At 44.3% G+C, this 72,089-nt stretch overlaps 1 protein-coding gene across 5 annotated transcripts; it reads right to left on the bottom strand.

Moving 5' to 3' along the window:
* Nucleotides 1-3,759: 3,759 nt before the first annotated feature.
* On the bottom strand, nt 3,760-44,640 carry LOC101946875 (G-protein coupled receptor 83). 5 transcript variants are annotated; one of them, XM_005279525.5, is made up of 8 exons: nt 44,400-44,604; nt 35,015-35,166; nt 33,860-34,129; nt 33,120-33,467; nt 31,701-31,826; nt 30,808-30,941; nt 22,354-22,962; nt 3,760-4,485 (listed from the first exon to the last, which is right to left on the bottom strand). In XM_005279525.5, exons 4-7 carry the CDS (start codon nt 33,414-33,416, stop codon nt 22,368-22,370), a joined length of 1,152 nt encoding a protein of 383 aa, XP_005279582.1. In that variant the 5' UTR covers nt 33,417-33,467; nt 33,860-34,129; nt 35,015-35,166; nt 44,400-44,604; the 3' UTR covers nt 3,760-4,485; nt 22,354-22,367. The 5 variants fall into 5 exon arrangements, with proteins under 5 accessions (XP_005279582.1, XP_065412644.1, XP_008171074.1 ...); XM_065556572.1 differs by lacking the exon at nt 33,860-34,129 and having other exon boundaries at nt 35,015-35,161; nt 44,400-44,640; XM_008172852.4 differs by having other exon boundaries at nt 33,120-34,129; nt 44,400-44,640.
* Between the last annotated feature and the right edge of the window lie 27,449 nt (nt 44,641-72,089).

A 72,089-nucleotide genomic window follows, 5' to 3' on the forward strand; every position in this document is an offset into this window, starting at 1 on the left:
CACAAAGTGCTACATTATTAGTTAATATATGGAGTTTTAGGACTGGAAAATGTACTTGTAAGGATGAACAAATGCTATAGAAAAGCTGTTTAATTTGCATAAGTTAGGCTGACTGGGTAGGTAAAAGCAGAAAAAGATATTTTAACAAGCAATCTATGCAATGGCATAATTCACAGTGGCTTCTCAATTCCCATCATCACCTTCAGGCTGCTATTGGATAATTTACCTCATGAATCCTTATAAATTCAAGGGGACAGATGATAGTGACAGGGATCAGTTCAGTAGCATTTCTCCTATGGAGATGTTAGTTACCATATAAGAGCCTAATTCATTGTGTCCCTGTGACTTGTGAAGTCATTTACACCAATATAAAAGGGGCAGGGGTTAAGCATTGTGAAAACAGAATGGTAGCATTTTATACCCACTTCACATTCATTTTGCTCGGGTGCCAATGAGCAAACACTAGTGCAAGGCAATGGAGAATCAGGCCCTAAATGTGATGAGCAAAACTACATGAGGTGAGCCAAATTCAGAGCAGGTGAAAGTGTGTTCAACTCTGTTGACATCAGTGGTTTTGCATCTACTTACACTTTATTATTTTTTGGCTATTATTATAGCAACAACTCCATATACGCACTTTACAGACATGTAGAAGAAAAAGTACCTAGCCACAAAAACTCATGATCTAAATAATATACCCACTCTGAATCTGGCCCATTGTGTATCTAGATTTCAATAAGGAAGAGCACATTTACATGTTTCAGTTAGAATCAATTAGAATCTGACAGTTTGCCACCTCCCCAATTGTGTTAGCATTGATGGCTGTAAAATATACAGACAGTGACTTCCAGGTGAGATTACACTACAGCATAGCTCCTACCATCTCAGCCAATGGGAGAGCGGCTCTCTTTAGAGCAAGAGGGTCTCATATGGATTCTCTGCTGGGTTAAAGTACAAACAGTAGCTCCTGCCATTGGGTGGGGACTGCGCTAAGTATGTCCAAGTGTCTGGTCAACAGATGTATAGATGTAACAAACTCCAAAAAGAACTTAAGTTGGAGAGACTGCCCCTCTTCTACAGTGATCCGTGGAATTGCTTGAACTGGAGCTCCCTCAAAGCTGTGGACTGTTACTTAAAATCCCAAACTATGGTATTTGTTTCTCTGCCACACTTGGTCAGACTGAATCACTCACCTGCCAGTAAATACAAGTAAATGTTTTGGATTTTGCGTCACATTTTATCCAACTCCCGGAGTTCTGATGGACATCTGAATCAGATTGAGGATCTTTCCTCCTTCTGCTACTTTAGTCACTCAGTTTGTCATTTAACAAGGCAATTCATAGAGACCGATTGCTCATCTTAACTGGAACAAAAGGTAAATCTCATTACCTAGAAACAAATGCTTTCACACTGTGACAGAATATACCCCTGGCTTCACACCCTATAGGCTACTGTATTAACATTTGTATAAAGCAGGGGTAGGCAACCTATGGCACGTGCGCCGAAGGCGGCACGCGAGCTGATTTTCCGTGGCACTCGCACTGCCCGGGTCCTGGCCACCAGTCCGGGGGGCTCTGCATTTTAATTTAATTTTAAATGAAGCTTCTTAAGCATTTTAAAAATCTTGTTTACTTTACATACAACAATAGTTTAGTTATATATTCTAGACTTGTAGAAAGAGACCTTCTAAAAAATGTTAAAATGTATTACTGGCACGTAAAACCTTAAATTAGGGTTAATAAATGAAGACTCGGCACACCACTTCTGAAAGGTTGCCAACCCATGGTATAAAGTATGCCTTATGAGGAATCATTTAAAAACCTCATAATTTGATGATCAGTAATAGCATGGCAAAATGCACATAGGTGTGTTACATGTGAAGTTATAAACATGAGCTGAGATCATGACTAAACGTGGGCAGTGGCCAAACACATTTCTCAGAGACAAAGACTGATGGACAATTACCTGCTAAGTGGCCATTCTTTGGCAGGAAAGGGGTAGGGGCATAAATCTACATCTTAGCAAAGAAACAGCATGGAGTTTCCTTCCACGCAGACTGCCTGTCTCATTGCTCCCAACTGGGGAAATGCTTCTCAAAGAGGGGGGACAGGACTATAATAGAGGTCTATAAAATCATGACTGATGTGGAGAAAGTAAATAAGGAAGTGTTACTTACTCCTTCTCATAACACAAGAACTAAGGGTCACCAAATGAAATTAATAGGCAGCAGGTTTAAAACAAACAAAAGGAAATATTTTTCACACAACGCACAATGAACTTGTGGAACTCCTTGCCAGAGGATGTTGTGAAGGCTAAGACTATAACAGGGTTCAAAAAAGAACTAGATAAATTCATGGAGGGTAGGTCCATCAATGGCTATTAGCCCAGATGGGCAGGGATGGTCTCCCTAGTCTCTATTTACCAGAAGTTGGGAATGGGCAACAGGGGTGGATCTCTTGTTTTGTTCATTCCCTCTTGGGCACCTGGCATTGACCACTGTCAGAAGATAGGATACTGGGCTAGATGGACCTTTGATCTGACCCAGTATGACTGTTCTTATAAAAAGAAGTGGTAGACACTCCAAGAAACCCCTCTCTCTCTCCCTGCCCATCACATTCTCTGCACCTGAAAAGACAAAGGAAGCAGCTGTTGGACTCTGGGGGCAAGGGTCCTGACCTAAAGAGTTAGGTCAGTAAGACTGCCGAAAGCATGTGGTGACAAAACTTTGCTCTGAAGGCTAGGAAGCTTTGAATCTAATATAATTTTTAAGTTAAGTACCAGTAAGCGTTTTATCTTGTAACCATTTCTGACTTTTACGCCTCATTACTTGTACTCACTTAAAATCAGTCTTTGTAGTTAATAAACTTGTTTCATTGTTTTAATCTAATTCAGTGTGTTTAAATTGAAGTGCCTGGATAACTATTTAAAATAATAAACTGGCATATTATTCCCTTAAAGGAATAACAGGCTTATTATATTTGTACTGTCCAGGAGAGGGCTGGGCAGTACAGGACAAACATTTCTGGGGGAAGATCCAGGACTGGGGGTGTATTGAGGTTGCCCTGCTGCATAACCAAGGCTGGTGAGAGCCAAGGTATGGCTGGCTGGCTGTAGTACACACAGACATAGCTGGGAGTGACTTACATGCTGGAGGTTGTTTGTGAGCAGCCCAGATTGGAGGCTACAACAGCAGAGCATTATAAAGGGCACCCCAGGTTACAGGGCATGGGCGACACAGTCCCCCCCACTAGTCTGGATTGTTCCCCAGAATGTCTCACACACATAAAAGGAGATTGTAGAGTACTTTCAATCCAACATTTCACCTACCCTCCAACTGTTCTAATTGGAAAGGGTAATTTTACTTTAGATTCTAAGGCTGGGCTTTTCAAAGCAGACACCACCCCACTTCCACTGAAAATCAATTAGGTATCTACTCCAATAGGATCCTTTTAAAACTTCTCATGACAGACATCATTAAAATGTGTCGGAAAATGCCAGTGAAAATAAACATCCATATTAATTTCAGCCCCATTTTCAGAACACAAAACTGGGGGAAATTGTGTGGCAAATGTTGAATTTTTAATGGCATACACTGAATATAAATTTATTCATTTGAAATCACCCATAATGAGCCATAATTTTGCTAGAAAATGTCCTGTATGGGGCAGTCTAGACTTGCGCCTGGGAGCTGAACTGGGTGATCCCACAGTTTGTTTGTTTTTTTCTTCCATCTGTAACTTTTAACATTCATAGACAGACTTAGGGATGTGACATCTTTTTATTAATTTCACTTAATACATACAAACTTTCTATTTGTTCTAAGGCCCATTTTCTTTGCACAATTTGACCAACGAGGAACATAGTTTATTTATTTATTAACTAAAAATCCCAGACTAATGATGAGGAAACATTTCCAGGAACTTTGAACATCAGCTGGGTTCTTGCTGTGCCAGGAAGCTCCATGCTATTATGCCCCAGTCACCAAGAGGTAACTAGGAAACATCACACAGTCATGACAGCAAGGAGATGCAGTAAATCCACAGAACAGACAGGATCCTGATGCTTTAAGCTCCATTGCTGGCTTTTGAAAAAATAAAAAGTTACATCTGGACAGATCAATAACTCAGACAAGCACAAGACCCTTACTGGAAAGTGAAGGTTGAAAGTCATAATAAAAGGGAAAAACATCTGCTTCCTGCACAGCTCCTGTCAAACATTTTTTATAAAGTTCTAAATCGTTTAATTGTGATTTGTGAAAAGGTCCAAAAAATCAGGGGACAAAGTGAGGAGAACTTTTGAAGGGAATCCCTTGCTCTTTTTATTCCATTTATTTCTCCTCCTAATGGGTGCATCTTTTTAGATTCTCTTCCCTCCTCTCCAAACCCCATGATCAAAAATGTAATTCTGCTCTTTGATCTCTCCTGTGCTTCCATTGAGTGTTGCTTGACATGGCACTTCCCACCAGAGTTGCAAAATTCATTCATCCTGAGTGAGCAGAAAATAAAAGCTGAAATTGTTAGTGACAAATATTCGCGATTCCCTCCCTCTTCTTCCCCCTTTTCATAACAAGAAGACCATATACATAGATTCAAGAACAATACAGACAGGTGAGTTGACAACTGTTTAGGCTATTGATTAGTTACTGAAATTCTCTTGGAGGTGGAGGCCAAAGACCTGGAGGGTAGATATACTCTTCTCCCAGCCATCACTTCTCAGTGAAGTTGTGAACTCGAATATCAGTCATTGTGTACACGGCTATCACTGAAGCCCAGAGGTTTACAGGACTAGACATTTTGTACATATAACAAGAGACTCCAGAGATACACTAGATAGGATATAAAATTTAGAAGGGATATAAACTTTCATTGTTTCAGGGCATAAACCGATCACTAACTTAGAAAACTTAAGACAAAACTTCCTTTATGGGCAGGTTATTCCATAATTGTCACTTATAGGGTTTTACGCGCCTTCACCTGAAGCATCTCATACTGGCCACAGGAAACCAGAATAGATAGACCACTAGTCCAACGTCATATGACAATACCTATGTTCCTAGCTGCTATAGAGACTCAATAAAGCCTGTCCTAGAGATCAAGCAGTCTTTAAAAGAAACCAACAGTCTCTTAAATAGACAGATTTCCCTATCACAAAGCCAGACCCACATTTTCTATCGGGTTCAACAAGAGGAACGTATTTGTGTGCACATATAATATTGGAAAGCTGCACTTGAGAGTCAGTTCTGTGTCCAATGATGACACCATGTTGTACAAGGAGTTTGGTTCAGGTGAAATGGGAAGTAGAGGTCAGGCTTGGCTAGTGGGAGAGCAAATTGCAAATATTTAGGGCAAATATTGTTTAAATGTATTAAATGCATCTTCATTTCTACATAAGAAAGTGCAAGGGGTGGGGAGGTAGATTTGTCTTTTTGTTTTAATTTGGGGGGAAATTGTGGTGTCAATTTAAAAAAGGGGCTAATGGCAATGACTTGAGCCAGAAATAGATGCTATCCAAGCTTTAGACAGACAGATGATATGCAAAATTTCCCTCACTCAGATCTTCCAATAAGCCTCAGTTCTACTTAATCAAATTTAGCCCATGGCATGTCTATTGTGACAATCAGCATGGTTTAGATGCCAATTCTGGACCCTTTGTTATTCCAGTCCTGGTCACACACCATTAGCACTGTCCATGAATCTCACTGCAGTTAAGTTCTATTCCAGTCCTCAGACCCCCTACACAGCTTTGCCAATACACCTGTCATAAAATATCTTTGAAACGACTAAGCACAGGCTGCCAATCATGGCAATCTGTGGTGGTTTTGTTACTGGGAAAGATGTCCACTGAGACTAGATTGATAACCAAACTCTCTGAAGTGTCCTAATGAATGTGTGCTGATGTCTGCTTCAATCAGAGCTGGGGTTTGGGTAGGAGTTATTACTGAAAGTGAACTAAACCCTCTTACAAGTTTCATAAGAACATAAGAATGGCCATACTGGGTCAGACCAAAGGTCCATCCAGCTCAGTATCCTATCTTCCAAGAGTGACCAATGCCAGGTGCCCCAGAGGGAATCAACAGAACAGGTAATCATCAAGTGATCCATCTCCTGTCACCCATTCCCTAGACTATCAATCTAGTCTCAGGTGGACTCCTTTCCCAGTAACAAAACCATTTCCTGAAAACAGAGAATAGGGACACCATCCCTGCCCATCCTAGCTAATAGCCATTGATGGACCTATCTTCCATGAACTTATCTAGTTCTTTTTTTAACCCTGTTATAGTCTTGGCCTTCACAACATCCTCTAGCAAAGAGTTCCACAGACTGACTGTGTGTTGTGTGAAGAAGGGAAGAAAGAAAAAAAAGCTCCGCTTATTACAACTTCGATAGCTAAGTGCTGAGCATGAACACTGCCAGGTCAGATCAGAGTGGCACTGCGAAGCTCATGAGAACAAACAGTGTTCTGCTACAGCGCTGGGCACGGGGGCTGTCCAGCCATCCGTTATCTAGGTGGGAAAATAGAGTCTTGAACCATGGCAGAAGGACCTCCCAGTAGCTGGTACTAGTCAGCAGAGAGAGTAGTGTTGAACTCTCTCTTTCTCTTCCCCACAGACTTCAGTGAAAGCAGGATTGCGCCCAGATATTGCAGTCAGTCCATCCATCCCTGTGTCAGACAGATTTTATTTTTCTCAAGGCCTTTTTTAGTTTATTTTAGTATCTCGGTGAGCCTGAAGGCCATGAGCCCTCTTCAGGGAATAGATGCTAAAGAATACAAAGAAACAACATCTACTGAGTGTGTAACAAAACACCACTTCATAAACAATCTGGACTGAATGTTCGGACCTGTAGCTGGGCAAACTGTCAGAAGTGGGTCCAAGAGAACTCCCTCTCCTCCCCCAACAGGCTGTATCTAAGCCCTTCACACACTAGTAGGAGGATTAGGCGCTGAGGCAACAATCAAGAAGACAAGAATATGCTTTATCTTCTGTTGCAGCCCTGGGCCGGGTGATGAAAGGTAAAATACTGGATTAATAAGCAAACCACTGGCAAAAAATATCTGCTGTCAAAAGAAAAAGGAGAATGCCAAGGCCTGGAACGATGTGCAGCAGATTCAGGCAGGCAATGTGAGAGAAGAATGAAAAGGATGGAAGGATTTCAATGGGACAAATTCAGAAAGAAAATAATGACACTTTATTCAGAAAGCTGGGACCATATGCCATAGCAGTGAGTGAGGGAATAGGCTTTGTATGCGTTCCGCTCATCTGACTTTCTGCTATATCTGAGCCTTCAAAGCTAGCAGACCATCCCTTAGAGCTTAGCTTCTTTAAAGAGTGTCTGAAATAAATTACATTTGGTTTAATAAATCTGCCTTTGTGTCCTTCAGAGGTTTCCAACTGGGGTTTCATCCAAAGTGTAGGAAGTTCAGAAATGTAGCTTACCTGCTGAAATTACCCCTGTGTCGCTAAATATATGATGTGAGGGCAGGGCCGGCCCACAACATTTTGGCACCTGAGGTGGGGAGCTCAAATGATGTCCCCATACCCCCTTGCTTGGGCCAAAACTTTGAAAGGTCTCAATTCTGCCTTCTTCCTGTTCTACTCCTCTCATGGTACTGCTCTGCTACCTACCCCAATAAAGGAAAACTAAAAACTTTAAATACCTTGTTCAAAAATTTTAAGTAACACTTAACTTTCAAACTCCTGAACAGCAAATGTAACTTTTCTTGTCTACATAGTAAACACTGCCATTTTTATCTGTTTGAATAATCAAAGTGGTGCTTTCCGTGCCTTCTTGGTTGCAAAGATTTGAACTGCTTCCTGCTGAAGGTCTACAGTCTAGAGCTCATGCTCTATTGAGATGGTTGCAAGGCCAACCAGCCTCTCCTGTGTCATTGTGGAGCGTAGATGTGTTTTTATTAACTTCAGCTTGGAGAAGCTGCGTTCTCCACTGGCAACTATTACAGGAAGTGTTAGAAGTATGCACAGAGCAACAAAAGCATTTGGAAAGAGGGTGGTCATCTTATTTGTGCACATATATTCCAGAATAGCCTTTGGAGTTGATCCTGCTGAAATGTATCTTGAAAGGGCTTTCAGTTCATCACCTAAATCACTTGCATCAATATTGCGCATGTCATCATATGTCAACACTGTCTCTGGTGTCCTGCATTGCTGGTGTAGGTCTTCTTCAGGTATAGTGTGGAGTTTTGGAATATCATGCAACATCCCAAATATACTGCTGTGTTCCCTGAGCTGCATGAAACGTTCTTGCAACTGACTGTATTGCACAATCTAGTATCTGGTTAAAGAATTCAACTTTGAATTGTTGTTTGGGGTCTCTTACGGAATTATCCCATGCCTCGTAATCAAAATGTCTTCTTTTCGGTGACTTTTGTATTCTTGAATGTGTGGGAAAATAGCTTCAGTGTGAAGTTCCTCTGCCAACTTCTGTGCACTCTTCAGAATGTTTTGAAATCCCTCATCTGACCGGTAAGACTGTAGGTATGACTTTGCTTTGTCCAGTTGTTCCATTGCTCCAGATATATCAAGGTCAACAACTTGGAGTCTCTTGTTTACAACATTTATTTCGAACAGTATGTCATGCCACAACACTAAGCCACACAGAAATTTGAAGTTATGTATGTTTCTGGGGATTCCATTTCCTTCTGTCATTGTTCTCCCATGAACAGTTCTTGTCATAGCATTATCCTCTATAATGGCAATTATGGCATCATCTATCTTCCCAATTTGGTGTTTGACAGGCTTTATCACCTCCACTTGACTTTCCCATCGTGTGGCACTCAGTGGTTTCAGTGTCAGAGAGGATGTTCCCAGATGTTGCTTCAAAATTTGCCATTGATGAGTTGATGCAGAGAAAAATACATAGATGCTTTGAATTACATTAAAAATTTCATCAGCCTCACTAGAAGCTGATGCTGTATCACTGACCACCAAGTTCAATGAATGAGAACTGCATGGGACAAAAAAACCTCGAGGGTTTAATTCTCTGATCTATGTCTGCACTCCTCTGTTCTTTCCTCTCATGTTGGCACCATTATCGTAGCCCTGACTTCTCATGTCAGCTATTGCAATTCCCGTATCTTCCAGCTTTTTAAGAAGCACATTTGTCATACTAGCTCCTATAGTATCATCAATGTCAATACATTCTAGAAAATGCTCTCTGACAGTCACCATTGCAGGGACATTTTCACTAGGTTCTGTTGTTACAAAATGCACCATTAAAGTCATTTGTTCCGTATGGCTGATGTCAGGTGTGCAGTCCAGAATAACAGAGTAATATCTTACTGACTTCAGATCTGCCACAATCTTCTGTTTGACTTTTGTTGCCAGTAACTGTATGATCTCATTTTGAATTGTTTTTCCAAGGTAGTGGTGTGTGTACATTTCTTGGGTGGGGACTCTTCTTAGATGCTCCTGGAGTACAGTATCAAACTCAGCCATCAGCTCCACAATTTTAAGGAAGTTTCCATTGTTTGGCACATACAGCTGATCTGAAGTGCCACGCAGTGCTAGGTTTTGGGTAGCAAGCATTCTCACAATGGCAATGAGCCTTTTCAGAACATTTTGCCAGTAAAGAGACTCTGATGCAATCTTCTTTTGATGCTGATCATCTATGGTGGCCTTTAATCTTAGTCTCATCTCAAGCTCTTTCCACCTATGGAATGCTCTCTGGTGATTTGCTACCTTCTCAACGCATGCCAGATTTCTAGCCAGATTTTTCCAGTCCTTTGTTCCTGTAGAACCCAGTGTGACTGGAACATTAGACTGGAAGAGTTTGCAACAAAAATAGTATGCAGCATTCTGGGGTTTTGAGTACGTAAGCCCTGGCCTCTCCACTTTGTCACCATTGGGGATTTCACGCCAGTAATGTGTTGGATGGAAACTTCTATTTTCATTGTCTTTGGGGAACATGAATTTTTTCACTTGCTGTGGCCCACGCAATACAAGGAAGTCCCTCAGGCTACTGCTCAGTCCTGGATCATCTAGACTAAAGGAACTAAACTCAGCAGCATCGGTTTCTTGAGCCTCCACCACACTCTTCTCTGATCTACACTTTTCTTCAGAAATGTGCATGGTTACACCATTTGAGATGGAGATATGGATGCTGCAGTAGTTGCCAGGTCACCTGCACTCTGACTAACTGGAAGATCAGGCTTCTCCTCACCAGTCACATCCTCATTGGGGCTGGAAGGCTCACCATGAACATTTGTGTCTATGTATCTCAGGAGAGCTCCTTCCTGCTTAGATAGAAAAGCTTCCTTTGCTTGCTTTCTTTTTCTGAATGCTGTCCCAGAGGAGCGTTTTCTTCTTTCACTCATGACTGCTGTTCTGTGCCAGATATAGTGGTTCTCAACACTCAATTGAAGGGGACTGTGAGTCTTGCCGGGGGAAAGGTACCAGTCCGTCACACACACACACACACACACACACACACGGGGTCGCTTCCTACCGGCTTGAGTATTGAGGTCTCCCACGAGTCCCTAGGTTTCCTGCGGGCCTTTGGGTCAGTCGCCTCCCTGGGTTCCTCCTGTAGTAGGGCTTCGAGCTGGCCTGGAGAGGCTTCAGTCCCCAGCACCTCCGCAGCTGGTAGCTGGTCCTCCACAGGAGCTTCCCGGGCAGGTCGTTCCCCTGCGGCCACCAGCCCAGACTGAGCTGGGCTCCCTCCTTTTATACTCTCAGAGCACTTGGAGCATGCCCAGTACAGACGGGGCGGGACTTCCGCTGTCAGTGCTACCAGACCAACGCTGCTGGGGCTGGTGCGGGGCGGTGCTGCCCCGTCACAGGGACAAATAAGCAGGCTAGTAGCAGGGCCTGAGTGAGGGAAGATATCAGCGTCTTAAGGGCCTAACTGGCTCCTACCACTTCAGTTGACTGCCCGTTCTCCTCAAGTGGGTTCAGGGAAGCAGCAGGAAACAGGAAGCTCCCTGAGAAGCTGGTGTTAATCAGTCCAGGCTCCTAACGGTGCTAGAGAGGTACATAAGAGGCTCCTCCTCCTCTCTCTCCCTGCAGCTCCTGCTGCTTTCTGTTATTCCCTCTCACCTTTTCTCCTGCCTGCCTGTTATGTCTCTTGTGCCCTCCTTCCTCCAGCACAGCACTCCACCATCTCTGTGCATCTAGAGCAGAGAGAATACATATGCAGCAGACACAATTTTCTACACTCTGGGTCCTACTGGCGCCCCGCCCCCCCACAGTCTGGCATCTGAGGCGGCCGCCTCAGTTCGCCTAATGGTAAGACCAGCCCTGTTTATGGGAAGCAGACATGTTACCATTCAGCCAGTGAGTTGTAGAGCAAGTTGTCCTGACCTGAGAGAAAAGCTTTTACTTCTCTCTCTGCTGCAGCAGGCCCCAGGGCCGTCCTTAGGCATATGCAGCATACACAGCTGCGCAGAGCACCATGAATTGCCCCAAATTGCATGGTGCCCTACGCAGCTGCGTGCTGCATACGCGGCAGCACCAGCCCCGGTGACCAGCCCTATCCCTTGGCTGGCCCCTCCTGCAAGGGGCAGGGCCTTCCCTAGGAGGGTGTGGGGCCTCGGACAACTCCTTTCGCTCTGCCTCCTCCCCTTCCCCCCTGCTCTGCCCCCGGCCTTCCCCCATTCCACCTCTTCCCCCCAGTCACCCCGCACTCACCGGCAACGGCGGGAAGTGGAGAAACCCAGCCCCAGCCTGCTCTACTCCGCCAGCTCCCAGCCACGGTGCTCCGCTTCCCGACACTGGTGAAAGGATCGCCCCCGGCACTCACCAGCAGTGGTGGGAAGTGGAGAGATGCGGCCCCAGCCCATTCCGCTTCCCTTGCCCCGGCCCTAGCCATGTTGCTCGGGTTGGGGAAAGGATCGCCACACCGGCGGTGGGCTCTCACCGGCGGCGGGAAGCGGAGTGCCACGGCTGGGAGCTGGCAGAGTAGAGCGGGCTTGGGACGGGCTACTCTGCTTCCAGCCACTGCCGGTGAGTAGGGAATCCCTTCCCCCAAGTGCCCTCCCCCGAGTGACACAGCTGGGGCCGGGGCGAGGGAAGTGGAGCTAATCCCCCGGGCCACTCTGGGCATGGGGGCCCCCAAAAGTGCCCCCCCACAGTTCCTGCTCCCAGACCCTGGGGGGGGGAGGCCTGGGGCCCCACACAGCCCCCCATGGGGGTCTGCGTAGGGCACCCAAATGGCTAGAGACGGCCCTGGTGGGGACCTATTTATTTGAAACAGTGATTTTGGCTCTTTGTAAACAATATCTTTGCAGTTTGCTTCTGAACTGCTTGTCTGTTTGCTTCCCCTCCTCTGATCTTGGTGGGAACAAATCTAAGTATGGTTACATTTGCATCTTCTTCTAGGTCATCAATGAAAAATTCAGTGTAGTTTCCTATAGTGACATCTGTGATACTTGCTACACTTGGGACTTGAGTCAAAGCCCATTGAAATCAATGAAAATCTTTCCATTGACATCAGTGGGCTTTGAATCAGGCCTTTGGTACTGTTTCACATTCAAAGGGCTACAATTAATGATTATACTGTTTCTCCTTCATTGGCTAATTTCTAATTCATGGTGGGTTATCTTTATCTAGCTGGCATTTTTCCTGCGTCTTTGTTCGCTATGTAGTGTGACCGTATAACGTGTTTCTGAAATTCAAATATCCTCTGCAGCACATTCCCCATTATCTATTTCATCAGTAATTATGCTGAAGGCCATTAGATTCATTTGGCTTGAGCTAGTGTTAATAAATCCATGTTGTTAATTGGTCATTAGACACATCTCTCCTGAATCCTCACATATTGACTCACATCAGCCTGTGCTCCAAAATTTTCCCTGGAACAGACATTTCACCAAACCTTCAATGTGACAGGCTTGCCTTCTAGTGAAACTGGGGTACAGGAGAGGAAGTTCTGGGGTTTGCTTGCCAATGACTAATTCACCAAATCACCCATTTGCCTAGATGATTTATCATTGAGAAGTGTCAAAGGTACAGAACTCAGAACTATATCTACAGAACGTGAATAGGTCAAGATCACACAAACCTCCTTGAACGCCTCTCCCTGCCACCCCAAAACTCCACTTTAAAAGCCTAATAACTACATTACAGAGCTGCCTGCTTCCCTCAACGTCTATGCCCTACTGCACTGTATCAAAGAAGCTCTGTCCCTTGGCCAAGAAGGGGCCACTTGTACTTGGCCAAAACTGGGCACTCAACTCTAAATGAATGGCAATCATGACCAGAGAGAGTTCTTGGATTTGTGTCTCTCCATCTTCCCCACCTTAAATAAGTATCCAGGACTCTATCCTGAGAAGTAGTGACTGTGAAATAGATTTGGGCATCATGGCGGATAATCAGGTGACCATGGGCTCCCAGGTCGGCACTGTGGCTAAAAGGACTAATGCAATCCATGGATGCATAAACAGGGGAATCCTGTATTTGGCACTAGTGTGATGGCTGTTGGAATACAGTGTCCTGTTCTGGTGTCCACACATAAAGAAGGATGTTGACAAATTAAAGAGAGTTCAAAGAAGAACCACAAGAATGATTTGAAGGATTAGAAAACTTGCCTTATGGCGATAGATTCAGAGAGCTCAATCAATTTAGCTTAACAAAAATAAGGCTAATAGATGTCTTGATTAGTCTATGAGTACCTACAAAGGGAAAAAATATTTAATAATTGACTCATCAATCTAGCAGAGAGAGATATAACATGATCCAATAGCTGGAAGGTCGAGCTAGACAAACTCAGACTGGAAATAAAGTGTAACCTTTTAACAATGAGGGTATTTAACCATTCCGGCCTTGGAATCTCTGAGCATTGTGGTAATGCCACAGCAGCCCCATCTCAAGTCACTGGAAGTCTGAAAGAAAATATCCAGACCGCTACCAACAGTAAGGGGAGATTATTATTGTTATTATTAAACATTTATATATGGTAACGCCTACAGCCCTGCCAATTTGGAGCCCCATTCTGCTAAGTGCTGGACAAACATAGTAAATGACAATCCTGGCCTAAGAGATTCACTTTTGGGTTCAACAGTATCTTGATTTTTTTATACAAAGTTGATTAAGACCCCAATTCAATAAGGTACTTAAGCACATGATTAGTCCCTCCGAAGTCATATGCTTAAATGTTAGGCGTGTGTTTTAAGTACTTCATTGATTCAGGCCTTAGTCTGTGTTCTAGCAAGGACAGATTACGTGTATTTTTCAGAACTTTAGACCAATAAAAAGGATACATAAATTATTATAAGAAGTCTAGTGTATGCAGTTGAGTTTAGTGTAGATACAATTTCTTGCCACTCTGACTTTGCTAGTCAAACCAGCCAGCGTACCCTTTTTCTATCATACATTCTATCGTTAACCTAAATGTGAGAGAATTGCTGCTATCGGTGTCTTCTTTCTTTGCTGTATTAATGGGGACACCTTCAAGTGACAGAGAAGCCTCTTGCAATGGGGAAAGCCTGTTGGGTTCTGAATCTCATCCAGGCTTGGTCCTGCTAGTGAAGGCAGGGGGCTGGACTCGATGACCTTTCAAGGTCCCTTCCAGTTCTAGGAGATGGGATATCTCCATGAATTAATTAATTTTATTAAAAAGGCATAGATAATTACTGTTACAGACAGCAAAGTAATTATCATGATTTAACAGAGCCAGTGTTTAACATATGCTCGTCTAGGGAAGCAATCTCAGCAATGAAAGAAGAGCTGACCTTGGCAACAGATCCAGGGAAGAGGTGGCCAAGTGTAATGGCAGAGAGCTGGCAAACAAGAGGGAAACAAAGTAGACAACCCACCTGTATGAGGAGGGGTATGTTATTCCTTCAAAAGTAAACATGAAGCAATTCAAAAAAAGTAAGGAATATCAAAAGGGAGCAAGAAAATAAATTTAGAAGAGGCATCAAATGTCTTCCAATACCCATGCAGCTGACAATGATAATAGAATAACTTGCATTCCCATATATCAGAGCGGTAGCCGTGTTAGTCTGAATCTGTAAAAAGCAACAAAGGGTCCTGTGGCACCTTTAAGACTAACAGAAGTATTGGAAGCATAAGCTTTCGTGGGTAAGAACCTCACTTCTTCAGATGCAAGACAGATGCATCTGAAGAAGTGAGGTTCTTACCCACAAAAGCTTATGCTCCCACTACTTCTGTTAGTCTTAAAGGTGCCACAGGACCCTCTGTTGCTTTTTGCATTCCCATAGAATCTTTTCAGCTGGAAGGATCCCAAGTCATTTTATTGACTCTGTATAAGGATTACTCACTGAAATGGAAGATGTTTCTGGGTGGACCACAGCAGCCATTCTATGCCAACAATATTGCCTAATAGTGTCAAGCAAGAATAGTAAAGAATAACTTCTGTAGTTTAAACTACAAGAGGACTTCAAGGCAGGTACAACATAATCATGGTAATTTGAATTTGATCAGAGGACTGAGGCCAACACCCCACTGCCTACAAAGAGTGCTCATATGCTCTTTTAAGAACCACAACTAGTCAGATCCCCAGTTCTATATTTCACATGAAAGATGTCAATATTTGTGTTGTTGCTATGATTATTTTATAGTACCCCAAAGCATGATAGGAACTTTTACAGAACACATAGAAAGAGATGGTCCCTTCTCCAAAGAACTTAGATCTCATATTAGATATAATGTGATCAGTGGGGATAACAAACTGTAGAGAGGGATGGGGAAAGAAATGACAATGGTTACAACAAGGTGCTCAGATACTAAGGTTATCCACTTTAGGCGGATGTGCATCTTGGTGGGTTATTTTAAAGGGTATCTGAACATATTTAATAGTCATATATTAATTGGCTTTGGGGAGATTTTCAAAGGCACACATGGTAGTTAAAATCTCAACTCCCATTGACTTTTGGTTGTTGTGACACTCTACACCCCAAGGGAGCATCCTATAGCCCCCATATTCATCATTTGTATAGAACTGTGATATTGCATATAAAGCATGCCATGTAAGGTACCATGGGAAAGGTTATGATCTGCTGAAACCTACTGTTCCATCTAAATATGTATATCATTAATCCATATGAAGTTTTGAGAATGTGTGTATGGTTGTCACTAAAATATGCTGTGAGTTGTGGAATTGCCCAGATATTAGATCCCCAGAGACTAGGACACAAGAGTTGGGGGAATTTGGCTGGTGCCTTTCTCTGTGTGATTCATGAGTGGCTCTGGGAGCATTCATGCAATCTAGCTGGGTGTGGGGCTCCACCTGTGGTCGTGCTGAGTGATAACAGCACCTGCAGGGGTTTGCTGCTTGTCACTAGCAAGGCATTGTGAGAGACAGCCCAGGCTGGAGAGTTAAGGGGGTACTGCAGTCCCACAGTCCCAAGCTGCACCCAGGGGATCCCATCACAGTTGTTTGTGAAATGTTTGCTTAGATTAGTCTGTATTCTAAGTCACACAATCTTGTTTCTGTGCCATGATGGAGGACTGAACATTTTTGAAGTAAGACACTAAAGAATAACAAATAATGAACATGTTTGTCAGGTATGGATTTTCAGAAGAACAATCCTGTGTTAAAATCAGCAAAATGTTCAGGATATGTGAATGTTTTCACGTGGTGGTCATCTGAATATTTGTAGTAATAACAAGACCTCATTAATCACAGTGAACCCAAACTTCTTGCCTGCATTAACAAAAATATTCATTAACTGGTATTTTTATCATTCAATTAGCACTGTGTCCATATCAGAAGATAAAGGAATATTCTGTGCTTTATTTGTAGGTATGGTGCACCTCAGTCCCTCCTATTCTCTGCTTGTGGCACATAATGGTTTTGTCTCCTGAAGGCTTGTTTTAATTTCCGTTTTGGCTTTAGCACGCACGTGCTGTGCAGTGTTGGTGGCCTGGGATACAGGAGATCAGACTACCTGATGTGCTGGTCCCTTTTGGCCTTGAATTCTATGACTCTGTGGTGTGCAAGCAATGTTGTCCGCTGGGATCCAGTGATCTTAGACCTTGCCTTCCAAGGAATTCTTTCAGGTCACGCCTGAGAGAAAATACAGATGTTCCTTCTAATTTTACTACTGCAGCATATGGCAAAAGCCCCTCCCTTTGCCTGTTGGGAAAATATTCTTCCATTTTGTTTTCAGCTATGACTTTGCATTGTGATCAGTGAGGTGATTAGTTTGTGGTGTGATAGATTTTATACACAACTGGGCAGTTGGGCCATCCCGTGAACTTTTCTTCTGGGAGTTTAAAACAAACAAAACTATCTTTGCTAATATAAAAACAGTATCTGCTTCACCCTCTATCTGCCATATTCTCCTTTTTTAATAACGCTTCCTAATGAAACTCTCATTCGGGATTTATAATTTAGCAGATTGCACTTGAAACCTGGGCACTTCACTGATACAATCTTGAAGGCTGTTTATTAAGAGTCTTCAGCAGGCAGACTTACTAAGAGCGAGAACAAAGATGAACTGCCATTTAAAGAACCTTGTGCAAGAGATAGATGTTCAGCCCTGTCACTATCAGCTGAATTAAACAGCCCCAAGGCCTGTGATAAAATATATTCCCAACCAGAGGACTATGATATGGGGGTCAGCTACTGGAAAAGGATTCTTTGGACAGTAGAAGGCATTTGCCCAGTTTGGGGGCCTTAGAAAAGCTTTAGGTCAAATGCTTAAGGTGTGTGTGTGGGGGGGGGGGGGTGAAGGGGGAATCAGTTTTCTAGTTCTGGCTCTACTCTTCCACTCTATTACCTGAAGAATCCTCATCTACTTTCTCCATCTTCGGTTTTAAACCACCCATTACCATATCTTATCTGTCACTAGAGCAATTTCCTTTGCTGATTACATTGTCAAATTGGTCAAATGATATATGACCTCTGACGGCTTCAAGCTAGTGGATTCAAACAATAGGTTTTGCAGGGTGTGATTTCAGAACTAGAAAGATAACTTTTTTGTTCTATGGTTACAAATTAAATAGATAAGAATCAAAAGGAGAAAAGTCCCCAGGTTTGGAGAATGAACTGGTGTCAGGAAAACGGAGCCCTCTCCAGATATTCTATGTCTCTGTCTCTGGTTAGCATTGTCCCTCGCTTCTACCAGTATATTTCATTCTGTTCCCTACCCTTCCCCAATCTAAAGGAAGAGACTTCTCCTTCCAAAAAGAATTGCCTTTAAAAATATTTCTGATATACCCATTGGATGCATGCAACCCACCATACATTTTCAAGCCGTGAGCTCAACTCTGATGCTACTAAAAATTGAAAGCCTGTTTATTAGAAGTTATCTGTCTGGTTTATTGCAGGGGTTGCTCTCGATCACATTCCAGTTCCAAAGTCAAGAAACAGGGCAATGGCAGAGCTTGGATTAAAACTCAGGTCATCTTACTTCCAGGGATGTACCCTGTCTATCCACTGGACCATACTACCTCCTCTATGGTTACAATACATTACTGGCTAAGGCTATGTCCATGGAGGATGCTGTGGTTCAGATTGATCTGCACTTTTTGGCCTGGTACAATATAATTCCCCCGTTATTGCCTTATTGATACTAGGTAAAATGGGATGTTTGCCAGAGAAAGTCTTCAGTTTAATGCATTTGTCTACCCCCTCCTTGAATAAAAAGTTCAAAAACCTATTCCCAGTAGTTAACAGAAGTGAATTGGTATTTGCCAGCGTAAGTTTCCTGCTGTGAGACACTTAGTTTACTGCAGCCTGTCTTCCTGCTATGTTGTCTGCTAAATGAGTCCTTAATGTCGTTTTGAAATGTCTTAGTATTTCTTGGAATAATTCTTTTTTCACTGACGTTCACATAAGAAAAGCATCTCTCTCTGAGAACAATGTATTTCTCTGAGCCTAGGGACTCGGGAACAGAGCTTAATTGCCTCGGGCGGGGTTCATCTGCATTGGGCAGTAAGTATTTGTATGCAGGACCAAATAAAAAAAATTACCCTTAATACCTGCCTACACTGAGAAAAATGTCTGTATTTGTTATTGGTACTTAGATACACTATGGTAGTGCCTAGAGGTCCCAATCGAGATCTGGGCCCAATTGACAAAGGCACTGTATAAATGAATAGCAAGGGACAGTCCCTGCCCAAAGAGCTTGGAGTCTACATAGACAAGACAGACAGAGTCATAAAGAGGGGAAGTCCCTTGCCTGAGGCCAACTAGCAGATTGGAAATAGAAACCAAGTCTCCTGACTCAGGGTGAAGGGACCTGTCTGCTGAACCACGCTGCCTCTAGGTGTCAGACAGGCAAAAATGTTTTCCTTCTTTTTGAATGCTCTTAAATCTTTTTCTTCTTTCCTGACTCTGTCACCCTGTGTCTCCCTCTCCTTTCCTGTCTCTGTAGTTCCCTCTAGCTAATGGAGTTGCTTCAGCATAGTTAGATTAATCTTTCCAAGGAAAAAATAAAATCCTCACCGTTGCTGTGCTCCTGTAAACTCGGTTGTTTAACTGAGACTATGATGTAACAGGCAGTAACGCTATAGAGTAATATAACTGTTAAGTTAATAAATGTTACAGTCCTGAGAAAACATTCATGGCCTCTAGCTTAGTGCCAGTGTAAATCCATTCACTCAATTAATGTTGTTATAAAAAATCCCAAACTATAATAAATCAAACTAGGACCTGATATTAAAGTGCAGTTCCACTCTGAAAAGTTGCTATGTAATAATGACCCACAGTTCATGGACATGCTCACTGTGTGTGTGTGTGTTCTGTGTTATATCTGCTAATGTTGCTGCCAAAATCAGTTCTGTCTGCTTTTACTCTTGTTAGATATACAGAGCCAACGTTGCAGTGGGAGAGTGAGCTGGATTCATAGATGTGAAGGCCAGAAGGGGCCATTAGATCATCTAGTCACCTCCTGCATAACACAGGCCATAGAAATTCATCCATTATTGAGACCAATAACTTGAGTTTGACTGAAGCATAGCTCCCAGAAAGGCATCCAGTCTTGATGTGAAGATTTCAAGAGATGGAGAATCTCCACTTCCCTTGGTTGTTTGTTCTAAGGAAGTGGCTCTCAAAATTTTGTACTGGTGACCCCTTTCACAGAGCAAGTCTCTGAGTGCGACCCCCCCTTATAAATTAAAAACACTTTTTTATATATTTAACACTATTATAAATGCTGGAGGCAAAGCGGGATTTGGGGTGGAGGTCGACAGCTCCCGACCCCCCATGTAATAACCTTGCAACCCCCTGAGGGGTCCGGACCCTCAGTTTGAGAACCCCTGTTCTAATGGTTAATCACCCTCTCTATTAAATATTTGTTCCCTATTTCTAATTAGAGTAGGGCTGGCTTTAACTTCTAGCCATTGGCCTTGTTATGCCTTTCTCCACTAGATTAAAGATCCTTTTAGTACCTGGTATGTTTCTCCCCCTGAAGGCACTCATACACTGATCAGTTCATCTCTTGATCTTCTTTTTGTCAAACTAAAGAGATTGAACTCCTTGAATCGCACAGAAAAGCATTTTTCCTGCTCTCAAATTATTTTTGTGGCTCTTCTCTGCACTTTCTTCGTTCTATTATTTCAACATCTTTCTTAAAAGGTTGACACCAGGGCTTGTTGCTGGATTCCATTTAACTATTTGCAGTTATGAAAATACCTATGCACTTTCCACAAGAGTTGGAGTGGAAATCTCAGCATCTGCCCAAATTCCTACACGGCTTGGATTCCATTCTGGTTCCTGCATCATGAACACATTTTTAAAGTCAATTCTAATTGCAGGGATAAACTGTCCTCTTCAGTTATACCTATTGGAGATAATGCCCAAAGTCACACAGCAAGTCAGTGCCAGAGCTGCTCAGGGGTCCTTGATACCTAGTCCTGTCTTCAATTCACTGTTGCACTGATGTCCTGGTGAAATTCTACCTCAGATAAATATATCCTGGTTACCTAAATTTCCCTGCAGTTTCAATGGATCCTTCCTCACTTTCTGGTGTAACCTGTTGGCAGTGGTGTTATTAGCTGTTAAATGGCAGCCATGTTCCATCGCAAAGGTGGCTGGACCTCAATAGTGGGTGAAGTTATCCATATAATATGCACATTACTGTTAGCTTTCAAGGTGCTTAGAGATCATTAGACATATAAAACAGCATATAAGGCTATTTTATTTGTCAGGATTGTGACATGGATATCTGTGGCATTGTATGAATAATAAATGTATTCATGTCAATAGCAGATACATGACATAGCTTCCTATTTCCACAGGAGTTTGGCCAGGCTCTGCTTTGTCACCATCATTGCTTAGTATTAGTATCAATTGGTTGATGGAGAAGCTTGAGGTAGGGGTGCTGGAATGGGGGCGGGGGAAGGGAAGGGGCCATGCCCCGCCCTTCCTCTTCCCCTCGAGGCCCTGCCCTCCCTGGACAAGCTGGAAGCCAGAACTAGGCCGGGGAGCCCGGCCCCTCCACCTGCCCAGGGTGGGTGGGGTCCGAGAGCAGCCCCTGGCCTCCCCACCCATGGCAGATGGAGGGTCTACAGCCCCCCACAGCTGCCCGCATGGCTCTTATCATGGCCCAGCTGTGCTCTTCGGCCCCCAAGTCCTCACCCCCAGGCCAGGCCGGAAGCCAGAGTGGGGTAAGAGCCATGCGTGCAGCTGAGGGGAGCTGCAGGCCTCGCGGTCCCCCTACTTTTAGGAAGCATCTGTCAGTGGCAGTGAGCTGAACACCATTCTGCTTCAAATAGGAATGGAGAATAACTGGCTAGGCAGTGATACTGCTGCAAAAGACCTGGGAGTTATAATGGATCCAAATGGAATATGAGTCAATGTGATGTAGTTGTGAAAAAGGCTAATATCATTCTGGGGTGTGTAACCAGGAGTATTGTATTTAAGATAAAGGAGGTAATTGGCCCGCTCCACTCAGTCCTGGTGAGGGCCTCAGCTTGGAGTACTGTGTCCAATTCTGGGAGCCACACTTTAAGAAAGATGTGAACATACTGAAGTGAGTCCAGAGGAAAGCAACAAAAATGATAAAAGAGGAAAGACTGAAAAAACTGGGCATGTTTAGTCTTGAGTCAGACAAAGAAGCTCCTCTCTTGTCCTCATTTCACCACACACTATCCCCTAGACAAAGCAGGGAAGCCTTCGTAACTCACCTGGCAGCTCCTGATTGGCCATTGCCTGACCCTTCAAGCTGCTGGAGGATCAAGTCTTGTTAGTATCTGAGCCTGAGTGGCTTATCTAGACAGGGGGGTGCCCATAGCCACAGCAGGGGATAGTGAAGGTCTGGCATACCACATCACATCTCCCTTTTCATGTTATGCCTCTGGATCAACAATATCCATAATCTCTCATTTCCTGGCATACTTAACTCCTCTACTAAAACTCCCCCCCAACCTGTTGACACGAATAATGCATCATAAATAAAGCCCTTTGCCACCAAACCTTTTGAACTCACCTTGAATGTCCAACTCACAAATCTGTGTTGACTGTCTGCACATTTGTGGTGGAGCGAATGCTCTGTGAGGAAGGCCTCTGCTTGTACCTGGCTTGCTCGATCCATGCCTCTCGATAGGCCATGATCACAGCTGGCAACACATTGTCTTGTGTTTGTGGGACCTTCTGGCACATGCTGAGTAAGGACTTGAGCTCTGAGCGGAAGCTCTCATTCAGCCAGCAGTAAATGAAAGGGTTATAGCAAGTGCTGCTCATGGCAAACCAGTGCAGAGCAAAATAGAGGGAGTTTTTGGTCTTGATGCCAAGGCTGGAGATGAGCACTACATAACAGTTGAGTGGGAACCAGCAGACAGCAAAGACCACCACAACCAACACCAGCATCTTGATACTCTTCTTCTTGTTCTTGTGGTGGGTGATGTACTGCTGCGTGGTGATGTCCCCAATGGCATTGCGCAGCCACAGCTTCTTGGCCAGGTGTGTGTAGGTGATGGTGATGATCAAAAGGGGCAAGAGGTAGAGGAGGAGGAAGGTGGAAAGGTCCAAGTATTTCCACACCAGTTCTGCAGGCTCAGGAAAATCAGGAAGACACAAACTCCGGACAGTAGCTTCCCTTTCAAAACAAAAAAGTATTTTTTATAGTATGTGGCCACAAAAACCTTCATGCAAATTCCTGCATTTCCCAAACCAGTGTGGGACTTTCAGGCCACAATATAAATGGCCTGTCTGCTGCACTTGTGGATATCAAAGAGTTAGTATTGCCACCACTGCTTCCATAGGACCCAAATCTGCTATCCTTGTGTACACTGAACCATACCTTAATATGCAAGTAGCCTCATTGCAATCAATGTGACTACTCCCATAGTAAAATACTACCAGATAGAAGGATGGCAGAACCTGGCTCATAGTAACTAATATCCTTCAAAAGGGGAAGAAGTACCTTCCCACCTCTGTCTTTCATGTCACCCCACTTCCAACCTCCCTCCCCCGACTAGAAAAATAAATAAATTACAGATGTGACTACTTACAGATACTGTAACAGTGTAACTGCAAGATGTTTGTGTGTATTCTTTATTACCCCGGGCCTTATATTTGTGACACTTTTCCTTCTCCATATCCCCCTCTGTTTGTGTGTATATGCCACTTGTGTCTTCTTTTGAGCTCCTTGGGACAGAAAACATGACTTTGTCTGTCGAGCATCTTGCACTTACTAGTGCTGTAAATAATAAATGATAATTGAGGGGTGGGAAAGGCTAACTGTGCAGGACAGGTTATGAAACTGAATACACAGTATGCAGAAGTTTAAAAATAGTGTGTGTTTGTGTGTATGCACGCGCACGTGGAGGGGAGTGCTGTATAATTTTGATTGTGGTATGTTTGGGCGGAGCTGCAGAAAAGTAACAAAATGCTACTTCTCTAAGGCTTTGTAGCCAATGATCTCCAAGCAGATATTAATCAAACCCTCATCACCAGGGCCGGCTCCAGGCACCAGTGAACGAAGCAGGTGCTTGGGACGGCCAATGGGAAGGGGCGGCATGTCCGGTCTTCGGTGGCAATTCGGCGGCGGGTCCCTCAGTCCCTCTCGGAGCAAAAGACCCGCTGCCGAATTGCCGCCGAAGACTGAAGCGGTGCGATTGAGCTGCTGCCTAAGTGCTGCCAATCGCGGCTTTTTTTTTTTTTTAATTTCCTTTGCCACTTGGGGGAGCAAAAAAGCCTGAGCTGGCCCTGCTCGTCAACCCTCTGTGTTAAAGGAATATAACTATCCCTGTATTGTAATTCTGTTTATGAATATTTTACACTTCTATAGGCCTTTCTCCATCGCTTTCAAAGTGCTTGGCAAAGCTGGGTAAACATGATTATCACCATTTTATAGAAAAGGTAACTGATACAGAGAGGCTAATGGGACTACATCAAGAATTAATATGGCCCATGCTGCTTAATTAAAATACAGGTCCATATATGTATCATACATGTGTAAATTAGTATTAGTAAGCACAATAATAATATTCATACTATCTACTTTTACACTAAGATAAAAGTGCTAATGGTGATCTATGGTATAAACTGATTACTTGTTAGTGTCACAGCATAGTACTGCACACTAGGACGTTTATACTTTCCTCTGAAGCATCCACCATTGGCCACTATTGGATGGGCCATTAGTCTGTTGCATTATGATACAAAGGGATGGCAGTTCCAGTACAATCATTCCAGTGTTTGCACGAAGTGGAAGATGTTAGGTTCTCATCCTGACCAAGGAGAGCAGCATTTCAGAAAAGTGTTAGACTAAATCAGGTCCTTGTATCCTAATGGGCTTTTTTGTCGTCCGGGTGCGCGCTCCCTTGTATTGAGGTCCACATTCCTGTTGTCAAGAGTGAATGACATGCTTTGTGTGGGTTTTTTCCTGAAGTATTGCATTATTCTAAACAAGAAAGGCCTATTAATGAAAACTGAAATCTTCTCTTGGAAGCCATTGCTGAGAAACGGGCAGTTTTGTGTATCATGGCATGAGATGGGTCCTCACGTCCTCTCAATAAGGCAAGAGAAACCCTTGTGACCCATTTTTTATAAACAAGATATCAAAGGCTGTCTTAAAGCAAGTAACTGCAAAGAAAAGAGAGTTCCCTAAAGGAAGGACAAAGCAAGGACAAAGCCCCATCAGACCATTCTTAGGAACACTATACAACCCTCCTACTCATCTCCCCCACACAGACCCCAAAAGGACAAACAGAAGGCAGGAGTGTGTCTCTGTAATATCCCAAGCTGTGGGCTCCACCTAATGACTCCCCATGCTTCCCCAAACTCACAGGTGTTGCCTGTTAGTTGCCTATCATATAGGATCAGGTTATCTATTAATATAAGTTAAACAATTTCTCAGTGCCCCCCACCAGGAGGGACTGAACATTCCATAGACCAAAAATAAGTACATGTAGCTGGAACTAATGAACTATTAAGGGAGGTGGTGACACACACATTTATTTCCTGGGGGTGTTTTAAACCCATCTTTTTCTGTCTCTCTCCCCTTCTGCTTTGTCTCTCCCTACCCATCTTCTTCCTACCTCCGTCTGTACTCAGTTGCAGTCACTGCAGGCTTCTTAATCCCTGTCAGACGACTTTATTCTCCAGACTTTGATTAATATCTTTAATATCCTGTTGTCAACCTCCTGCATTGATTATTATGCCATTAATAGAAGACCCTCCAGAACTGATTTCTGTGAATGTGGGATGACTGCAATCCTCAGGGGAGCTGACAAATATCAGGTGTGTAACTAAAAGGATTTTGGATTTTTAGAACTTGGAAACTTTTGATAATAAGGAAGTAGATGCAAATAGAGAAAGCAAACTTTGAGACAGAGAATTTAAGGCCAGAAAGGACTGTCACGGTTTAGGGCAACTGCACTCACAGGTGCTGACTTTCCAATGTGTGAGGGGTGCTCAATCCCAGGTTCTGCCGCAGGCCCTGCCCCCACTCCATCCCTCCCCCCAAGGCCCCACCCCTGCCTCTTCCTGCCCTGCCCTACCCACCTCTTCCTGCTCTGTTCTGCCCCCTCCCCCGAGCATGCCCTGTTCTCACTCCTCCCCCTCCCGCCCCGAAACAGCTGATTGTGGTGGGTGGGAGGCATGGGGAGGTAGCAGGAGGCGCTGAATGGTGCGGCCCACCAGCAGGTAGAAGGTGCTGGGGGGGAGAGGGAGGTGCTGATGGAGGGCTGCTGGTGAGTGCTCAGCACCCACCATTTTTCCCCATGGGTGCTCCAGCCCCAGAGCACCCATGAAGTCAGTGCCTATGACTGCACTTGGATTCCCCCTCAGTGGTCCTGCCAGGGCATCCACTCTCCGCTTCCAGCGCCCCAGGTGTTCTCTCTCTTGAGTGGAAACAAGCGTGTCTCTCCCTTATGAGTGGGGTTTTCCCAGGCTGGACAGTTCCATTGCCTTCACTCTGTCATTCCCAGCATGGACAGGTTACCTTAAGACATCTGCTTGCTTTCTCTTCAGAGATGGACAATACTGTAATTGCTACAGACATAAGTTACCACAAAGTTCTTTCTAGTCAAGCCTATTTTATTCTTAAAGTACAAAGCATTACAGAGAAAACATATTAAAATAAATAAAAGGACCTAATAAGCTTACTAGAGTTCATCCTAACTTTATAAATTAAATTAATGGAGATATCCTATCTCCTAGAACTGGAAGGGACCTTGAAAGGTCATCAAGTCCAGCCCCCTGCCTTCACTAGCAGGACCAAGTACTGATTTTGCCCTAGATCCCTAAGTGGCCACCTCAAGGATTGAACTCACAACCCTGGGTTTAACAGGCTAATGCTCAAACCACTGAGCTATCCCTCCCCCCTTTCTCTTGGGCTCTGGCAAGTGCATCTTTTAATACCCCTCCCTAGGGGCATCCTTGTTGTTACAAGTTCAACAGAGCTCCAGCTCACAACAAGTCCACTCAGAACACGTTCCGTTCCCTTTTTATACAGTTCAGAAGTCTTAGAACTGGAGTTTCTGGAGGCAGCTAGTAAGTATACAAAGGATCTCTCCCTCCCCAGGGCATATCTTCAAAAGGTTGGCTTCGGAGGGGAAGAATTTGCATTCTTCTCACCTCAATGTATTTCCTAAGGAAATCCACTTCCAACACATTGTTCCAAAAAGATCTTTGAGCTTTCTCATACCTTCCAGAGATTGCATTAATCTTGTCCTTCTGCTAAAGAAGTTCCATACAATCTCACAACAGTACATAAACATTTGCATTTATAATACAACGAACTCCAGAGGTGCTAACTTTAATTCAATAAGGTTTCACTTAATTCAGTAAAGTTTCTCTTAGTTCTGTAAGGCTTGTTCAGAATATTACAGGCCATTATCAATTCATATCATTAAAATGGAGTCCTGACCCACTTTGGGTCCCAACCCACCGTTTGAGAACTGCTGATCTAGTCTAACCTCCTGCATATCACCACCACCACCCAGCAGCCAAATACTAAACCTAACAAATGAAATTAGACTTAGGTATTACAGCCCTCAGGAGCCTAAACTATTATGTGCCACAGGAAGAGATGATCCTGGAAAGCAAACTGCATGCCACACTTCAGAGGAAGGCAATTTCCCGCCCCCGCCCCAGGTCACTGCCAATTTGATCCAGGGAAAAATTCCTTCACAGCCCCACATTTGGTGATCAGTTAGACCCTGATCATATAACCCGAATCTGTGCTCTGACCTACCTTTCTTACAGATACCACCAAACCCACTCACCAGCAGCTGGCACTTATACAGAACAGTTATGCACATCTGGAATTAGCACTATAAATAGCCAGGCTTATCAGGCAGTCAGCGCACAGAGCAAGCACCCAATCTGATGTCTCTCCTGATAAATATCCAAATCTGCTAGTGAGAGCAAGGGTGGGGAACATCAGTTGAGGAAAGCAGGAGGTTCGAATTGTATTGTAAAGGAGTGTGAGGTGGGGTTATCCCATCACAAGAACTCTGAGATGGATGACTATCCTCATAGTTCACAGTTCTCCAGGTATTATCATCCAGGTACTTATCTCCAGGGATTTATAGAAGGATGCAGGAATGCATAGTAAAAGGTTGTAGACCCTTTTTGAAAGAGCTGTTGTGAGAGCAAAACCAGGCATACCACAGTATTTTAATAAATCTATGGCCATCAAGGAACTCAGTGGTTCCCACAGTGCTGCACACTATGGCCACTTAGAACTTGCTGTTGACAGAACTTGTATCCTGCTCCAAAAACCTAGCCCACTATCACTTAAGAATCTCCAGAACTCATTAGCAGTATATGTCTGCGACACATAGTGGTGCAGTTCTGATTCTGTCCAATGCCATCCAGAGGGCAATGATGCACATACTCCCTAACCAGTTCTTTACACTATCAAAAACTCCAGTCCCAACCCAAGGCAATGTTTCCCCTCGCTGAGCTGTCTAATGTGTCAATGGAAGAGCAGAGACAGGGGCAAATGTAACAGTCTGAGCAGCATTTGTTCATTCATAAGCAACATATTTATACATTAAACATAGCTGCAAAGCAGTGCAACCCTTGTGTGGTCTAACCAGTGAGGACATTGTATAAATCAGTAAGATACTGCCCAGGCAAATAAAAGGCAAGCACAAGTAAGAAAGAGAATGCAATACAATATACTACACGTTAATTTTATATATATCATCTTAAATATGAATTCCTCCCTCCCCAAAAGGGAGTGAGAAATTAAGAGGCGAGGCAAGGGAAAACAAATGGGCACTTGTATTAAAGGTTTTCTAGACAACATTCTTAATATAATAGTTTTGATGTAATAGCATTGTGTCCTCTCTCTTTTGCTGTCCATTCATAGGAGGGAAGTAGCTGTGAGCCAAGGAAGAAAGCCAAGGCTATCTTGTGTGGTTTTTGCACAGATAAGTCAGAGGGCTCTGTAAGCAAGATGAAAATCTTTCTAATGCTGATTATTATAGCCTCCACATTCTTCTCTTCGCGACTGAAATCTCAAGCAGACAATATTGCTCGCTGTGATACTATCAATTCTGAATTGGTCCAGTGGGGTTCTCCTGGATATTTACTGACCAGCAGTATTGAACGAGAACATGGGGAAAAAATAAACCTGGTTTGTTTTCATGCATCTTATATGGCTGCATCTATCCCGAAGAGACCTTCTTTCTTTATTGGTTAGGAAGAGAGTCTCATTAGCTGGTGCCACAAGCTTGCTGTCAATAGTGGACTAAGGCAGTACCTATGATCTTGGCCCTGCCCCAGAGTACAATGATCCCTGGATCCATCACCCCATCCTGCCCCCATGATACAATGTTTTGATGTCAGGATCCTAAAACCACAAGTCCTCAATAGCTTCTGCCCATCTATGTTGGCTATATTGCAGGTATCACCCTGAGTTTGATTTACATGCCTTTTGCTGGCACTGATCCATGCTACTTTGTGGGCACTGGGGTCAGAAGATCTCTCATATAAAGGGAGAAGAAGTAGTTTAAGGCTTAACTAAGAAGAGACAACTGCTGGGTCTGGGCTTCCGCATGGTAGACTAGATAACTATCTTGAAATTGGACGCAAGATAGCTGTCTTTGGACTCCCCCTTCCCTTCCCTCCCACAATGGAGCAAGAAGAGAAATATTTATGGATTTTGCTATGCCAAACTCCAGCTCAGAATCTTCACCTTCTTGTGGAACTTTGTGAATCTTCCTCTGAATGTGAAGTTTCACTCTATCTCCTTCATGTTTGCCAAGCAAACAGCACTCTTCACCTCCTCTTCACAGCAAAATAACCAAAGCAAAGTGGCATTAACAAGAAAGGTTTTGTTTTCCTGCAGAATCACCAGACCGCCTTAAAAAGCACCGCCATGTGTTATGGTGCTGCTGCTTCTATTTTGATGTATTGTGTTTAAGTGTTTGTCAGAGGTGCCTAAGTGTTGAGAGAGGCTCCTCTTGTTTAGATTTATCAAACAAACAGGGCCGGCTCCAGGCACCAGCCTGGCAAGCAGGTGCTTGGGGCGGCCACTCCGGAGAGGGGCGGCACGTCCAGGTATTCGGCGGCAATTCAGCGAATGATCTCCAAGCAGAGAATGATCTCCTCCCGCCGAATTGCCGCCGCAGATCGCGACCGCGATCACGGCTTTTTTTTTTTTTTTTTTTGGCTGCTTGGGGCGGCCAAAACCCTGGAACCGGCCCTGCAAACAAATAAAACCAAAGATGCTGAAGTGAGATGATCTCGCTCACTGAGTAAATCAACTCCTGTGGCTCAGTTTGCAGAGGTTTGCACTCCTGTTGATCAGCAAGGGAAGTCGTTGTTGTGTAATGTAGTGACCCTAGATAGCTCTATGCACGGCTTAGACACGTATAGCTTTGCCTATGTAAGTACCAGACGTGTGTGCTGTGGTTTTGAAAGTTTGATTCCTGCCTCTTTCACCTTCCCTCACAAGAATATAGGGATGGCAGGGGTGTCCTGTTTATGAACAAAAAAGTGAATGGGGAAAACAGTTGCATTCTAGCTAAAATAGCCTTCCAGGAGTGAATCTAGTGCTGAGAGAAACCACACAGTACCTCGAAGTCTTTTAGAGATGATAGAAAACCATGGCCCTGAGCACTTGTGCTCACTAAAGTTCCAAAGGCCCCAAGGTTCACAGTGGACCAGCTATCTTGACCAAACTCCATTTTGTGTAATCACATTGGCCCAGATCCTCAAAGGTATTTAGGTACCTAACAACCATTAAAATCCATGATAGTTAGATGCCTAAATGCCTTTGAGAATCTGGGTCATTCTGTCTATATAAAAGTCCCCGTGCATTGTCAATTGGACACAGTGATCATCACTTCTTGGGCTAAACTATCCTGCTTTATGTCAGCTGCAGCTTCCCACCTAAAGAAGTAATTACATTTCAGTAGTAAGGGAAGTGATTCTTTTAAATGACTGTGTAACGTGCCATAGGGGCAGAGGAGCAACTTACCGGTAGTTGTACTGGAAAAGCTTCTGATAGATTGCGTGGGGCAGGGAGAAGCAGGTTGCCATCAGCCAGATAACAGAAATACTCAGCGCTCCTCTTGTTAGTGACATCCTTTGCTTTAGTGGGTTCAGAATAACCTGCAATGGAGACTTCACAGTGACCATCATCTCACCGGGAAAGAAAAGTCCCTTCATTGTTACCTGTGACTGATATTTTTCTTCACATGTTCCAATGCTTTTAAGAAAATCACTGAATATGCCTAACTAATTAGAGTAATCTAGAGAAAACTGAAACGTAGAACTCTACAAATGGTACCAAAGAGTACCTTCAAGTCAATTTTTTTCTGGTTTGTCTTGAAATTACGTCATACCTTAAACCATGACTGAGCAGTGACAATTGTGTAAGATTATCTCCACTTGAAAGGATGTTTATTCTAAATAAATCAAATTAAGAAATGCCTCACATTGTAACTGAGGCAACAGAGCACACCTGGCTTGGGTAATTTGAATTTTCACACAAGGTGAAGTGAGCACTTTATTTTTTGACATTATTTGTGGAGAATTTCAGGATCTGAAGATCACTAATTGCCTGATATCAATGGAAGTTTTCTACAGGGAAGGGACATTGTTTGTATGTTCCTATTTTTTTCTCTCTACATTTTGTAATGAATGTAGTGCTCACAAAAATGACAGGCTGATACCAATGGCTGTAGGCCACAATAACACAGGCAGAAGCTATATAAACTCCCCTGTCAGCTCTGACAATGCCCCCTCTTGTGACACCCCATTTTATTTCAGTTCTGGACTCCCCTTTGCTTACCCATGGTTAGATAGGGGATACAGTGGTTTGGAGCATCTGTGCCAAAGGAATCTTACAACAGTCTGGGGATTCTGTACCTGATGTCTGTCCAGAGCTATGGCTGTCAGGGTGAGTGTGGAGACATGAAGAGAGCAGTACTGCACGAAGCGGCTGATATGACACATGGCCTTTCCAAAGACCCACGTGCTGTTCACAAACCGAACCTGCAGGGAATGTAACAAACCAGCAAAACCATCAGCAGGGCACAGTGGTTCATGTACCTGAGCCAAACAAATAGAGGCGCTCTTGAGACTGCATCTGGAGAGCTCATGAACATACATAGCCTTATGGTGCCCTCTGTCACTTGAGGCAGGTTTCCTTTGAAGCCCAAGAAAACTATTGTCAACTTTAGACATTGAAACTCCTTGGTAATTGTTTATAAATAAGACTACGACTTAGAGACAGAGGTTGCGGAAGTCATGGAATGCGTGACTTCCAGCGACCTCTGTGACTTCAGCCTGTGGCGGCCGGGAGCTGCAGGGTCCCCCGCCACCCACAGGGGCTGGGAGCCGAAGGGGTACCCCCCTGCCTCTGATGGCCCCTGGAACTCCAAGCCGCCGCAGGTGGTGGGAGTACCCTGCAATTTCTGGCTGCAGCAGGGGAACCCCTGGGCTCCTGGCTGCAGTGGGCAGTGGGGGCCCCCCAAGCTCGCAGGTGGCGGGGGAACCCCTGGGCTCCCAAGCACTGCGGGCCCCCAGAGCAGCGGGCGGTGGGGGCACCCCGCAGCCCCCAGCTGCTGTAGACTGTTGGGCCCCCCCCCAACTCTCAGCCATTGGTGGTGGGGGACCCTGGTGCTCCAACACCCAACCTGCGGTGGGAGCCCCCAGAGCTCCTAGCCGCCCCATAGCTGCCCTGCAGATAGCCATTTTGACACACATATTTTTAGTAAAAGTCACAGACAGGCCACGGCTTCTGTGAATTTTTCTTTATTGCTTGTGACCTGCCCGTGACTTTTACTAAAAGTATCCTTGACAAAATCTTAGCCTTATTTATAAAGGTTAAGACTGAAATTCCAGACATTTTGCCAAATAGCAACTTCTAGGAGCTTCACATCCAGTTTAGAGCCTTCTAAAGGCTTGAGCCTGTAAATCACACCCCACTTGTGAATACATCCAAAATAATTCCAATGGAGGAGTCTATACAAGCACTCACTCCATATCGCATGGAAGCTCTACTGCACTCTGGTGGTTCAATGGCAAGGACTAGGAGGTGATGTTGTTGGAGCTAATTTTGGATTTGGAAAGACTAAGTAGGGAGTGGGGGGGGGGAGGAGACCCCTCTTTTGCTTACCTGGCAGAGCTGCTGTCTATGGGCCATGACTCTGCCCAGTTCAAGTCTTAGCCCCAGAAGCATGCACTGAGTGAGTGCAGCCACCAGATGAAGCACTCTGCTGGATGGCCAAGCCCATGCCTAGCTCCGTTTTCGGCAGGCATAGCAGCACGGCTTGTGGCACTTACCAGAGTGAAAGGAGTGTTGAGCAGAGTGATCATGATATCGGACACTGCCAGGTTGACAATGAAGAGACTGGTGGCTGAGTGCGTCCTCTTGTTCTTGATCACCACGTGGCAGACCAGCATGTTGCCAAACAGGGATATGATGATGATAACTGAGTATGCCACAATTAGAAGAGCTTTCACTGTCGGCTTCTGGGACTCTGGTTCATACTTGGCCAGCTCAGCAAACTTCTCCCACTCAACAATCCGACTGTCTGTCCAGTTGAAGGCTGTCCTGTTGGCTGCCTGGTAGATTGACATGAGATTGGCCAAGGAAGAGCTATGGTCGAACTCCTCCAAAACTCCTGTGACCTGGGGAAAGTAGGGAAATGACTGATGTAGGGGGCGAGTCATTGTGGTTTCCAACTGGGTTAAGCTAAGAGCAGACACAGTTTAAGTTGCAGCTCCAGGAAGCGTGGTTAGTGATTGTTTGACTTTGGAGACGTTGCTCCTCTATGAGGCTAGAGGGCATGCAGTCAGCATTAGTAAAGCCAGCCTTTAAAATGTAAAGTTAGAGAGCGGCTACAGGGCACAATAAATTCTTCTGTGCAGTCAGAAAGGCAGTAGGGTCTTGTTTAACTCTGATGTGCAGCGTGGAAAGGAGTTGTGAGGAATTGCAGACTCTCATAACTCTTTCATGTGGTAAAAATTGCATTAGCCACTAAGACAGGGTGGAAAAAAATCCAAAACTACATGAAGCAAACCTGTAACAAACTCTCAGGTCAATGCTAATCTTGGATAGCATTCGGCACTGTCCTACTCCCACTTCAGCTTCTCTCCTTGTTCTCAGCTGTACTTATGGTTCTTTCACCCTTCTGAGATACTGTTGTGTTCATCCTCATTTCTTTATTTCTAACCACCTTACTCTTTTCTGTTGAAATGAAATGCACAGCCATTTCCAGGACTGTCCTTAAGTGCACAAATAGCTGTTATCTTCATCTAACCACGATAATTGTCCAGAGGGTATTCAGAATCTGTGAATTATATCAGAAGAACATTATAGGCTATTTTCTCTTCCACACAATAGCTGTGAATTCTACTTCCACTCTTTCATTTTTGATGGTAAATGATCTTTTCAGCTAGAGGCCTATTGATATCATATACAAATAAACTATTATGTAGACACAGAAGGACTGGAACATTCCTCTAGACTCAAAAGTTTAACTCCTAATACTTTCTGAGCCCCCCTCTAAGAGGACATCCAGATATTTTTGGCAACTGACCTGCAATTAGCAGAAAGCAATACATTTTTTGTATGCTAGTGACTAACAGGGGTGGCATGGCATAAAGATGTTGTTAGCAGGAATTACTTAACTATATCCCACCATCATGTATATGCTATAGAGAGAGAGAGAGCAAAAAGTGTTACATGCTGTGACAGGTTGGACCCCTTGGGAAGTCACCTGATGTGCTGAGATACCACTGAGTCTATCTGTTCTGCCAGCATGGGCCCCTTTAACCGGGCTTGCTGAGCCAGGCTCTTAAAACCTTCTCTAACACACACACACAGGCAGGGCCATACTCAGCTGCAGATCAGCTCAGGGAAGACTCAGCTTAAGGGACTTGCTCCAGCACTCAGATGTCCACCTCCCTTGGAGTATAAACCCCAAATTATATGAAATTTGCCTCTTCCCTCAATGTGGAGGAGGGTGTATACAACTTCTCCTCCCCCACCCAGTTAGAAATTACATAAACTGGGTTATATTATAAACCAGAAATAAATGTATTAACTATAGCAGGTGTATTTTAAGTAGTTAAAGAGGTAGCAGACAGAACAAGGCAGAGTACTAAGAAAATAAAACAGAGCACGTAAACTAAGCTTAATACACTAAAGAAGCTGGTTACATATAAATTCTCACCCTAAATGTCGTTCTAATAATCTTCTTCACAGGCCAGACGCCCTTCCAGCCTGGGCCCAGTTCTTTCCCTCAGTTCAGCCTTAGTTGTTTCCAGCAGTCATCTTGGGTGGGGTAGCAGGGGAGAACTGATGACCTTGGATTACCTCACTATACTTTGTTCCAAACAAAACAAAACAAAAAACATTTTACATAAGTATTCAAAGTACCCTTCATTAAAACTTTAGAAAAACAAAAGTGTGGAAAGGCCAGGGGCAGAGGAGGGGGAAAGAGGTGGAAAGAAACCAATTAAACCTGTCAGGTCAGTTTAAAGTACAGGCTACCAGCAGCAAATTAAGTAAACTGAGAGAAAGAAGAAGGAAAAGAAGAAAAGAATATAGTTAGCACTGAACCAAGAGTAGGCTCCCCGGGTTGAAACAGTTGGGAATCCATACCCCCAGGTTCTCATCCTGGCTCTGGGAGAAGAGTGGGGGGGTTGTTACCTGCTCCTGCAAACCCTGCCATTTTTTACTTTGAAACCTTTTCTTTTTTTCTCCACTCCCCCAGGACCAAGTCCCAGCTCCTGTCTCTAAAGGAGGTCTGTTAACTTTGCTTTTGATTTTAAACCCTGTTGTGCCAAATTATTTTTAACCACCCCTAACTACTTTACAACCCTTCAGCAGCCCTTGCTGAAACAGCATCAAACTTGAAAGATTACTGGCAGCTTTCCATAATGCTGCACTTACTTTAAACCTCTCACAAGTGGACTGAAGTGCCTCCTTTTCCTGAAAACCATTCAGTCCCAATGGGCAGGGACCTTCTTTTACTACCCATATACCAAAGGAGGGTGGGCTCCTTAGCCACCCTCCATCCCTCTGGGTCCCCTAACACTTCCTCCATTTTCTTTTTAATCTCATCCCAGGCTGACCCCTGCACCTGGTATGGGCCCTGGTTCTTCCTTATTCATTTATTCAAAAAATCCTTTACCCTGGCTTGCCAGAACCCGCAACTACCATCACGAGAGTTCGCTATGCCCCCTCCAAGCAGCTGCGCGGATTGTTGGGGAGGGGGACTTACAGGCTGCCACTCACCTATCCGATGTGATGCATCCGAGTTAACGGCACCAAGATGTTAGGGGGCTTATTTTTTTACCCTCTCACTTTCCTGGTCCTTCTTGCATGAACAGAGAGCAACAATACCCGAAGTTCAAAGGTACAAACAATTTGATGTTTATTGGGGTGAGCTTTCAGCAAGCATGATTCCAGTTTCCTTCCTTAGTGTCCCCCTTCCCAGCTCTGACACCAAGAGCCTTGCCTGTGTCCCTGTTCCTGTTCCCATTCCCTTCCTTAGCAAAACATGATCCCATTCCCCCTCCCCCCGCTTACTTCCTGATTGACTGCAAATTATATAGTAAAACTTAAGTTTTGCTTAGCTATACCTTAACCAATCATTTTACTGAAATTTAACTAACCAAACCTAACATACTGTAACATGGTTATTTAACCAATTATAGCCCACCACCTTAATTGGTTTACACCCAACAAAATTAATTATACAGCAGACAAAAACAATTACAGAACCAGTCAGAGATTATACAAACAAATAATAGAAAAGTAGAAACTACAGTAATAAAACAATACAAAAATAAGAATTTTACATTCCAGCTATTAATAAGTAAGTTCTTGCCAGACAGGATGCTATTAAACTAAGTTTCCTTTTACATCTTCTAGTCTCTTCCCTTTCTCTAAAGGTAATAGAAACATTAGGACAAAATTGTATTTCTAACAGCCCAATAGCACCTTATTTCCATGTAACTAGTTAAAAATGTAAAAATATAACCATACACTTCCCAGTTTATGGCTGGCCTCTGCTGCTTAGCCAAAGGCCTCAGCCTAAGAACCAGGCCTCAAACTGTCACACAAAAAAGGCCCTTACACATACAAAAAGTAATTTAAATTCTCTTTTATACCTCTAACTAGCTAAGTAATAAAAATACACCTAAATTCTTAAAGTATAGGCCTTTGCAAACAGGCCTAAATATCTATATCCTAACACTTTGTTTCCTAGTTTGACCCTCCTTCCCTTACAGTGGAAAGTGACAAGTCGTCCTAGGTAACGTTTTAGTATCAGGTGACAAGACCACCTGACTCTGTAGGGCCCTTGTAGCCATTCTCCACAGGCTGACCCACAGGTTCACGGGAAGACTAAGCTCTTTTAGAACAGGAGTTCACGGCTGCTACTCTGTAAACTCTTTTACAGTCCATTGTCCTTGATGGGCCATCCACCATGTCTGGCTTTTCCATTGTTGTACCTGAAGTGTTGGCAGTGGGCATCACCCAAAGTAGCACAGTTGAAATACAGCTACATAGTCAGTATCCCTAACTTAAGATACAGAAATGATACATGCATACAAATAGGATAATCGCATTCAGTAAATCATAACCTTTCCAATGATATCTCACATGAGCCATCTTGCATAAAGTACATCTCAGTTATGTCATATTCATTATCATAAGCATATTTTCATAAAGAATATGGAATGACACATCACACATGCTACTTAAAAGTTGCATCAGTGTTATTTTGCATATCCCTCTGCCTGTGAAACCAGATGCCTTCACTATTGTAAGTGCAACTCAACAGGCCTCAGAGGGAAAGGAAACCTTTGAAAAATTCCTAAAATAGCACACTTTTAAGGACTGTACACCTCACAAGCTTCCGGGGCTAAGCCTTAAACCATTGGGCAAGAGAGATTTCTGGCTTTCTAATGGTACAAAGACCAACTCGTGTACTTTAAACATGTCACCTAATTATTGCCAGTGTTGTGTCAGGGTAACCTGCAAAGAAGGAAACACTTCTTTGGCAGGTTGATTTTTCTTTTTCTAAAAGTGGTAGCTGTTTGAAGCTGTTCAAAGGTTTGTAGGTGGGGAAATATTCTCTCTCTCTCTCTCTCTCTCTCTCTCTCACACACACACACACACACACACACACACACACACACACACACACACACACTATAGCCCTATATTTTTTCAGGTGGTCTGGTAAGAGGCAGTAGGGTGAGCAATTTGTACACTCACTGAATGATCCACTCCCCCAGCCACAATATTCCAAGTTAGACATGCAGGTATAATGGGTGGTGATTTGAGTGAATTCAAATGGCCAGTCTCTATAGGTAATTCTCCCTTCCAGGTGGTCCTTCCATTTCAACCATGAAGCAGAGTGTGAGATCAGTTCATGGGGGAAGTTTACCCTGTGCTATATCTGCTTGGAGGATAAGCAGGTGATTCGGTCAGGCCTGCCAATCTGGCATCTTTCACCACCCACTGAACTCAGTGAAAAATGTTAAGGAGAAATGTGCTCCCACACAGAGACTGTAAATCTCAAATACAATCAATAAACGCTTGTGGAAAGCAAGAATTCTAAAGCTTTGCATCCATTTTGTTGTTTCCAATAAATGTTGCCCCTAGTTGGGTTGAGGGAGGGGAATTTATTCCCCAGTGTTTCCGACCCTTTCACCAAATTGACCAAACCTACAGTCTTGTATTTCTACTGTTGTCTGCCAGTGCTGGGGGACACCCCAATACCCAAGTTCTGTGTTGTTCCCAGAGGATGATATTTCTTGCTCATTGTATACACTATCCTTTCAATGCAGCATAAGCACAGGGCACTGACTTACCCTCCTCCCCACCTCCCAGAACTGTTTTATCAGTAATAGAAATCACTGTGATAGCACCTTATATTTGCTTGGTGCTCTACAACTGTGGACCCAAATGCTGCAAACAGGGCCGACAAGAGGGGGGGGAAGCCAGTGCAAATTACCGGGGCCCGACAGTCCAGAAGGGGGCCTGGGGCCCAACTCCCCCCTGCCCCCGTCGCCTTACCGGGGCCCGGCTGTCCAGAAGGGGGCCCGGGGCCTGGCTTCCCCCCTCTTTTGTCGGCCCTGTTTAGCCAGTCCGCCCTTGCTGGGGGGCCTGAAAAAAATTTTTCACCAGGGCCCGAATCCACTCTCGACAGCCCTGGCTGCAAGGAGCTCTACAGGGGCTGACCCTATGCCTTCTGTGATGTTGTGTACACCCCACATAGGACAGGAAGGGGTTACAGTGGCCAGGGAGGCTAATTAACTCCACAGGTGGGGCTTGTATAAAACCAGTTAGCTGGCAACAGAAGGAGGCTGCTGGGAAGTAGGATGTAGTCACTCCCTGAGTAGAGGGAATGGGGAGGCTGGCAAACTTAGAGAGGGGGGAAGTCATTAAGGTAGGTGAAGGCTCAGGGGACTAGCCACAAGGAATAGGAGTGCAGACCTTGGCTGCTGACCAGAGGGCCCCTGAGCTGGAACCTGGAGTAGAGGATGGGTTTCCCTACCAGCCACTGGGAATGTGGCACCAACTAGGCAGGGGACAGCAGATTGCCTGGGACAGTTTGTCCTGGAAAGATTTTGTTATGTGTTCCCCTTCCGGGGGTAGTGTATGGTGACCCAGCTAGAGTCATGAAGAGGAGGCTGCAGTTCCTAGAGTGAGAGGTGTCCCTAGAGCGAGGATATGACAGGAGAGACACCACCAGAGAAGGGTTCAATACCTGGTCAGAGCTCATTCCCAGGATAACCAGAAGGAGGCACCACTAATGGTGAGTCACCTTATGGTACCTACACAGAACTCCATGCAGCATTGGGCTGGAGATAACAGGAGATGTTCCCTGCCCTGAAAAAACACATGCTTTAAGCTAGATAAGACACAGGATAACAGCAGAGGGAAGGTGGGTTGTGAGGATTACTGATGAATGAAGGACTGGTGGAAGAAGTGCATTAGAAGGAGGGATATGAAAGAAGAACATGGGGGTACATGGCAGATGAGAAGAAGAAGACCCTCTAGCATGTGAGGTAACATGATGGAAGACAGGAAGCCAAGACTGGGAGGAGAGAAAGAATACAACAAGCCAATATTTGGGATAGTATTAATTTTTCATGGTCCTGTCCCAGCTCCTAAAAGCCTAAACCTTGCAGGCTAGTTAAAGAGCCCTGAACTCCTTTTGGGTGTCATGGTACAGCATTAGGACACCACTTGGGTGAATCATACACATTATCACAGCCAAGAAGAAAACCAGGACTCTGTCTTTTATAGGCAGCAGCTCTGCCAGGTGAGCCAAGAGACAGTCTATCGTAGACCAACCTGGTAGGAGCTGTGCTTAGTCTCATCCAGAACTTTCCCTTTGTATAGCTTTCAGAACCAGGGTTGGACTGTGTTGTGGGGGGGGGGGGTGGGGGGGGAGGCTTCTGCTTGAGGCACTCTGATGCACAGCTGCTTGGCCCCTCTGCCACTGAAGGACTGTATGTAATGGAGCTCTGTGTTGTCCTGTCCCACTCCTGGAATACACCCCCCTTCCGTGTGGGGTGGGGAAGTAGCTGGTAGGGAAAGCAGTAACGCCGCAACTGCCAGCAGAAAGTTCCCCTATATGAGGGAAATTCCCACTGTCCTTTTCCAGCCTCTTGGAGGCCATGGCACAAACAGGCCTCTGTGAACTGGAGAATCTGGCCCTCAGTCTCTGCCAATGGTTTGACTCATGGATTTGTCAACAAGTGTGAGCTGTAACCAGGGCCCATGCTACCATTAAGGCAAACTAGGCGGTTGCCTAGAGAGCCAAGATTTGGGGGCGCCAAAAAGCGGTGCCCCCAATTTTTTTTTTACAGCGTTCCTACGCCTCCTCCCCGAGCACGCGGTCACCACTCCACTTCTCCCACCTCCCAGGCTTGCAGCACCAATCAGCTGTTTGGCGCTGCAAGCCTGGAAGGGGAGGAGAATTAGAGTGGGGGCAGTGTGCTCGGGGAGAGGTGGAGCAGAGGTGAGCTGGGGTGGGGACCTGCCACATGGGGGGGAGCTGCCGCGGGGGGGGGCGTGCCTCAGGGTGGGGGGGGAGCTGTCGCGGGGGTGGGGGCTCGGGGGGCACAAGATGGAAGTTTCGCCTAGGGCGTGAAACTTCCTTTGCACCAGCCCTGGCTGTAACATTCCCATTAGGGCTTGTAATAATGGTGAGGTCTGAAAATCCCACCCATAAGCAGAGGGAAATTCAAAGAAGCCAGCTAACGTGAGGGGAAAGAGAAGCCGGTACTGCTTAGAAAGACACTGCCCAACCTCAGTCTTGTTCTCAGTGGCATTTATTATTTTAATAGGAAGGAGGATGACTAGCCCAGTGGCTGAACCATGAAACTTACAAGGAGACCTCAGAGTGGTCCAGATTCACCAAAGGGCTACACTGGAACCTCCCCAGGGAAACAGGCTGCAGTAGTACAACTTATCTGCAACTTCAATACATATTGTAGGGGCTCTGTATGGGTCCAGAACAGTGACAAAGGTGGGCAGTGCTGGCTGAAAAGGGGGCATGGCTTTCTCTACGTCTGAAACACCTCCATCTTCCCCCTTAATCCCTTGATATCTTCCCCCTTTCTCCTTAGTGTTGGCCTGAGTTTCTGGAAAGTCTTTTAGGACAGTGTTAAGGATGGTCCATAAAACAAATGGATACAAATACAGGTCTTGGAAGAAAGTATCAAAGGCTAGGTCTACACTACCGGGGGTGGGGGTCGACCCAAGATACACAACTTCAGCTACGTGAATAGCGTAGCTGAAGTTGCATATTTTAGGTAGCCTTACCTGGCTGTGAGGACGGCGGCGAGTCGACCGCTGCCGCGGCACCGTCGACTCCGCTTCCGCCTCTTGCCGCGGTGGATTTCCGGAGTCGACGGCAGAGCCATCAGGGATTGATTTTATCGCGTCTTCACTAGACACGATAAGTCGATCCCCAATAGATAGATTGCTACCCGCCGGATCGGCGGGTAGTGAAGACGTGCCCCAAGAGACTAAAGGAAGCATGAATCCTGAAAACAGCTCATTGAATGCACTTTCCCACCTGTTAAATCATTCACAAGAGAGAAAGATGGGCTATAGGAGAAATCCAAGAGCTTTTAGCTGCTAAAGTATAGCAGGAGTAATCAAACAGAAAAAAACATCTGATTTACTGAACACCGAAATAATACTGGGGGTGTGATTAGCCTTTGACTGTGGTGGTTATGCTTCTGCATGACACAAGAGCCAGGGCACATTCAATGAAACTGAAAGGCAGCAGGTGTCAAACAGAAAAGAAGATACTTTTTTTTTTTTTTTACAAAAGGCACAATTAGCCCATGAAATTCATGTAACAAGATATCTTTGAAGCCAAGAGCTTAGCAGGATTCTAAAAGGAGTGGGAGTCTACATGGATAACGAGAATATCCAGATTTACATTCAGTAAGGATTTTACAGAGTGTGGAAAGGATATAAACCCTGTAGTAACTTTAATTTAGTCAATTCCTTGTTGTCATATTCAGCATCACTCTGCTCCCCTTTAGGCCACCACTAGGTCTGACCTTTCCCTTCCTTCCCCATCTTCCTTTCTCTCTCTTTCTTCCCCTCTTTGAGAGTCTCCGTTACTCCTTCCTTTGCATTTCCATTCCTGCAGCAATTCCCAGCTCTTCTAGGGCTTTAGTCCCTTCACCCCCTTTTTCTGTTCTGTCTGCTAGAATGATCTGCCATGGAATGGTTAATGCTGATGTTGAAGTATCATCACTGGGCTTTATAGCTGATGTGTCAAATTAGATGAATGGGGAGTGGGTTAGTTCACACCCCTCAGAGCTATCTTATCAGGCTCTCTGCAGACTCAAGCAGACATCACTGTGTCAGTTTACACTGGTTTAACATTTGGAAGGTTTTCTTTGCAACCATAAAAGATAAAAAGTTCCTTTTTTTACATGAAAGCTGAGTTTCTGGAGAATGTGGCTAGGTCATGTGGGCCGCATACATACACTATGTGGGCCAGATCTGGCCTAGGGATACCAGATATCCTGATTTTATAGGAACAGTCTGGATTTTGGGGTCTTTTTCTTATATAGGCTCCTATTACCCCCCATCCCCATCCCGATTTTTCACACTTGCTGTCTGGTCACCCTAATCTGGCCTGCAGGTCATATGTTTGACAGCCCTCCTGAAAGTGATGGGGGTTAGGAGGAAACTTCCCCTGAGGATAGGTTATTCTATAAGAATGGAATTTTTAAAAGTATCCAAGTGATTAGGCACGTGAGCCCTACTGAGTCAGTAGCACTTGGGTGTCTAATTCATTTAAGTAGGTTGGAAAATCCCACGCTCACTGGCCATTAGAGAGTTTCTTCCAGTGTCATTTGAAGTAACCAGTACTGGCCGCTGTTGGAGACTGCGTACTACAGGTCTGATCTGGGATGGAAATTCCTATTTGTGTGTGTTTAAGCTAAACCTAGATTGTGCTCCTGTCATAACTGAAACATTCTGTTTTTATGTCTGAAGGGAGCTTGTGTAGCAGGCAGGTTTTTGTACATTAGCTCATAGTTCTATAGATTTATATATTAACTGGAGGAAAACTGAAGTAGCCAACTTCAGATAAACTTTTACATGTTTCTTTTATGGGGCATCACCATCTCTTTTGAATGTATCTCTAGCTGTTTAAAAACATCTTTTCTGTTTAACAAGCATCTTCACGATCACAGGCTGCCAGTTAAATCCCATTCTGAGCATATAAGTATTACTGAAGCTCAGCTGTTCCTCCATTGCTTTGTCAACCCAGGATAAAAGCAAATAAACTATTTAATAAAATCAGATATTAAAAGTACAAATTATGCACAGGCTACAGGCAAACTCTAATTAACTAGGAGAACAAATTACCTTGTCTTTAACTTATTTCTCATTCTGCCCTCCACTCACATTTGCTTAATTTTGTACAGAAATCCCCAAGAATTACTACGTCAGCTTTAAAAGGCAATTTCTTTAAGTACTGTCACAAAAGTGTCTCGAATTCAAAAAATAAGGTCAGCAACAGAAATCCTCTAACAATCACAGCACTCTCTCCTGGATTTCGCTCTGTTTCCATTTAGGAATTTATTTAGGGATCTGCAAAGAAGCGATCAGTGATCAGTTTGTATAAAACGCTTTCCATTCAAAGGGTCTCTTCAGAGAGCATAGAAAATTCACACCCAGGGAAGTATTGCAATCTAGTGACATACTCTCTCTCTTTCACACACACACACACACACACACACACACACACACACACACACACACACACGCCTGGATAGTTTTTGCAGTCTAGTCACACGCACACTCACAAAATGTTCCAATCGAGTGAAATGCCGGCCAACACTCCCGTGTGAACAGTGCAATCGAACCACACACACACACACAAACCCCTCGGAGATTGCAAGCTAGCGGCACACACACTGTACATTTTTTTTAAAGTGTGGGATAAAAATGCCGACTGACTACACGAGAAGCTAAATTCACAGAGCTGCTGCACTGAGCCAAGTGCAGCAACATAACGTTCGTCCTCCCTTATTTAACTTCGCTTCTTTACCCACCTGCTGCAGGGAGAGGTCTCGCAGCCACCCCCCAGCTCCTTCAGAAACCAGCCGCCTGGCCGGGAGGGGCGGCTCTCCGTTGGTCCTGCTACTTTGCAAGAGGCTCGCTGCAGCCCAGGGATTTCCCTCTTTCCTCCGCGCCCGCAGCCTCCGCGCTCGCCCGCAGCACCAGGCTGGAGGGGACCAGCCTGTTGCACTCACACATGGTGCCTACCGCCCGCTCCCCCTCAGCGGGCCCCACGAGCGACGCTGGCCGGCCAATCAGAGGCAGCAGCGGGCAACTAGGGTGGGGGGGATGACTGCTCTCATTCACAAAACAATTGGTCTGGTCCCCCGCCCTGGGTGGCACTGCCGATCTGCAGCGCCCAGCTGAGCTGGCGGTGCGGATGCCACAGCAGCAAACCCAGCCGAACAGATTGCAGCCCCAGGGGCACGTTGAGTGCCTTGAGCAAGGACTGTATACCGATTGCCAAGCTGCCCGCCTGTCCCGCTTTCTCGCTACCTTCTCGGATGGAGCCCATCGATATGGCATCTCGCTGCTTAAATTACATTGACCTTTTTTTTTGGATGGGTTATTTAGGCAGGTCGCTTTGCTTCTTCGTGCCTCCGTTTCCACAGCTGTGCTAAAGATACTCACCTTCCTTGGTAAAGTGCCTTGAGATCTGTGGATTACACGTTCTGCATAACAGCTAGGTATTATTAGTTTGCAAAATCAATCGTACAATCAACCCCTGGAGAAATCAGACCGTAACCAGGTCCTGCCTCCCCCCTAAAGTGAATAGCTTAATTCCAGTTTGCCTGGAGATGGGCATGCAGAAGTGACCTTCTCAGGCAGGTAAAGAAAGAACACAGGGAGGCATCCGAATCACATCATTCTGAAGGAGGTGCTGGAATCAAGGCAGGAGGAAGAGACTGCCAGTTGGACTGACTTATTCTGAAGTCTTCAAACTAGTGATAAAGCACTACTTCCAAGCAAAGGGAATTGGATTGAAATGCAAGCCACCATACGTTCTCTCTTTTTAAAATAGAGATAAGAAAATCCACAATGTAGCTCACTGTACGTGCAATATACACCAGCTAGAGGTGATTTTAATACTGGTTGTATTAGAGTTCTTGCTTGTAATTACTTATGCACTTCTACTCAGCCTATGGTTGTATTATTCAGCTAAACACCAAAGGAACCAATCTATGTATTTAACTAAAAAAAACCCATCATCGTTTAGTGATTCTTTTGTTTGTTTCAGTGCCAGATGTCTGCATAGTGCTTTATAGACTAATAAAGACACAGCCATGTGCCAAGGAAGGTACAATATGGGCTTGTCTTCCCTAGCAGTTTCACTAGAATCATGGCCCAAGTGTTCCTGTTAATGTTTGCACAGCAATTTGCCAATGCAAGGTGCTGTCTAAATGCTCAGTACTGTTATTATTATGTCATAAAATGTACGGATTAGAAAATGAGAGATTAGATACACCTGCTAACACAAACAAACCAACCTGTACTGTAGTTCCTTTAGAATCTGAATTTTATTGGGGGTAAGAGATGTTAAGCAGAGGAACAAGAACTGAGTGCTCATTTCAAACAAGAGATTTGATCTCTACCAAAATCAATGAAGCCACATGAAACAAGTAATACCGTGGTGCCCTTCTGCCAAGAGGTGCGAGATCAGATATCCCCTGATGCTGATGACAAAGGATTGATCTGTCCCACCAATCAATTTAAAAGCCACGGTTCTCCAAGCCCAGCTAATATGAAATGTAAGCAGCTGTGTTGCTTATTTGAAAGGAAATTCTCTAAAAGCCTGATTCAAAGCCCAGAGAACTCAATGGGAATCTTTCCATTGACTTTGCTAGGCTTTAGATTGTGTCCAAAAACAGAAAAGTTCATAGTGATGTGAAAAATTTAGTTACCCAGCTAGGAGTCTGGGTTATAATCATAGTGTTGAAAATTGCCAGCAGCAAAGATTTAGGCAACACACTTCAAGGTCAGATTGAGTGGGCTGTTAGCCTAGAGTGTTTTGTGATGGTGTGAAGCACTTGTGTTATATAGAAAACTTGGAAACACAATAGGAAAAAAACCCTTCAAGCCTAAACATTTTGGTTTAAGACCTTTAGTGGATATTTTTTATTTTTAGTTGCAGATTGTTCCTACTCCTAGGAACTCATTTTCCTGTTTCGGAGGCTCCTGTTATCTGATTCTGGTATCTGAATAAAATAAAGTCTAGACAAGGATTTCAAGAGGCAGTTTGAAAGTGGTGGTGCTTTTCACATTTTCCTTCCTACCATGTGCATTTTTCTTACCTTGATGTAGTTTCAGTGTTCTATATGATAGCCCAGTTCATTATTTTTACAAGATTTTAACCATCAGGTAAAATCTACTATGACGGTATAAATTTATGGCTGGCATTAGTATTGCCTTTCCTTTCTTATTTAATACCATATGATACTCCTGATTGCACTACAAACTTGATCCCCAAAGCTGTTCAGTGTCACAAAGGGAACTGAAAGTTGACAATCCCTTTCCCTCTACAGCACAAATAGCCAAAATATGGGAAGGTGCTATTCGACAAGCTACAAACATGGATTTGACTCCTGGCAGGATGGATAAGATGAGCTGTAGTGCCTTGGCAAGTGACCTTCTGGGGAACACCAAGTGAAAATGGTGATATTCTTCCATAAGACACTCAGATAATATAGATGGCTATAAATCCTTGCGGCCAGTCCATGCTTGACTTTGGTGGCAATGGATTTTTCATTGTATCTACAGTCTCATTTAGAAAATACAGAGTCCAGAGAGAGGATAAAAAAGAGTGTGTGTTCCAAAGTGTCCTAAGATTTCATTTTCCTTTGACAAATTCTGCACCATTCCCAGCCAGCCAGCTGGATTCCTTAGAGCAACAGTGCTAGCTAAACAGATGCAACTCCAAAGTAGAAATTGGTCAATTGTCTTTATGGTTAGCAGCAGAAAATAAACACTCCCACATGAAGAAGTGTTAATATAACTCATTAAAGAATGGGGCTGTGAGCCCCTGAAGGGCTGCTAGATTTCTCTGAGGAGAATCAGGGCTATTGAGCTCAGATTAGAACTAGAGTGCAGGGCAGGCAGAGTGTTTTCCTTTAAAATTAGTATTCCATAAGTGACTTTGGTGTTGGTGAAATGTGCTGGTCTGATGTCCCTATAGATCTAAGTCCTTTGTAAATCTTTACTGGAATATCATTAGTTTAAGCTTCTCTTGCACTATCTCCAGCCAATATTCTTCATCTTGACTCTGGAGAGTACCTCTGTGAGTAGGCAGGTCCCCAGCAAGATCGGTTTCCAGCCTCATTCATGTTTTTTATATAGGAATTGAATTAATTCCGTATCTGACAGGTATAAAGAAGGCAATTTGTGGGTTTATCATCTCAATGATATTTTTGGTTAGTCTTTTTTTTTCCCATCTGTTCTCTGATTGTGATATTCAAGGGCATCTGAGTACTCCATTCATATTTTTCCTGCCTACTACATTTCGCTCTTAACATTCTAGGGGTTTATAACCATGTGTAAATTCAGGGGTGAAATCTGAAGAGTTCATAGTAACCAAGTTACAACTTAACCCCAGGCTGTCTATCTCTAGGAGCAATTATTTAATTACATATGTGTGCTCTGGCACCTTGTGAAGCACACACACAACACTAACTATTCATAAATTAAAATCCCATGTATTAAAATCAGTGCATCTTACATTTCTCGGTACCTTACTGGTTTATGAAATTCATTTTTCCCCCAAATTGGGTACTCTTTCCTGAATTGGGGTCTTGGTATCTAGAAAGTAGCTACCTTTGCAAACCGCAAGCCAGGGCAAGATGATATTTCAAAGCACTTAATCATGCTCTTAACTTTAGAGCGCTTGTTTACGTTCCATTCAAGTTAATGCTTAAGCATGTGCTTAAGTGTTTTCCTGAATTGAGGGTCTACAACTGTTTGCAATCTCAAATAAGGGAATAAAATCCATTTTAATCAAGGTAATAGTCAAAGAATGACCAGTTTGAGTTCATGTATCCTTTGAAATTATCTGATCTTAAATGAAACACTTTCAATTGTATTTATGCAGTGTTGTTGTAGCCATGTCGGTCCCAGGATATAGATATGTCTCTCTAACCAACAGAAGTTGGTCCAATAAAAGACTACCTCACCCACCTTGTCTCTCTTAAATTGTATTTGGCTTTTAAAGTTCTGTTGAAATTAAAGGGTGTGATGCTGTATGATTGAAATAGGACCATTTATATCATTAAGATTGCCGCTGTTAGACAATTGCAACAAATCTTGTACAAACCACATCATGCAAGGTGTCAATGGAAAAGTTAGGATTTGCTAAGTATGAGTATCCTGTTTATATGCATGTATACTTTTTATATCTGAAGTAATAAATATTGACTATGTACTGGCATCATTCATATGTGTTGAATTCCTTGGATAACAACCATCAGGTAAAATCTACATTGAAGCCAGTCAGCTATGTGATTGATGGCCCATTAAAGACACTTAACTCTCACAATGGGCTATAGAAGAAACTCATCCTTCCGAGTACTCTTCCTGTGGACGCCTTACCACGGATATGGGCAATGGCTGCTCCTGTGAGTCAGCAAGCCATGTAAGGACATGTGATATGTTCATGTGACCCTGGACTCCATATTGTGCCAGTAACTTTCCACAAACTGGGCTGTGAGCTTTGTTTGAAACAGAAAATTTCCAGGCACATGGCCAAGGGTATAAAAGAGCCCTGGAATGACTCCTTTTTGCCTCTTTCCTGCTCTGATTCTCTGGACTGTGGATTTACAACTAAAAGGAGCACATTGAACTATGGACTGAGTACCTTCCAATCTTTTGGAAGTTACCAGAGACTTTACAAGCCAGCAGTCTATAACATCATTTCTACAAACTGGATATAAGAATATTGCAGTTATTGTATGTATATGATCCATTAACCATTTAACTCTCCTTTTATTTTATTAATAAAACCTTTAGATTTTAGTTACTAAAGGATTGGCAGCAGCGTGGGTAGGATCTGAGTTATATATTGACCGGGCTGTGTGGTTGATCTCTTGAGATCAGAACCCTTTGATGAAATTGGTTTTCAGTAACCACTTATCATAGAGCCAGTGTTTGGGTGGTGAAAGTAGGGTTGGAATGCCTAAGGAGATTGCATTTTTGACTTCTTGTTAACCAGTGTGGTGACACAGAAGTTTACTGGCTTGGTGTAATCTTATGATAGAATAACCTTCAGTTTGTGGTGAATCTACCCTATTTCTCATCAGTTTGTCCTGAATCTGGCATCCTCAGCTGTGACCCACCAAGGCACGGTGACAATAGGGAACTATCCCTCTTTTAAATGGTAGCTGAATTTAATTTGCAGATTTAAACTGAATAATTTCTGCCTTGATGGATGCAAAATACATCCCTCCTCTTCTCTTTATGCACTCCATGGAATATTCTGTTCATCAGTCTACCCCATTTTTGCTTTCATTTTGACTGCCATTTGCCTATTTGATTACCTCTTTGAGTTAAATACTCATTTCTGGGGCTTCCAATATATCTTGTTACTGAGCAGGTTGGTTGGTTTCCCCCCCCCCCCCCCCCAAGTAAAAAAATTACTTGGTTGGCTTTTGTGCATATTTTGTGGGTGTTGCTCACAGTATCCACCTGCTTCTGTGGAGCCTTTGCAAACCATAGATATCAAAGTCATCCAGTAGTTACCTTCATTTGTTATTTTAAACTGTCGCTTGTATGGCTGATTAGATACTATAGAGAAGGGTGCATTAGAAATACCGCAGATACATAGATGTTATAGTTTGGCGTTTCAAGAGGGCTTTCTTTTGCACCATAACTTTGAACTTTAAAATATCAATATCATCATCAAACAGAATTCAAAGTGTGTAGCTAGCAAACTGAAGTGTCTAAATGTACACCTATACACTCTGACTGCATGCAAGGGAAAAGTAGGGTGACCAGGTGTCCCGATTTTGTAGGGACAGTTCCGATTTTGGGGACTTATATAGGCACCTATTACCCCCACCCTCTGTTCCCACTTTTCACACTTGCCCTCTGGACACCCTAGGGACAAGTGATCTACCAGGGGGTCATTATAATCCCCTTTGAGGTGCCCCAAGTTGGGCACCCAAAGACTGAGGCACTGAAAATCACTAATGAAAATCGGACGAATCCGAGTTCACACAGGAAATCAGTGGCAGAGCCATACGATGACTCCATATCTCCAGAACCCCAAGTCAGTGTCTTCTCCACAAGACTATTTTCCTTCTGGATCTTATTTCATCTGAATTTAGATCACTGAGTTTAGATTAAAAGCGCTTGTTACTCACTGAAAACTGATCAATGCAATCAAACCAGTTGTAGCCATGTATTTGAATGGGAACAGTGCCTTTCAACTCGCTATTTCAGACTGAAGTCTGCCATTAGCATATATTTTTAACAGCCTTTATATTGCTCACTAGGGAGTAGGAGAAGGGGTCAATTTCAATAGCCTTCAAACAAGAAAAGGCAAACAATAAAATAGCAATTATGCTTGATTTTCTTTGGACAGTTTCAATATGTGGTTAGTATTCAGAACACAAGTGACAAATGTGATTGTTTGCTGCCAATAATGGAACATCAGAGAGGATGGAAAAGAATAGCTTTGAAAATGGGCTAGAAGTCAGAGAACTGGTGTCCTTTCAGATAGATCCGCTGTAGATCTGCTCCTCATTCTGCGTTCTTTCATTCTTCTTTCATTGAAGGCCTGATCCTGAAGACACTTGTGCATAGGCTTAACATGATGTACTGGAGCAGCCATATTGAATCATATGGGACTACTCACATGTGTAGGTATTTGCAGAACTGTGGGGGGGGTCCTAATTTTCTTTCCTCTATTGTTTAGATTTCTGGGGTGAAATCTTGGGAGTTTTGCGATGACTTCAATTCAGTTAGGATTTCACCACTGAAACTTGACCTCAGATCCAGAACTCTGTGCTTGGTCTGCATTGCTGGTCTGGGCAGATACAGAGAGGAATAGAAATTTGCCTTTCCTTCCTAGTCTGCTTTGTGGCTGTTATCGATAAAAATGTTGGTGAACATACACACAGACCCAGATACAATACCAGTGTGAAGAAAAGGACAAAAACAAGAAAAAATTACAATGCCTTTTTTTTTTTAAATCAAACCACTAAATAAATAGATCAGGAAAAATAAGATTCTCTCCTCAATTCAGACTTCACATTTACTGTTCATTCAAGCCCTACTGATCACTGATATCTTTCATTTGTAAAAGTAGCTGCTGAACTTTGACCACCATGAAGGAAATCATCATTTTGTCATTTATTTGATATGCGACTCTCATAAGAAGCTTCTCCTATGAGGCTTTAATAATCAGAATGTTGGCTGTTTCCATCATCTCCAAATGAATTGCTTTGCATGTGAAAGAGCAGTTGCAATCCCAGTGTGGATTCAGCGCTGGCCTTAGGGAAAATGGTACCCTGCCCTGTGTGAACATTTGGCGCTCTTTCTTTGAGTCCAGATGCACAGGGGTTGGGCAAACAGGGGAACAGCTCCCCATATAGTGGCCCCTCCCCCTGTGGCTGGGGAATGATGGGGCAGGAAACTCTGTGTGTGTGTGTTTGTGTGTGTGTGCACGCACACGCATGCACAGAGCTTCCTGCAGCTGAAGGAGGTTCCCGGAGGTGGGTCTGACCTGGCCCCAGGAGCAGCCCATGCAGGGGAAGAAGTCCCATCCCTCCTCAGCCCAGCCGGGATTAGCAGCTGGAGCACGACACAAGGTACAAGCCCCCATCTGGGGCACCCCCAGCCCTGCCGCTTTCCAGCTCTGGGCCTAGTGCTCCCTTTAGGGGCTGTGGGCTGGCTGGAGTGGGGGTGGAGTTGATCACAGTGCCCCCCTGACCACGGCACCCTGGGCAGTCACTCATGTCATCCACCCATAAGGCAGCCCTTTGTGGATTTCTGTCTTTGTACCTGGCAGTGCTGTAGGATGCCATTATAAGTGCAGAGTGGACATTTATTTCCCTGTCTGTAATCTAAGATGCAACGTGTTGCTGGCCAGAATTTGAGTATTTTTGGAATGAGTAAATAATTGCCCAAACATTCAGCCATGCACATCTACAATTGCCCATGTAAATATGAGTGGACCTTGGCCCTGATCCTGCAAGTGCTTGTTCATGGGCTTCCCTTTAGTTCTTGTTCATGGGCTTCCCTTTACACCTGTGAGTTATCCCATTGAAATCAGCGGGTCTAGGTGTATGTGAAATACCAGCTGAACCTCTTCTCAGAGGGGTGCAAATCAGTAGTTCCATTGACATTCATGGAGTTACACTGGGATAAAACTAGTGAGCCAGAGGAGAATCAGGCCCATTGACTTTAATGGAAGTCAGACAGATTGCCCCTTAGTGATACACGTTGCTTCCTAATCTTAGAGAGACAAGGCGGGGGAGGTAATATATTTTATTGGACCAGCTCCTGTTGGTGAAAGAGACAAGCTTTTGAGCTACACAGAGCTCTTCTAAATCAAAGATATTATCTTGCCCACCTCGGGTCTCTAGTATGCTGGGACCCAGGCAGCTACAAGAACACTGCTTCCCAAGCTTGTCTTGTTTATATTTTGTCTGCACAGGTAGCTGCTCTGCCTAGGATTCACCTGCCTTCCCCTGTTCCGTACATATCCGCTATTTCTGGGACGGCTCAGAAAGGCGTCAATGAAGGAAGAGGCAGACTTCCCATGGCTGGGTTCAGTTCTCCTGGGTGGAAGAAAAGGGAAAGTTTAGGCCAGCAGAAAGCGTCAGGAGAGCATCCTAATTGCCAACTCTGCGTCAATAACTCCTCAGCCATTCCTCACTTCTTGTCTCTTAAAGGGCATAAGAAAAATGATAGGTGAGATCTCGCCCCTCTGGACCTGAAGGGCTCCTGTTCTCCGGGCTGCATTTTTAATTCCATTGGTGAACAGCAGGAAATAGCTTACTCATCAGAAACTCAGGCAAATAGCTTCAACTTGCTGCATTATGAGCATGAGAACCAGTGGCATCCGGGAAGTGGCTTTCATCTACCTCTCGTCATTAGACTTGGCGAGGGGAAGAAGGTGTGTGATTACTTGGCGCATGGTGTATAGCATATTGCAAACACCTAATGAGGAGGCCTAACATAGTACAGTAAATCTGACTTCTTTCACAGTGTTGTTTAGTGATCACAGCAGGGGACTAGGAACCAGGATACTTGTTTTCTGCTTCTGACTCTTCCCCTTATTCTCCATATAACCTTAGGAAACTCACATGGCTCAGGCAGAGGTAAAGAATATGTGTAATTTGCACAAATTGCCAACCCACTTTACTCCCTTTTATTCTCCTAAAAACATACATTCTCCCATCCCATCAATGACTCCCCAGACTATTTCTATCATGGCGTGAGAACTAAGTAGGATACAAATGACAGAACAAAATTGTGTTAATATCCCTTTGTTCCTGGCATGGCTCAATACACACTGAATCCTTGCATATAGAACAGTTGCTGTTTATGAGAAGAAGGGGGGAAACCCCCCCACACCTTTCTTAAACAGTATAACTTCCTCTGTTCATGATTGTGTTTCTCAGACACGGGTCATAGAGAAGCCACCATGGTTTTGTTGCTCATTAGCATGTATGATTATTTTCCTGGGAGGTTGCTGCAGAGTTTGATTGCTCTTAATTTCCATTTTGTAGCTAACAGCACATAATGACAGAAGGGGGCAGGCTTCTTTCAATAGTATATATTTGGCTGCAGAAGCTGGGTAACTGTACTGATTGCCAATAACAAAAGAAATAGTCAAATGAGTACATGATGTGCAGAAAGGGTGATGTTGAGTCATCTATATACATCAGGACACCCAGGGCCACCCGGGGAGGGGGGGGGCAAATGGGTCAATTTGCCCCAGACCCCGCGAGCCCTGGCCCGGCGGCGGTCCGGGTCTTCGGCGGCGGGGCACCCTTCAGTGCTGCTGGAGCCGCGGAGCGACTGAAGGGACCCCCGCTGCCGAAATGCCGCTGAAGACCCGGACCGCCACCGGGTGAGTACAAGCGCCGCAGCTCCCCCGCTTTGCCCCAGGCCCCCTGAATCCTCTGGGCGGCCCTGAGGACACCTTTCTGTTGCTGTGTGTGTTTCCTCACCCCAGAAAGAGCAGATCTGCAGCCACCAAATTGTGTATTGCTTTCAGCCTTCCTGTGGCTGTGAAACCACAGAAACAACAGAGAACGAAAACTCACAAGTTCCACTGTAATCCAGTACCAGGGCTCCGTCCTACAAGGTGCTGAGTCCTATGGCCCCGAACCAGCAAAGAGTTTATAAGGACCTCCTTAACTTTGTGTGCACGAGTAATCCCATTGATTTATGGGATTTCAACTGATTTCATGGAGATATTCACATGGTTAAAGATAAGCATATCCTTCAGTGCTTTGCTGGACTCCTCTGCAGTGAAAACCGATGCAAAGAATTCATTTAGTTTCTTCACAATGGACTTGTCTTTCTTGAGTACTCCTTTAGCATCTCAGTTGTCCAGTGACACCACTCGCTGACAGGCTTCCTGCTTCTGAGATGCTTAACAAACCTTTGCTGTTAATTTTTGTGTCTTCTGCTAGTTGCTCTTCAAATTCTTTTTAGGCCTGCCTTATTATATTTGACTTGCCAGAGTTTATGCTCCTTTCTATTTTCCTCACCAGGATTTGACTTCCAATTTTTAGAGCATCTCTTTGTCTCTAACCGCCTCTTTTATTCTCTTATTCAACCATGGTGCCCTTCTTTTTTTTTTAATGTATTTAAATATGGGGTATACATTTAATTTGGCTGCTATTATGGTGTTTTTAAAAGTCGCTATGAAGCTTGCAGGCATTTCATTTTTGTGGCTGTTCCTTTTACTTTCCATTTAACTAGCCTCCTTATTTTTGTATAGTTCCCCCCCCCCTTTTTTTTTAAATGAAATGCTACTATGGTGGGTTTCTTTGGTATTTCCTCCTCATAAGGATGTTCAATTTAATTATATAATGGTTGCTATTACTGAGCAGTTCAGCTATATTGACCTCTTAGACCAGATCCTTTGCGTCAGTTAGGATTAAATCAAGAATTGCCTCTTCCCTTAGGGGTTCCAGGACGAGTTGCTCCAAGAAGCGGTCAGTAATGGTGTCTAGAAATTTCATCTCAATTATTATTGAGTTTTCTCTTTTTGTTGCCTCTCTGTTCTCTCTGCATATTTCATAATCACTATCACCATCCCATCCTGGTCAGGTGCTCGGTAGTATATTTCTATACCTATACTCGTATTATCATGCTAATAGGTTTTACAGTAAGTGTTCAGCTCTAAATGAAATAAGGTGTTACCTGAACTGTTCAAGGACATACAACAGCTATGAGTAGAATAAGGGCACTACTTTCAACCAAACCCTAACCCTGCCCCTTGACCTCTTAATCCCCGCCCCTTGACCCCTTGGTCCCTCCCACCTGTCACCGGAAAGTCCCACCCCATGGGAGTATTACTTCCGGGGTCAAGGTGCCACCTGACCGGAAGCAAGGTGTGACATGTGACCCCTCTAAGAACTCCCCCCACCACCCTCTACCAATCAGGAGGAGGGGTTTCGTCCTGATAGGACCACCCCGAGAGGAGATTTTGACCAATCAGGGTGACTTCCGGGGCGGGGGTGACCCATCCGGAAGTGGGTCGTGTGACCCCTCTAAGAACTCCCCCCACTACCCTCTACCAATTAGGAGGGATTTTGTGCCGAAAGGACCGCCCCAAGAGGAGATTTTGACCAATCAGGGTGACTTCCGGGGTGGGGGGTGACCCATCCGGAAGTGGGTCATGTGACCCCTCTAAGAACTCCCCCCACCACCCTCTACCAATCAGGAGGGGTTTCGTGCCAACAGGACCGCCCTGAGAGGGGATTTGGACCAATCAGGGTGACTTCCAGGTTGGGGTGACCCCTCCGGAAGTGAGTCGTGTGACCCCACTAAGAACTCCTCCCAAGGCCCTCCGCCAATCAGAGTGCAGCACCATTACCCCATAAATCCCAGCACCAGACAGAGGAGGCGGCCATCTCTTACCAAGGACACGTGTTTTCAAAATCGCGGAAAGGCTGCTGAGAGGAAACATGGACTCCTTCATCACCCCCGTGAGAACTTCGGACTTTGTTTTAGGCCCAACCACCTTTGACTAGACTAGAGATTATTAAACTCCATGTAAAAACCGCCGCTCAAAACATAGCTAAAGATGTGGTAGGTCATGTCTCCTGTGCTGTTCTGGAGAAGGTGGGGAATACAGCTTCACAGGAAGGATCGGGGCTGATGTACATTAAAAGGAGGAAGAGAAAGAGAAATACGTCATACCCACGATGCACAGGTCCCCCGAAACCCTTTAAAAGAAGGGCTTTGACACGAACAGCCATAAGCGAAAGTCCAAGAGGAAGCCTGGGCGAAAGAGGAGACGCGCTCTGCCTGGTAAAAGAGAGATATTTTAATTAACATGGCTTTTGTCCACTGCGGGTCTGAAGAGTGCACCAAACCTGAGCATTAGAACTGACTTGGCTGAATATGAAAAGGCTAAACTTTACAGTGCCGTGCTTCAAAGGTACCTAATGTACGTGAAGCAGAGCGATGCGGATAAAGAGAAAATAAGTCTGTTTCTACCGGAACAGGAACAAAGTGTGACTGCCAAACCCCCAGAAACACCCAAGAACTCAGACTCTGTTGCTCAGGAGGTGTTGGATAACGTAAATAAGCCTTATAAGAAAAATGCAATAGTATTGCTAAATAAGCTGGGCCAGGATAAAAATCTCTCTTCATGGAACAATAAAGGGTCTTTTGTGTCCAAAGGCTCTGTGGTTAATGGTTAAAGCCTTTTGTAAGTCCCCCACAAACTGGTGTTCTACGATAGCCATGTATACATACAAGGAGTTAAAACCTCCTGTGATGTCTGCCGAGAAGGGGAATTTTTGGACGTTGCGTTTGTGGCCCAAACCCAGAATGTTAGCTAGCTTCCCGTCAGTAGAAAACACGTACATAAAATCGGTAGATTTAAGTCTCACTTTTCTACCCACAGGGTCGTAGTTCATGACCACCTCAGGCGGTCCGGGATGACGAGCCACGTTGCTGTTCATATGCTCCAGTAATTCGGGTATGGTCGAGTAATAACCTCGTCGTAGGATGAAATTCCACGTTGTAGCTCCAAAGGTGATTTCGAAAGGGGTGTCTTCGTTGATAGTATTCCACCTGTGCGGGTATTGTATTTCCACTAACCCCACCTCCCAGGCACCCGGGAGATCCAAGGGCTTAATTAGCCGTATTGTAAAGTTCGAGATGGTGTTTTGGGGAAAAACTGCAGAGCTGGCATTGCTGGGCAAAGTAATGTAAAACCCGCCGTCGCTCATTTTTCTCTCTCTCTGTCCTTGCAGAAGGAATTTTTTTTTTTTGTTCGTGTCTAGATGTCACAGAGTTGAGAAGCTTCCACCCAGCTGTTAAACTTATCAGGCCACCCCAACCATTTCACCAGTAGCTGCTTTTTTTCTCCCTTTTCCTTTCTCTGCTAGAACTTTTTCAATCCTGTAAATCCTGTCTCGTTTGGGGTTTACTTTTTGTAATTCTTCAGGGTAAAAAGATCCAGTAACTGCCTCACCCTTGTAATCTTTTAAGCGGTATACAGGTCTCTGGCCCCTGGTTAAGGCTTCATCCACTATGAATATCTCATCGGTAAATGTCTGTTCATAACCTTTTTCAAAAGCGCCTTTGGTTTTAGATAGTCTCATGTGGTCACCTTTTCTAAAAGGGGCAACAACCGGTTTTATTTTAAAACCATCTCCGTAAACCGTTTTCCATACCTTCAGAGAATTTGAAGGGTTAACATCAACGGGTCTGGTACGTATAGTTCTGTGAAAGCTCTGGTTGTAACTCTTTATAAAGTCAGGTAAGACGTCAATGTAGCGAAAGGTGTTATGGGCTGTAAAATATCTCCACATCCTAGTTTTTAAAGTTCTGTTAAATCACTCCACAACCCCTGCTTTGACTTCATTATTGGTAACAAAATGGTGAACTCCATGCCACTTTAACAATCCACTTAAAGGTTTGTTTAAAAATTCTTTCCCCCGATCGGTTTGTAATTTTTGAGGCACGCGACCTTCACTGAAAATAGCTTTAAAGGCCTTGGATACCTCACCACTCGTCTTGTCTTTTAGGCCTAAGGCCCAGGCATATTTGGATAGAATGTCTATCACTGTTAAGATGTACTTAAAACCGCTGTTGTGTTTGGAAAACCGGTGCATATCCACCAAATCTGCCTGCCACTGCGCATCCACTTCTGAAACAATGGTCTTGTTTCTTTTAAAACGTATTCTAGCCGGTTTGTATAAAGTGTAAGCATCCTGGTCTGAAAGTCATGCTGTTACCTGTCTTCTGTTTAAAGTTTTACTATGCTTTCTGGCCGCTTGAAAAAGAGGGTTGACCCCACTGAAGCTCCCAACTTCCCCGGGGGCATAATATATTTTCTTTAACAGAGCCGTCTGTGTAGACATGACTGTTACTGGTACTGTCTTTTACTACCACGAGTATGAAAGGGAACACATTCATATTGACACATTTAAATAAGTTTTATTAATCGCCTGGTTTAACATGACCTTTTACAGCCACCTGTAAAAATGGATGCCATGACCCCAACCATAAGAGAGTCTCAGATGGTTCATTCTTCCATTTTGTCCTTTTCGGCTTGAGAGCTGTGTCTCAGACATGAGCAAAAGCAGCTGACGCACAATATGTTTACTTCCACAGGGCTTCCAATGTGTAAGTTCTTAAAGGCCTCTAAAAAGGCATCGTCGACCTGTTGAGAGATTTTCAGAAAAGAAACCGCGTAAGCACCCCCACTGCTTGTTTTTTTAATTTACACAACCCCCGGTCCCTACCCCATTACCCACCCCTCCTTGACCTCCGATTCTTAATCATTCATTTTACCTGAGCGCCGTCTTTTCCGTTCGTTTTGTCCGCCGGTGCCTCCCCCGAGCCATGATCGCCTTCCACCTCTGAGGGGGTGGACAAAGAGAGGCCATCACATTCATCGGGCTGTCTCACGAGGGTTTCGGGGTCGGGTTCCGACATATCCATCAATGGCTGGGTCAAAGGTGGTTGGGCCTAAAACAAAGTCCGAAGTTCTCACGGGGGTGATGAAGGAGTCCATGTTTCCTCTCAGCAGCCTTTCCGCGATTTTGAAAACACGTGTCCTTGGTAAGAGATGGCCGCCTCCTCTGTCTGGCGCTGGGATTTATGGGGTAATGGTGCTGCACTCTGATTGGCGGAGGGCCTTGGGAGGAGTTCTTAGTGGGGTCACACGACTCACTTCCGGAGGGGTCACCCCAACCTGGAAGTCACCCTGATTGGTCAAAATCCCCTCTCAGGGCGGTCCTGTTGGCACGAAACCCCTCCTGATTGGTAGAGGGTGGGGGGGGGGGAGTTCTTAGAGGGGTCACATGACACACCTTGCTTCCGGTCAGGTGGCACCTTGACCCCAGAAGTAATACCTTCATGGGGTGGGACTTCTGCTGAAAGGTGGTAGGGACCAAGGGTTCAAGGGACGGGGCTTAGGGGGCAAGGGGCGGGGTTAGGGTTTGATTGACGGTAGGGCCCTTATACTACTGCTATGAAAAAAAGGGAAAAAAATATGTACAAAAAATACCTTGAGTAATTTCTAAAACATAAATTTACTCCATTGTATATTCTCTTTGGTTGCTCTGGAAATGGGATCCCATACAGAGACTTCTTTCTAGCAGGACTGAGAAAAGGAATAGCTCTAAGAATACAAATTACAGAAGTAATGCCTAGCCTTCCTGTTGAACTGTGTGTTTTTAATAGAGATCTCTGAGACAGGAAAGGTACTATATCGAGATTCTTGTCCTACTGGAGTCCTCACCTTCCCATACTGGTGGTGATGTACAGGTGTTTTCTCTAGATGGCTCTTTCTTGCCTGATAGACTTGTTGACATAGGACTGGCCCTGTAGCTATTGAAAGCACTTTTTTTATGTTTGTACAGAAGAAGGCTTGGCTTGTGGCTGAGGCTCAAGATTGGGTGTGAGATCGGGATTCTGTTGCCAACTTGGCTGCTGACTCACGATGGGGCTGATCCAAATCCCCTTGAAACCAACAGAGTGGGCTTTAAATCAGCTCCTCTGTGACCTTGAGAAGTTACTTTACCTCTCTGTGCTGCCTCAGATTCCTCATCTGCAAAACAGGAATTTAAATACTTCCCTACCTCTGAAAGGATTAGTGTGTGGAAGGCCATGAGCTCCTTAAAGGGAAGACAATACACGTGGGTGAAGAATTATTGCTTTGTATTATTTTTATCTCTTTATGCTCACCTGGCTTAGTCTTTTATTTCAGCTGCCTTCTTCTTTTTACTTTCTCCCTGCCTTTCTCATGCGAACTTCACTGAATAGGTCAGAGAATGAAGTGGATTTGCTTGTACGTAAAAAGCAAAACAAACCAACCGTCACCTCAGTTCTGTGTAGAAAGATTAATCCGCCGAGCTTTGGGAACTGTTGTCATTTATACACCTAATAGCCTAGGAAAGACACTGTTCCTCTTGGACCATCTCCACACTATCAACCCCACACATATCTGGGTTTATGGCTTTCCCTTCTTTTTTGCTTGTTTTTAGTACAAATCAAATCTTGAGCCCTGAAGGAGGTGACACTGATTTGGTGATAGAGAGTAATGATGATAATTTACATTTAGATAGCACCTATCTTCCTGGCAGACTCTACAGTGCTTTTCAGGCTGTAATAAAAGGCTTATACACCTGCCATGTGTGGCCACTCAGATCCTGATGCTCTACACCAGGGTTGACCAACCTGTGGCTCCGGAGCCCCATGTGGCTCTTCAGAAGTTAATATGCGGCTCCTTGCATAGGCGCTGACTCCGAGGCTGGCGCTACAGATGCTAACTTTCCAATGTGCCGGGTGGTGCTCACTGCTCAACCCCCTGCTCTGCCCCAGGTCCTGCTACCACTCCACCCCTTCCCCCAAGGCCCCTGCCCCTTCCCCCGAGCCTGCCATGCCCTCACTCCTCCCCTCTCCCAACCAGAGCCTCCTGCACACTGCAGAACAGCTGATTGCGGTGGGCGGGAGCCGTGGGGAGGGAGGGGGAGGCACTGATTAACGGGGCTGCTGGGGGGGCAGGAGGCGCTGGGGGCTGCTGGGGGTGTGTGGATGGGGGGCTGCTGACATATTACTGTGGTTCTTTGGCAATGTTCATTGGTAAATTCTGGAACCTTCTCAGGCTCAGGTTGGCCACCACTGCTCTACACAATAAGGTTAGGATGCTAAATGAAAACTAAGGACCACAGTCTAAACCCCCTCCAGCCCAAACAGGACATGGTTCTGCCCTAATAGGGAAGCAGAGGATTCTCCTTGCACAGGAGAATCCCAGGGTGGTGGAAAGCCAGCATTGCCAGCTCTGTGCCACCCATGAAAGGACCCCCCTACCCTCTCACAACTCTCCAACACCATCTACCATGAAGAACTCAAAGAAGACCCCACACTACAATTTACCCAGGAATATAAGGATATCATCAAATCCTTCCCCAAACACCTACCTCATCCCCCATGAACCCACCCCAGGGGCCTTCTACATGCTTCGCAAGATACACAAAGAAGGGAACCCAGGCACACTCATATCTGGCCACAGCGCTCTTACTGAAGGAATTTTGGGACTCATAGAAACTATCCTCAAGCCAGTCATCACACAAAGGCCCAGTTTCCTCCAGAACACAAAATACTTCTTCCACAAACTCCGCAACATTAGCAAACCTCCCTCAGAACACCAACCTTGCCACCATGGATGTCACTTCCCTGTACATCTTTCACAGTGACGGCATAGTTGCCTGCCTCAAATATTTACAAGACAATGGACAACCCTCAGGTATCCACCCTAAGCACATTGCCAAACTCATCCATTTCCTTACCCATAATAATTTTACATTCAATAACAAACATTTTGCCCAAACCATGGGAACAACCATGGGTACTAGGATGGCTCCCCAATATCCCAACCTCTTCATGGTGTGACAAAGTTCCTCCTCTATCTTGGTGGATCCTGCGCTTATTGGTGGATTTTCTTGCCTCAGAGATTCACCATGTGGGTTGGGGAACAGCCCAGAGACCTTCCCCTCTGGAAGAACCCACAGTCCAGGTCAATTGGGAGGTTTGGGGGGAACCCAGGCCCGCCCTCTACTCTGGGTTCCAGCCCAGAGCCCTGTGGAATGCAGCTGTCTATAGTGCCTCCTGTAACAGCTGCATGACAGCTACAACTCCTTGGGCTGCTTCCCCATGGCCTCCTCCAAACACCTTCCTTATTCTCAACACAGGACCTTCCTCCTGGTGTCTGATAACGCTTGTGCTCCTCAGTCCTCCAGCAGCACACCCTCTTACTCTCAGCTCCTTGCACTTCTTGCTCCCAGCTCCTCACACTCCCCCCACAACCTGAAGTGAGCTCCTTTTAAAACCCAGGTGCCCTGATTAGCCTGCCTTAATTGATTCTAGCAGCTTCTTCTTAATTGGCTCCAGGTGTTCTAATTAGCCTGCCTGCTTTAACTGGTTCTAGCAGGTTCCTGATTACTCTAGTGCAGCCCCTGCTCTGGTCACTCAGGGAACAGAAAACTACTCATCCAGTGACCAGTATATTTCCCCTCTATCAGACTCCTGTACCCCACTGGTCTGGGTCTGTCACAATGGGTTACCTTGAAAAAGAATTTCTGGACAAATGCACCACAAAACCAATGATCTACCTGAGATACATGGATGGTATTTTCATCCTTTGGAGAGCCAATATAAACTTCCTCAGATTTCCACCCAACTTCAACAACCACCACCCATCCAATAAACTCTCTCTGGAACACTTCCATACTGGCATTGACTTCCTGGACACCACGATCAGCTTCAACAAAGGAACCCCACAGACAACTATATACAAGAAAACCACAGAGCACCACACCTATCTTCATAGATCCAGTAACCATCCCAAATACACCAAGAAATCTGTTATCTACAGCCAGACATTCAGATACCACAGAATATGCTCTGAGGAGAAAGTCCGGGATATACACCTTAACACACTTAAAACTGCCTTCACCAAACAAGGACACTCCCCCAGAGAAGTAGATCACATCAAGGAATGGGCCACCCACATACCCCAAGATAACCTGCTTCAATATAGAAATAAAAACCCACTCTGACTGCACACCCCTAGTTGTCACCTAGCATCCCACACTGGAACCCATACAGTATATCACCAAACAACTACATGGGGACCCCATCCTGAAAGAAATCTTTTCTGAACCCCCATTCTGGCCTTTGAACAACTCCCCAACCTCACAAAGCTCATCAGAAGCAAACTCCCCACAGACCAGGACACATCAACTCAACGCAGCACCATGCCCTGCCAGAACAACAGATGCAAAATCTGCAGACATATCCCTGCTGCTACAATGATCAACACCCCCTACAACAAATCTTTTAAGATCCATGGATCCTATCCTACAAATGCCTATCACAACACATAATGTACCTCATCCAGTGCACTAAAAGCTCCACTAACAACTAGGTGGGTGAAACCAGACAATCAATACGCTCTTGAATGAACTCACACAGAAAAATGCTAAAACACAAAAAACACTATATAGGGTGACCAGACGTCCCGATAAAATCGGGACCGTCCCGATATTTAGGTATTTGTCCCGCGTCCCGATCGATCTTCGGGTGCATAATCTACTCTGACTGCCCACAGCACTCGGCTGTTCTCGGCTCTCCACCCACCTCCCCCCTCCCCCCCCCCCCGACTGCTGGCAGCAGTGGGCCACAGTAGGGAATTGGGAGAGGGAGCTGTTTGTGTCGTTACATCGGCAGCACTCAGTTTTTTCGGGTTTTTTGCTCCGCCGGTGACGCCCCCCCCCCTTGTGTCCCGATATTTTCTTCCTGTCATCTGGTCACCCTAACACTATATCATCTGTGGGTAAACACTTCACAAAGCAATCACTCTGTATCTGACCTCTCAGCCTTCCATTCTCAAAGGAAATCTGCACAACACTCTCAAAAGTTGAGCCTGGGAGCTTAAATTCATAACTTTGGTAGACAATGGTGTTAATAAAGACACTGGATTTGTTGCTTATTACAATAATCTGTAACCCACTATAACCTCTCTTTTTTTTTTCTGTGACCACAGGGTATTAATGGGCTACTTCACCTTGAATGGTCCCTCAGAATATGTGCTAACTACTTATGCTAAACTATCTATTTGATCTTGTATTTAGCTGTAACACTTCTAGGACCTTTCCCAGACAGAAGAAGAGCTCTGTGTGGCTTAAAAGCTTCTCTCTCACCAACAGAAGTTGGTCCAATAAAAGATATTACGTTAGGCTGTCTACACTACCACTTGTGTCAGTATAACTTATGTCACTCAGGGGTGTGAATTAGCCACCCTCTAAGTGACATAAGTTACACCAGCCTAAGTGCCGAGGTGCACAGCACTATGTCAGCCACCCGTCATTGGGGGTGGATTAATTATGTCAACGGGAGAGCTCTCTAGTGTGGCGATAGCTTCCCCATCTTATCTCTCAGTTACCCTGGGAACACTACGGCTACAACAACTTTGCATACACCGGGGGGGGTATGCCAGTGGGCACAAGTTACAGCCACCTCAGCACTGAGAGGACAATAAGGTGGTAGAAAGCCAAACCTCCTATACTTCCTCCTCCAGAGCACTGACCGCTGCTCGGCCTTACCTAAGGCTCTGGCCCTGAAACTCAAATAAAATAAATCGAAGAGTCAATTTTTCAGCCATAGGCACAGAAGTTAGAGTACACAGCTCCTCATTTGGGTCCCTTGAGCAACAATTAGGGGACTAGATGAGGGATTTGAATGTACAATTCATCCTGTCAAAATGCCAGAATTTGAAAATTAGATCAACAAAAAACTTGTAGAGGCTACATTTAATGAGCCAGGATGGAATTTTGTTAGGAAGTCAGAGCTAACATGCACACCCAGTGTAAAGTTTATCTTCATTAACCTCTGGTGGTCAAGACCTTGATTTTATGACTCATCTAAGAGCCGACAAAATTCAACAGTGATTCCACTAGTGTTCATCTGCCTGTTAAAATGGCAATGCTCCAAGAGATTTTTCACAAGTTTTAAAAATGTTTCTTCAGTGGCTATAATAATAATAACCCATTGGAAATCTGAGTGAAATTATCTGTTGCCTTGGTTACCAGCTACTTTCCCTCCTCCATCATAAGTGAATACATATTTGTTATTGTAGCTTTATTCATGAATGTGGTCTCTTCTCTCCTCCTCCTCTCACATCAAGACTTCAGACAAAGCTGAGGACAAAGTTGAATATCTTCACTTCAGAAAGTGAGATCACTGAGCTGCTTAATGGTTGGATCTGTCCCAAGCCATTTTGAGGTCACAATAATAAGCTCAGATTTTCATGGTCAGCTTGATCTTTTGACTTTCCCCCCCCCCCCAGAGAGCAGAGAAAAGAAATGTTCTAAATTCAACTCTCTAAAGTTTGCTTTGGGCTTTATTTCACAGCTCACAGATCTGTCTGGGCCCCATCAGTGAAAGGGAAGTCTAACAATTCATGTTAAAAAGCCTATGATAATAAATTAAGGGTTTGCCGGAAGTTTACATGGGTCACATTTCGCTAATAACTTTGGGGTGGGGAGAGCCATTTTAGTTTTATTTGCTTATTGTACTTTTGATTTATACATTCAATTAAAAATGTGCCAGTACTCTAAGCATGTCTGATAGCAAATAAAAATAAACCATATAACTAGCATATAGTTTATAGCCTATCTTTATCGTTAGAAAATCATAAATTGTAGTGCTGGAAGGGACTTCGAGAGGTCTTCTAATGCAGTGCCCTGCACTCATAGCAGGACTAAGTATAATCTAGACCATCCCTGATAGGTATTTGTCTAATCTGTTCCTAAAAACCTCCAATGACAGAGATTCCACAACTTCCCTAGGCAATTTATTCCAGTGCTTAACCATACTGACAGTTAGGAAGTTTTTCCCAATGTCCAAAATAATGGTTGTAGGTGCAAGACTTGGGGCAAATTTGAAATCACACACAATACATCTATTTTTATGTAAAGTATTCCTTTATCCAGACTACTGTGTACATACTACAACTGTAATAGAAACTAACAAACATTCCAGGTAGTGGAGCATTATTTTTACAGGCAAAAATGCTTTTTGGCTGGGAGCGGGAAAATAAAACCCCTACTCAGTTCAGCATTTTGCTATAGATTCCTTGACTGCAATACAAACTATCAGATGAGTGCAAACAAATTCCTGTTCTGTGCACCAGATCTGTCATGTCTGATTCAAAGCTGAGGCGCTCTCAGAGACCTATTGGTGACAGGTTTAATTGCAGCCGCTAAAGGCGTCAGTGGAGAGCAAATTAAAAAAACATCAGGGGAGATCAAACATCTTTCAAAGAAATGAATAATGTCAAGATAACCACAAGTAAGGTACAAAATGGAATGGGCCAAATCCATCCCAGGTGTCATGCCATTTTTTTTTTCAGTGGAGTCACTTACCAGGAATCGGTTCTCCAGATTGTTTCTTCTGGTTTCTGGATGAGTTGTACATGCATCTTTATTTTATCATGAATACTTTTCAGGGGCTGGTAGTATGTAAGGCTTAGGTCTAATGTTACACCAAGATATCTCAGGGTGGGACTGTCATGCAGTCTGGAGTGGCTCATGACCGTGAGTGCCTACATCAGGGCAGACTGTCAAAAACAGGGCAGACACTCCAAACTAGTGGTATGTTCTATAATTAGATTTCACCAACCCAGTAACAAATGTGAATACCTGGCTCACTATGACAGTCTTACCATAGAGTCACAGACAGTGCCATTAGGCTCTCCAATCTATCTTGCCACCCAGGCAAGCTGGACTTAGTGATAAATGGTCACTTACACCAAAAAAAATCACATCATATTCAGGTTGCTTCTAGTCCTAAGAGACCAGTGATACCCCAGATCAATTGGTACCCTAGCTCTTACACCAAAGACAAAGTCTGTAGCCAATTCTGTAATAAACTATCTACAGGGTTATTAACTAGGATAAAAAATGAGAGTTATTTACAGGTTAAAGCAAACAAACATATGCCAACAAATGAGTTACTATCTAAATCCTCAGAGTGACAGAGTGGTAGTGATCTGCCAATTCAAAGTGTTTATCAGGGCAAACCGAGGCTGACTTTGGGGATCTCTGCTTTAGTTTAGTGTGTCTGGCCCTATGAGAGTTCAAACAGCAAAGAGAGGAAACATTCTCTTTTTGATCTGTTACATTTAATCTTCCAGTCTATGTGACCAGCTCCCTTGCACGTAGTCTTTCCAAGGTGCAATAGGGCTATTCACCGATTCTTTGTGTCGCAATGTTCCTTAATGGCCCATTTAATCTTGATCGGTTTCCTGAATGGGGTGGGGGTGGGGAAGATGATTCATATGCCCAGGTTCATAAGTTCAGAGCAAACATTTTCAAAGTTATAAAGCAAAACTTACACATTTCTGTATAGCATGGAATACAGACATTACAAGTAAGATTAATGCCTGCAGCAACTTACTGGCATTTCATAGAGTCCAAACACTAAATACATTCTTATAAGATTAATACCTACTTTGAACAAAACTAACATACAGGTGAGCTGGTTTGGTTTCCAGCTATGAGTTTGTCGGTTCTTAGCTAATGCCTATGGTCTTGGCCAGAGCTGGCACTTGGTTTATCAGCGTCACAAGGATCAAGTCTTATCTGATGGCCACAGAGGTTCACATGCAGTTCTGCCTTAACCTTTCAATTATTAAGGTGAAGTGCTAACACAAAACACTTGGTGTTGCATATTCCAAATATTCTTCCAGGGTTTTAAGGTTCTTGGTTAGGATTTGTTCTATGATAGGTAAAATCAGAACCTGTGTAATCAGAGCAATGTCATCAGCATAGACAAGTTTCCATAATGATGTTCAGGGAAAACTCTATGGACACACAGCTCCCCCGCATGACTTGTCAACTCTCATCTTAACACTGCCATGCGGACCATTACGGGCACAGTAAAATAATGCCATTACTGTGGCTTCCCATACTGGTGCATATCCACCCACCCGAAATTCGCTGTGATTGTGACACTCCTTCAGGAAACCATTGTATTTGAGGGAACAAACACGCAAAGACCTAAATAACATACTAAGATTTTTGCTCAAATGCAGAAAACCTTGTTGGCTTGCAGTGTAAGAGCATGAAGACTCGAGGTATTCCCCTGAAGATCAATGGTGAGCAAGGTGGAAGGATACCAATGTGCTGAAGAAACACCTCATCAAGGACCCAAATTGAAAACCCAGTGACTTTTCTGTCCATCAGAAACTATGGTTCACCTTGAATCGCATCTGCACATCACATAGCAGGTGTGCCTACATGGCCACTAAAAGGGGACTGAGACATAATCCTATTTGTGACAGCAGAAACAAACTTCGAACTGTGGAATACCTCATCAGCCAATGTTCCAAATGATCATATCCTGGTGGTGTTTCTGCCATCGACTCGATGTCACCTGAAGCAGTTAATTGGATGGCCAGCCTAGACTTGGACATCAAACATTGCTGCTTTTAAGACATACACTCTAAGAATGAGCTCCAATGTCAGGTGTAAGGCCCTGCAGCTGTGTCTGCTCAGTCTCCTAAGAGCCTAACAAGTCAGCTAGGCTGCCTGATGGACTGCCCTGCCTGATTGGCTGAGGAAGCTAGCAGGCTGGTTCTTAAGCCGAGCAGAAGCTCACTGACTGAACAATGCGCATGCTCACGGATTCTCTGCCTCTCTCTGCTCACCTCACTCCAGGCCCTGCTCCTGCCTTGCCCCTCACTGCTCCAACCTAGACTCTGCCCTGCACCCAGCTTTGTTCCAGTCCTGTCCCAGCCTTGCTCCTGCCTTAGAACCAGCTCCGCTCCTGCCTTCCGAGACTTCCAGTAATCCAGTTCTGTCCCTTGGTTCTGATTACCGGCTCTGACCATTGACTCTGTCTCGACCATTGGCTCTGGCATTCAAACTCAGATTATGCTCTGATCACTAGGCCTGACTGCCTATGACCACCAGGAATGAGTTTGGCTTCTTGATTTTATGAATGGCCCAGATTACAAATTGGAGGGAGCATTCTTCTAATGGAATTCAAGTAAATTCTACCTACCATATCATCACTCAGAGCTTATAAAAGGCTCAGTGGCATAAGTAGGCTAGGCCCCTTGTTAAAATCCAGTCACACAAATGAAGGGGATCTGGAATGATTTCCCTGCCTCTCTTGTAGTCATTCTCTCTTTCAGACTGCACAGATGATTTACCCCTTGAGCTTATCAACACACTTCTGAAGAGCAAATGTTTGGCTTTGGAATGGACCAGATTGCACTAAGTAGCAGGTAAATGTTTTCCTGGGGCAGGAGACACCTGGTCTCTACCCAGAAAGTCTTAAATAGCCCAAACTATCAACAGATAAAAATTGCCACGTGCAGAGGGCTGGTACAAAGTCTAGGCACCAGGTAAGTCCCACTTACCCTGCACCAGGTTGAATTTCACCCTTTGCATAATGCAGGCCAGATTTTTGAACCCTGTACTATGCTATCAGTGTACTGTTTTTCAGGCAGAAAGGATAAACATTCAGGCAAAGTGCAGCTTCATTTATGGTAGGTTATTTTTTCCAAAAGTGCTGCTTCCTTTCTTTGTTCCTTCCTGGTGTGGTAATAAGACATTTAATTTAAATTGGAAAGGATTCCACCATCCCTTTTCTCTCTTTTTGTGTGAGCTCACAGTCGATGTTTAATGCATTGCAGTGATCATACCTAACTAAGGAAACTTTTGCATATCCCATGCACTTACCCTGGCATACTATTGCGCACTGCTGCTACTGTAATCTTCCAACTTAAAATGTGTGGAAGTAGGACTGAGCAGTAATCCAGGGGAACAGCACTTTCCCATCACTTTTGCTCTGTGTGACATTTACACCTCAGTTTCAATTTAGGTTTTCCTCTGAGCAAAGCTGGTAGGTCTTGTTTGGTTTCAAGTAAAAAAACAACAACAACACAAAACAAAACAAAAACCTCCTACTGAGTTTCTCCTGATTTGGAGTGCAACCATATAGCCATCTGACGTTAGAAATCCTGACTCACGTAACTTGAGGTCCAGGAGAGCTTTATGTCAAAGAAAACAAAGCCAACATCATTTGTGCTTCACTAAATATACAGCTGATATGTGAACCCTAAAGTGGGAACCCCATGGTAACATATAGGATAGGATTTTCTAAAGCTTTTGGGGAAGGTCTGAGCAGACCGAAGGCTAACGCTGAATGTGTTTGAAAATCCCACCTATAATGTGTAAACATCCAGCTTTAATGCATCAGAATGGGCTTCCAGGATGATTCGCTGCCCCCCAGAGCAATAGCACAATTGGTGCACAAAGAATAGTTATCAATGGTTTGCTGGCAGACTGAGGGATGTATCTAGTAGGATTATGCTGTGGCCTGTCCTGGCTCTGGTACTAATCCATATTTTCATTATTGACTTGGATAATGGAGTGGAGAGCGTGCTTATAAAATTTGCACACAACACCAAGCTGGAAGGGGTTGCTAGAACTTTGGCGGACAGGATTAGAATTCAAAATGACCTTGACAAACTGGAGAATTGGTCTGAAATCAACAAGATAAAATTCAATAAAGACAAGTGCAAAGTACTACAGCAAGGAAGAAAAAAAATTAAATGCACAAAAAGGGGAATAACTGGGTAGGTGGTAGTACTGCTGAAAAAGAGCTAGCGGTTCTTGTGGATCACACATTGACTATGAGTCAACAATATGATGCAGTGGTGAAAAAGGCTAATAACATTCTGAGGTGTATTAGTAGAAGTGTTGTATGTAAGATGTGTGAGGCAATTGTCCCACTCTTCTTAGTATTGGCAAGGCCTCAGCTGGAGCACTGTGTCCAGTCCTGGGCACCACACTTTAGAAAAGATGAGGACAAATTGGAGAGAGTCCAGAGAAGAGCAACAAAAATGATTAATTTCAGGTTTCAGAGTAACAGCCGTGTTAGTCTGTATCCGCAAAAAGAAGAACAGGAGTACTTGTGGCACCTTAGAGACTAACAAATTTATTAGAGCATAAGCTTTCGTGGACTACAGCCCACTTCTTCGGATGCGGATATGCATCCGAAGAAGTGGGCTGTAGTCCACGAAAGCTTATGCTCTAATAAATTTGTTAGTCTCTAAGGTGCCACAAGTACTCCTGTTCTTCTTTTTGCGAAAAATGATTAAAGGGTTAGAAAACCTGGCTTTTGAGGAAAGGTTAAAAAACAAAACAAACAAACAAACCCAACCCTTTAGTCTTGAGAAAAGAAGACTGAGGGGAGGACCTGATAACTGTCTTCAAATACATTAAGGGCTATTATAAAAAAGAGGGTGATCAATTGTTCTCCACACCCACTGAAGGCAGAACAAGAAGCAATGGGCTTAATCTGCAGCAAGGGAGATATAAGTTAGATATTACGGAAAACTTTCTAATTTCCAGTGGAGGTTGTAGACTTTCCATCATTGGAAGTTTTAATAACAGGTCAGACAAACACCTATCAGG

This window comes from Chrysemys picta, chromosome 9 (genome assembly GCF_011386835.1).
Source record: "Chrysemys picta bellii isolate R12L10 chromosome 9, ASM1138683v2, whole genome shotgun sequence".
NCBI lineage: Eukaryota > Metazoa > Chordata > Testudines > Emydidae > Chrysemys > Chrysemys picta.

Bases quoted from the DNA above. Each gene is read 5' to 3' on its own strand.
- LOC101946875 (XM_008172852.4), bottom strand. From the start codon at position 33,509: ATGACTCGCCCCCTACATCAGTCATTTCCCTACTTTCCCCAGGTCACA. The intron at 31,827-33,119 runs GTAAGTGCCACA...CATTCCCTGCAG, and splicing joins TCAACACTCCTTTCACTCTG to GTTCGGTTTGTGAACAGCAC. The intron at 30,942-31,700 runs GTACAGAATCCC...TCTCCATTGCAG, and splicing joins TAGCTCTGGACAGACATCAG to GTTATTCTGAACCCACTAAA.